The sequence below is a fragment of the Pteropus medius genome, unplaced genomic scaffold, assembly GCF_902729225.1.
Source record: "Pteropus medius unplaced genomic scaffold, Ma_sr-lr_union100, whole genome shotgun sequence".
Lineage (NCBI taxonomy): Eukaryota > Metazoa > Chordata > Mammalia > Chiroptera > Pteropodidae > Pteropus > Pteropus medius.
Window position 1 is genome coordinate 20695008 of NW_024340849.1, and position 70674 is coordinate 20765681.

At 48.8% G+C, this 70674-nt stretch overlaps 1 protein-coding gene and 1 long non-coding RNA gene across 7 annotated transcripts; one reads left to right on the forward strand and one right to left on the reverse strand.

Annotated features, from left to right (window-relative positions):
• Window positions 1-9590: 9590 nt before the first annotated feature.
• Window positions 9591-16369, reverse strand: LOC120585989 (uncharacterized). Its single transcript, XR_005648583.1, has 3 exons — window positions 13988-16369; window positions 12775-13632; window positions 9591-11152 (listed from the first exon to the last, which is right to left on the reverse strand). It is a non-coding gene; the product is annotated as an uncharacterized LOC120585989 (long non-coding RNA).
• A 334-nt stretch (window positions 16370-16703) lies between these two features.
• On the forward strand, window positions 16704-59027 carry ST8SIA5 (ST8 alpha-N-acetyl-neuraminide alpha-2,8-sialyltransferase 5). Of its 6 annotated transcripts, none has more exons than XM_039842421.1 (8): window positions 16706-17206; window positions 27402-27509; window positions 39031-39123; window positions 48225-48311; window positions 51737-51881; window positions 55610-55722; window positions 56475-56567; window positions 57722-59027. In XM_039842421.1, the coding sequence occupies exons 1-8, from the start codon at window positions 17076-17078 to the stop codon at window positions 58188-58190; spliced, it is 1239 nt and encodes a 412-aa protein (XP_039698355.1). In that variant the 5' UTR covers window positions 16706-17075; the 3' UTR covers window positions 58191-59027. The 6 variants fall into 6 exon arrangements, with proteins under 6 accessions (XP_039698358.1, XP_039698355.1, XP_039698357.1 ...); XM_039842425.1 differs by lacking the exon at window positions 27402-27509 and adding an exon at window positions 45646-45722 and having other exon boundaries at window positions 17063-17206; XM_039842422.1 differs by lacking the exon at window positions 16706-17206 and adding an exon at window positions 21490-21729.
• The last annotated feature ends 11647 nt before the right edge of the window (window positions 59028-70674 follow it).

A 70674-nucleotide genomic window follows, 5' to 3' on the forward strand; every position in this document is an offset into this window, starting at 1 on the left:
TTTAGCATTTTTATTTCTAATTGTCCTAAACTCGAAACAATCCAAATGTCTTTCAACTGGCAAATGGATAAATAAACAAATACATCCGTACAGTGGAATACTTAGCAATAAAAAGGAAATACTACTGATATACACAGTAATATGGATGAATCTCAAATGCTTTGTTAAGTGAGAGAAACTAGACTCAACAGATTACATAATGTATAATGCCATTTATGTGACATTCGGGGAAGGGCAAAACTATGGGGGCAGAAAGCAGATCAGTAGTTACCAGGGGTTGGGGGCGGCAGGGAGAATTGCATGCAAAAGGTCATTTGGAATTTGGAAAACTGTTCTTTATTTTAATTTTCATGGCAGTTACACAACTCTGCTTTAGTTATATCTCATAGAACTGTATAACTAAAAGGATAAATCTTACTGTCTGTAAATATAATTGTGTGTGTGTGTGTGTGTGTGTGTGTATGGGGAGAGACAGGGAGAATTTAAGGAACTGGCTCTGGCGATTGTGGGGGTTGGCAAGTTCAAAATCTGCAGGTAGGCCTGCAGCTTGGAGACCCAAAGCAGGTCAAGTCCAAAGGCAGTCTGGAGGCAGAATTCCCTCTTCCTCGGGGAAGGTCGGTCTTTTTCTATTAGGGCCTTCAACTGATTGGATGAGGCCCACCCACACCATGAAGGGCAATCTTTACTCTTAGTCTTTTGATTTGAATGTTAACCCCATTTTTTAAAAATCCCTCCACTGAAACATCTAGAATAGCATTTGACCAAATATATGGCTGCTACAGACTAGCCAAATTGACACATAAATTAACCATCACTCTCGGCAAACGTTAACTGAACATAACTTCCCTGATATAGCAATGTAAAAGGGAAACGTTCCTGTTGTCACCTGTCTCACAATCTGGTCAGGTGTAGCGGCTTGGACACACAGGAGGGAGCAACTAACTAGTTCACCCTGCTGGTGGACATGAGGGAGTGGAGTGAGGGAAGGCTTTTCAGGGGAGGTGACAGTCGAACTGTGTCTTGAAGCCTTGTTGCTTTTCTCTGAGTTCCTAGAACAGTGCTTGGCACATAGCTTAATAAATATTTGTGAATGAAGTTGGCAGCTATGGAAAGAGGTAGAGTAAGACTGATGATAATCCTTGCTAAGGAGTCGAATGCAATGGAGAGTGACTGGCAGATTTTAAACAGTTCGTGAGACCAGCGTTGAGAAGTCTGGTGGCAGTGTACAGAGAAGAATGCTGGAGGAGCAGCCCAGAGGCTACTACATTAGACCGGGCACGACATAAATAGGCAGCTAACTAAGACATTGGCAAGCCTAATTGGTGAGGGATTGAGAGGAAAAAGATTTGGGAGGCAGGACTAAACGTTGGAGAGGCTCCGGGCATGGACCAAGCACCGGAAGGGCCCTCGCACGCCCTTAGGAGAGACCCAGAGGAGGAAAGCAACTTGCCCGTGGCCACACAGCATGCTGACAGCGTATACTGGACCAGAACCCCGCTCCTACCTCTGGTTGGTGCTCTTTCCACGCCGGTGGCCTGTGTTCTCTCTCTTGCTCTCCTAACCAACCGTGTCCTCAGGAAAGTTTCCATTGTCATCCGAGCCTGTACAGTGGGACGTGAGTCCCCCAGGCCTCCTCACTCAGTGCCTGCCACCTTGGGCTGCAGAAGGAAAGGCCATGGTGCTGCTGACAAGCTGGAGAGTCTGTGGGGTTGGCGATGGGGAAAGAGGTCACCTGAGGCTGCTTCTGGGCGCAGGCCTCATCCTGGAGCAGCTGCCTGCTCTGCATGGCTATGAGGCTGACCCAGAGTGGCGGTTGTTATTTTAAGTAATTCACGTTGGAGGGAGGAAGTGACTGAGGAAAATGTGAAAATGAGTAGCTCTTGCAAGATGTGTGTGATAAAGGGAACAGGGAACATAAAGACTGACGAAGAGGCACATCTGTTATTTTTGCTCCTTTTTATAGCAACTTCCAAGTCAGACTTTTCACACTAAGTAGGAACCCCTTGGCTCCTGAGCAATTTCCTGACCCAAGCCCTCATTAGCCCTGGTGGGAGCAGAGGAGGGTGGGTGCTGTGGGGGCTTCAGAACCAGAGCGAGCCCTCGGAGCAGCCCCCCCCTCCCCCGCTCTGTGCAGGCGGAGGTGGTGGGCTTTGAATGCCAGCCCTTTTCTCTATTGCCCTCCATTTATTGAAGAAGCGGGTGGCCTGCCTCAATCAGTCCCTAAACCCAGGGACATTTGTACCCAGACTGTTCTTCACAAGCAGCCAGGAATGCAAAAGGGATGTTTTTATAAGAAGATGGACACTGTCTCCTTAATGTGGGGGAAATACTGGCATTCTCTCCGGAGTCATTTTTCCTCTTTTTGGAGGTGGATGGTGTGCCCAGTGGCCAGGCACCAGTGGGGCCTGAGCCTGGGGACTGGCCTAAGTGTCAGGGATCAGGCTGATGGAGCCTAATAACTCAGAGCTTTCTTCCATGGGACTGCTCTCTGTTCCAAGGCCCATTAGCTGCTGTGAGGAAGGACTGCTGGAGGTCCACTGTCCCTGAAATAGCCCCCAGTCAGCCTGCTGTGGGGCCTCCGACGTCCCCTATGCACCACCTTTAAAATGAAGCATCAAAGGCTCTGGTTAAAAAAAAAGAAAACATGGCGGGAGAGTGTATGGATTAAACTGTTAGCGGTTAGCGCCTTAGCTCTCATCAGCTTAGTTCTGTTGATGTGTGCTCAGCTCTGTGCTAAGATTTATTGTTGGATTCAAGGGAAAGAGATGCCCTGCTCTTGCCAGGGTGGCAGTCGCCTCCAGGAACAGCTTCTTCAGAGGAAGGAAAGGGGGATCTGAAGACAGATGAGAGGGAGGGCGGAGGCAAGACCTTCTGCCAGGAACAAGGGTGGGAAGAGTGTTTCAGGAAAGTGATGGAATACTTGGAGTAAGCGCCATGAGGCATGCGAAAGAGAGAATGGCCTGTCCAGGAGTGAGGGGGGTCAGTGGGCGGAAGCCACGAGCCTGCAGGGGTGCCTCCCAGCATGGTTCTGTTAATTTCTTCGGGGGTGGAGACAGCCTGGAAGTAGAAGCGGATGGCAAAGTCATCACTGGCCATGGGTTGGCCAGCGGGTACAGCAGTAGGACCACCCTCCCCCCTTCTCCAGTTGGGACAGGACAGGAAGTAAGCAGGGAAGGTGCAACTATGTGACTGGATTCTGGCTGATGAGATGTAAGAAAAGGTTTTGGATGAGAAGGCTGCAGAATGGGTGGATAGACTGCTGGGGCTCTCTCTTATGTTCTTCCCTCATCATCCTTCCTCCATCATGCTGTCTGGAATGTAGACACCATGGCTGGAGCGCAGACAGCCATCTTGGACTGTGAGACTATGTGCTAAGAATGAACAGCAAGGGAAGAGGAGCATGGGTCCTCGATGCACTTAGAGCCACCATTCCACCTCTGGGCTAACTCCGGACTTGTTTGATGCGAGACATAAACTGTAATGATTTTAAGGACTGTGATTTTGGGTTTTCTATTATATGTCAGTGACCCTAATCCTAACAGATACAGATCAAGTACGCGGAAGTCATGGGTAAATTATAAGAATGTCAGTAAAGTGATTGACCGAAGCGTCTTAACAAAGTAAGAAAGGACAAGGAGCCAAGATGTAGACAATACATTGGAGAATGAGGGCTCCAGCCCTTGGGGCACTAACATAGCAGAGCAGGCTGGCAGGGGCAGAAGGTTTTTAAGAATGGAAAACCGGAAGTTGTGGTTAGTAAGTAGCATTTCTGATTTTATGGTTTCGGAGTTTTCTCGGCAAGATGTGGCCATAGTAAGTGCTAACATTTCCTAAATGCTTCCTATGCAGCCGGCTCCCTTTTAATTGGCGTGCCGAATCTCACTCCTCACCATAACTGTGGAAGGTAGTTTCTTTTGTCAGCCTGTTTCATACATAAAGAAACTGAGGCTCAGAGAGGTCAAGAAACTTATCCACTAACTGGCTGGGGTGGCATTAGAACTCAGACAACATGACTACAGAGCCCAAGCTCTTAGCTGCGCCCACTCTTTTGCCTTCCACCATATGGGGGACCACCGTCAGGGTCTACCAGGAGAATCACACAAGCACAGAGAGGTGATGGCTTGTGAGGCGGCTGGTGGCTGCATCTTCTGGATGGACATTCAAACCCCCAGCATGGCTGCAGGAGGCGGGGTGGAGGGGAAGGCAGTGAGCCACAGTACTAGACAATGAGTTTACAGACCAGGGCGAGCAGAGGGCGGGACAGTCATGACGGGAGCCTTGAAAGAGTATTATGAGGGAGCTGAGATCTGGCCACCCAGGAGCGCACCAACCCTGGCCCTGGCCTTGGGGTTCTGAGCCTTGGAAGACAACACAGAGTCCAGGGAACCAGCACCCCATAGTGTGCGTTAGATTCCAGCTGAAGCAGAAGGGCGGGCTCCAGAACCAGATGGCCCGGATTCCTCAGACAAGTTACCTAACCTTTTGTGCCTCCGTGTTCTCACGTGTATGGGCACAGTAATCGTTCCCACCTTGTAAGACTGTGAAGATGAAATGAATGAACACTCTGCCCAGTGCCTTAGCAGCCTAGCACGCCGTGAGCACTCAGTACTGCTGAGGATGCCGTTTCAGAGCTTCGTGGAGAAGGTAAAGTGTTGGGACAGAGCAGAGCCAGATGAGGAGAGGCTTCTGGAATGGAGGAGGACGAACCACAGAGCTTGGCCAAACTCCTGCCGGCGAAGGCTCCTACCGCCATCCTCTGGGCATCGCTGTGGACATGTCCCTAGACCTCCTCTCCTCGGGATACTGGCTCGTCATTCTGTTTCTAATATAAGGAAAGAACCCTTTTTAACTAAAGGTCTGAACATCTCGGGAAGGGGGAAGTGTTTTCTACTCTGAGCCCCCAGAACTGCCCCGGCTTTGCCGGCACAGCCAGGATGGGGCCTGGCTCTGTTTCACTGTCCTCCTCATCCTGCAGGTGCCCTATTCCCCAGCTCCAGGCCCTGCTCCTGCCCTGGCCACAGATGCTGCCTTGGCTGTGACTGCTTCACATTCTGTCTGGCCCTGGAGGGTCCCACCCCCTCTCTGCATGGCCAGCTCTTTGCCCCTCTGAGTCTGCAGTTGTTATTAAGCACCACTGAAACCCAATCCTGTTGAGGGAGTTGTTTTTATTAGCAAGTGTATTAAAGTTGGCATCCGTGTGTCTGTTTAGGAAGCCTTCTGGTGGGGCGAGGTGAGTATTAGTGAGGATGACAGAGCCAGGCCGCCCTGGGCCAGAAAAGCATCTGGATGGCCATGGGACTGGAGTCAGGTCTGAATCCCCTCCCTGGTCTCAGCACCTCTGGGTCAGGAGGGCGCAGCTCCAGGTCATGCACTGGCTCAGCCTCAGAGCCCAGGTCTTCACTCTGCCACTGACATACTGTGTGATGCTGGACAAATCATTTCGCCTTAGTGGGCAAATGTATTTTTAAAGTTCAAATGTATTTTTAAAGTTCAGTCTGTGAAATAGAAAGACCGGCTTTTAAAAGGCCCAAGCAAAAGAACTGACATGAAAATGCAGTGACTGTCTTATAGGTCACCACGTATGGAATGCCCAGCCTGCTGCAGGTACTGTGGGAAGGACAAGAACCTTCAGAGCTGACTGTCAGGACAGTGCTTGGGTGGGCGTTGGAGACGCTGCACAAAGCTAGCAAGTGGAAAGGCTGAGATCTAGGTCTTGGTAAGAAGAACTGCAAAGGTCATGCTATTTCTTCTGTGCCAGCAGCAAAACAGCCTCAAAAATGACCCCACCCTGGGGTGTGTGGGAGGCCTGGGAAGTGAGGTGAGCAGAAGAGAAGACGGGATTAGGGCAGAGTTAGGAAGCAAAGTGGAGAAAGGAAAGGGTTCCACACGGGCACATTAGAGTGGGAGGCGCATGAGGTGTGTTTGGGGACCTGGGCCTCCCTCCCTCTCTCTCTCCCGCCTTCCTTCCTTCCTCTCCTCTTTTTCTTCTTCTCCCTCTCCCCTCCTCTCTCCTTTCCTCCCTCCTTCCTTCCTTCCTTCTTTTTTTAGTGATCGTTACATGGGTGTCTTTACTTTGTAATAATTTGTGGAACTGTACACCATGATTTGTGCACTTTTCTGTACATATGTTATGCTTTTTTTTAAAAGGTTAAAAAGAAAATAGAACTTTGCAGCATATATTTCTTGAGTCCAAATTTATTTTTAAAGTTCATACTCATACTATTACTTATGCAGCTCTCATCCGCATCTATTCAAATGACATTAAAAGTTACGTTTAAGAAACTGAAGATATCCAGGTAAAATTCCCAAGAGTCTGGATTAATGTACAGATTCCAGAAGTGAAATTCTGGGAATTGCTGACTCTTCCTTTGGCTGACTAGCTCCTGACATGGAAGCCACCATTGGTCATAGACCTTCCTTCCTCCTCCTGCCCAGCTAGAAGACTATTTTCATCTGCCTCTCTTGAATCTAGGTTGACTACATGACTCAGGTTAGCCAATGAGATATGAGCAAAGTTTTAGGTGAGACTTTGGGGAATGTCCTTAAAAGGAGAAAGATCCATTTTTCTTTATCTCTTCCTCCACCTTAGATGTGATGGCTGGAGCTCTAGTGTCTACCTTGGTACGTACATGAGGACAAGAGCTTCGTCCTTGGGATATTAGAGCTAGAAGGAGCCCAGATCTTCAAAGACTCTTTCGAATGGATCTAATCCTCTAGCCTTGGATTGCTTCCATTTGAATGTTTGTTATATAACAGAGAAGCAAAATGTGTATCTTTATTAAATCTTGTCATTTTGGGGATTTCTGTCCCTCAGAAATCCTAATTCTAATTCATACTTCTTCCATGAAAGAAACAATGGCCCTCCTTGTCCTCCTTATGCCTTATGATTAACCAAGGATCTGATGGAAACCCACCCTTTGACAAATTGGAAAGCCAAGAGGTCACTCACCACCCTAAAAAAATGCCATTAACCACTTCCTGGCATTAGACCCTACATGAAAGCTAAATGGACAACCCAAGTGGTATGATTTTGGAGGATCCAGGAAGTCTCCCAACTCTTTCACATATATGGTGCCTGAAATTCCATCTTTATGTATTAATGCATAGATTATACAGCTATGATAATTCCTCCTCGAATGCAAATGATTCTAGGGAGGAGTACTATATTACTTCACCTCAGTATGAAGTCATTTACTTGAGAAGTAGACGCCGAGTTAGGACATTTCAAAGACGAATGGGAAGTAGGGGGAACATTTAGCCCAGTGTTTTTCAAACTAGGCTCTGGCAAACCCTCACATTCTAAGATGGTGTCTCCGGGCTGCCACTGAGCAACTCTTTTGCTTCGAAGCCAAGGTTTCAATGCTGGGAAAACTTTTAAAAACCACAGCTCTCTTTTTATTTTATAGGCTAGAAGTCCAAGGTTGCCAGTGGGGTTCATCAAGCTAAGTGAATTCAGATGGCCAGTTCGTGGCAGAGTCAGACCTAGAATTTAGGTTTCTGGCTCTTAGGACTGTGCTCTTTCCACTCTTCCATGCTTCCTTCAGTAAGCTTCAGACTAACAGTTGACTTTCAGACAGTTAACCTTGAGACTGCCTGAAGGTTAGCTTCAGACGACTGTTATGGGGATGAGCTAGTGAGAGTAAATGCAGGTAAGTTTGGGTGGGAGGAGGGCGAAGCGGGCAGATCCTGGTCTGGGTTTCACTGGGGATGCTGGAGCATCATCCTGGCCCTTGGAGTAGTCGAGTGCTGTAGAGGATGGAGGGAAGCCACAAAGGACAGCTGACCACCATCACAAATTTGTGAGACTCACCGAAATCACTCCATCTCAGGCCCTAGTAAATAATGCTGTTTACCTTAGACTTATATAGCTTTATAGTTTACAAAATGCTCTCACATCTTTACATTTAATCTTCACAAACTTGTACTTTGAGTGATAGATGTTATATTTTTCAGTTCACACGTGAGGACACCAGAGGGTTAAAGAAAGTCTTTCCTGAGCTCACAGAGCTGTGACCTAAAGCATGTCTCCTCCAGACACCCGGTCCTGAGATCTTTCCTGCCACCCTACAGCACCTCCTACACTCTAGGATACTGTCAGCCACACTTTCTCCAGCCTGTCACAGCCTTTGCAGCCAAACACTAAGGAATTCAGACAACAAGTATAATCTGTTTCCACAGTTGTAAGTTGGCTGACCTGTGCCTGGCTGCCTAAGGAGCTTGGTGATTATAGTCATAGGTACTAGCAACAGTAAACTAGTAGTGTCTGCGTGCATGAGTGTGTGTGCGTGCGTGTGCGTTTAGGGGGGATGGGCAGGAGACAGGGCCACGGGTGATGCTGTACGTGGTTCTAAAATGTTTCTTGGATGTGGAAAGGGCACATCTCCCCAGTCCCTTCTCTGCCATGAACACTACTTGATCACAGCAACAGTGTTCCATTAAAAAGAGGAAAGGGGAAACATTAAGTGGGAAAAGTGCTCCTGATGACGGTGGATATGGAGGTTGACTCTCCAATATCCCTTTCCTCTCCATCTGTGTAGCAGCAATGTGGTTTCCGGAATTAACCCCCGTTCCTGAGGAGGGTTCTCAGTAGACTAAGCTGACTACGGCAATACCATCCTCTTGTCAGTGGCGCAGGGACCCAGGCGTGAGGCGAGCGGTGCCTGGCATCCCTCTGTGGTTATCACTGGCCCCGGGTTAGAGAAGAGTGTCTCTCTCCCCTCGCCTGCTCCTCTCCCCTCCTCCCCAGTCCCAGTTACTGTCTGTACCCATCATATGACCACTCTTAGGAAGAAGCCTATACTTTAATTTAGGACCTTCAGAATAGGAGACGGACACACTGCCCACTACATCAAAAGGGCTGCTAGAAGCCTATACTTTATTCTTTCTTTTTTGAGTACATACATTCTTTTTTTTTTTTTAATTTTTCAATAACAGTTGACATTCAATTCTATTTTATATTAGTTTCAGGTGTACAGCGTAGTGGTTAGACATTTCTATAATTTACAAAGTGATCCCCCTGATAAGGCTAGTACCCACCTGGCACTAAACATAGTTATTACAATATTATTGACTATATTCCCTAAGCTGTACTTTACATCCCCGTGACTATTTTGTAACTACCAATTTGCACTTCTTAATCCCTTTACCTTTTTTCACTCAGCCTCCCAACTCCCCTCCCATCTGGCAATCATCGGTTTGTTCTCTGTATCTATGAGTCTGTTTCTGTTTTGTGTTTTTGTTTATTTTGTTCTTCAGATTCCACATATCAGTGAGATCATATGGCATTCATCTTTCTCTATCTGACTTATTTCACTTAGCCTAATACCCTCTAGGTCCATCTATGTCGTCACACATGGTAAGATTTCATTCTTTCTTATGGCAGAGTAATATTCCATTGTATTTATGTACCACTTCTTCTTTGTCTAATCGTCTACTGATTTAAAGTATAGTATCCTATACTTTAGATCAGCGGCCCCCAACTTTTTTGGCACCAGGGACTGGTGCTCCTATGAGAATCTAATGCCTGATGACTTGAGGTGGAGCTGAGGTGGTGATGCTAGCTCTGGGGAGCGGCTGCAAATACAGATGAAGCTTTGCTGGCTCTCCCACTACTCACCTCCTACTGTGTGGCCCAATTCCTAACTGCCCTGGACTGGTACCTGCCCATGGCATGGGAGTTGGGGACCCCTGCTTTAGGTGGCAGAGCAGAGGATGACAAAATCCTGGGGTCTAAAAATACTGATTAGCCAATCATGGAGCCCACATCACCTTTTTCTAATACATGGGATAATAAATTTCTCTATGATTCCTGTTACTTTAGTCAAAAGATCTTAATTGATACACTGACCTTCAGGACATAAGAATTCTGAACACAAGGAACACAACCCACATCCATGCTAAGTAGTCCCTAGTGACCAGAGGCATGCGTTTATGAGACCACTGGGCAAAGTTAGAGGGCACTCTATGCATAGAAATGTTATCCTATAATTTCCAGGCTGTACCTCACGGATAAATGAATCTGTGCTAACACATTGATGTTGGATGAAGACTAACATGTTGTCATTTATCCAGCTTTTGTGGACACAGTGCCTGAACACAGAGGAATGACTTATACAGTGACTCTTTAGGTTAGTAGGGTAGGACTTTGTGCACAGGCCTCTGCATGTCACATGGTGTGGATCAAGAACAACTACAGCCTATTGGTTAACTCTGCTCACACCCATTCATTTCTGTATTATTTGTACTTTTACACTGCAATAGAAGATTTGTATGCAACAGAAACTGTATGGCCCACAAAGCCTACAGAATTTTCTATCTGGCCCTTTCAGAAAAAGGTTGCAGATCTTTGGGGTACAACACTGTCTCCTTGGCCTATAAGTAATGACAATCTGGGCAAACCTACAACACAGCCAAGCCAGGCTGTCATATTGGTGACTACACTTGCAGCCAATGATCTGTTTTCGGTGTGTTTTCCAGCAGAATACACCGATCCTGTTGTTTTTTGCATGCAAGTATTGATATTACTGGCTGACCGGAAATTTCCTTTAGAAAGAATTCTGTTTCCACTAATTCCTGTCATAACGTCAGATATGTGTTCCTCCAGAAAACCACTCCCCATTAGAGTGCACTGAAAACGTCTGAGGATGTAGTTAAGTGATGGTTACCTGTAAGTTTCCTTCCAGGGCTCTGAGTGCACTTCTCATGGGACGTCACCTGTATTACAGGCACTGATGATACTTCCAGTTAAATTTCTCTCCGTCAGGAACACTAGGATTTAAATGAAAGCTACCAGAGCCTTTCCCAAGAACAGGGTTTTAACAGGAAGGGGGAAGAGAGTGTTTTTTCACCAGGGACCTATGGAGTAGAGGAAATCCCCAGAAAGTGGCCAAAAGAGTGTGCCACAGACGAGCTCTGAGATCGTGCCAGTGCTCAGTGGACCAGCCCCGGGTGACCACGCTTAACCGATTTCCATGAACGTCAAATGAATTGAAGGACAAAGCACTTAATACAGCGTTAGCTTTCATACGGGTGGCGATCCTCTGCCCCTTCTTGCCTGCTCCCCTGGAAGGAGGCAAAGAATTCATTCTCAAGTTGGTACAATAATGAGCCATCAATGGGGTGTGTGATGGGGGCTGCGGCAGTAGGGAGGGTCCTGTCAGGGAAAAGAAAGATAAGCTGTCACATCCATGCCTTTTTAGGCATTTCTCCCTCCAACTGTTCTCCACCAGCCCACAGATTGATTTATCTAAAATGCAGATCTGATCATATCATTCCCCTATTTAAAATCTTGCAGTGGTTCCATGAATAAAATCCCAACTCCCTGTGCTTTGGCTCCTACCCACCCATCCTGCCTCCTGTCTCCAGCCACACTGAGCTGACTGTGCCTCATCGCCCACTGACAGCCTTTGCCCACATTGCTCCCTCTGCCCAGCACACCTCATCTCACTCCTTTACCTGGCTGATTGTCGTTACCTGCCACAATTCAGGTCAAACCTGCCTCCTCTGGACATCTTCCTTGCCATTCCACCCACACCCACCTCCCCACCCCTGCCACCCCCAATTTGGGTTAGAGGTATACCTGTCCTACTAGAGGGTATTGTCTGTCTGCCTTCTTCACTGCACTGCAACCTCCTTTAAGGGCACAGACTGTGAATTGCTGATTCTCATTTCCTCGGCATGTCACTTGATACCCTAGCACATAGTTGACACTCCCGCCACGTCTACCAAATGCCTGGAGCTCTCATTGAGAAGCGCAGGTGGTGGTGAAATGATGCATGCGTTGCTGTGGCCATGGCATCAGCACTGGGCATCACCCCTGGTGTCTTAGATGTGGTCATAGTGGGACACTCATCCCCTTCTTCTTTTCAGGTAACCAAGGAACACTAAACATTTTGAGCAGATATATTTATAAGGCATTCTTTTGAAATTCTAGCATTATGCAGACCACCAACGGAACATGTCAAGGGGCCTGCACTGGACTGGAAGTGAAAACATACTCCCAGCTAAATTCAACAGTGCTCCTCCTCAAAGGGCAGAACCTGAGCCCTGTGTTTCTACCTTAGGGCTCAGCCTTCAAGGTGAGCAAAGATTCCAGGTCCATTTTGGCCACTGTGCCATATAAATGTGTTCTGCATGACCTTATTATAAACAGTGTTGCTGTTTCTGGCTACCCGCAGTGGAAATGGATCTTTCTGCACTGCGACACATTGGATGCGTACACCATTATATAATAATAATAATAATAATAATAATAATAATAATAATAATAAAACAATGTCTCTCCCTTTTGAAACAAACTGGATAAATTACGGCAGATTCAGTGTAGACACACCTGGGGGGCAATGCTAAGACAGAGGAGGATGTTTCTCAGGCTGCAGACATGAAGTCCAAAAGGCAAGTTCATATCCATGTTCAAGATTATTTAATAAGTTATTTAGAATACAACTTGTACGTCATGAGGGAACTGGACAGAGGGGTTTAAATTATAATTCTATAATAACAACTTATTGGAGACAAGACTGATGAAGTAGAGTCCAGTCTCTGCAGCTGACCGTGCCATGGTAAACCCTGGCTGCCTGGATTCCGAGGTTATCAATGGGCGTTCCCACCGATTGCAAGACTCCCCACCCCCACCCCACCGCATCACACACAAAGTGTCCCCAAACCAGGAATCAGCCTCTTGAAACCTGCCTTATTAACACAAATATAAAGAAGCGCAAGAACAGCATGTACTTATCACAAACTCCTTGAACACACAGGCGGAATGTCACTTACATAATCTGGCAGGTTGCAGTTGTGCTATCTGATACGAAACGCGGCTTTCTTGGGAACCTCTAAGGTCTTTGTTAAAAAGGCATCTTTCCATTTTATATTGGAGGCGACGATGCTCACAGCATGAGCAATGCCCATCAGTTATCGGTAATTTAGTAGATGGTGCCAGTGTTGACATTTGTTCTTGGCTTAATTGTGTGCAAGTGTGTGTTTGAAACAATGACGCAGCTGTCCCCATTCCTGGCAATTAGGATGTAAAAATGGTGCTCGCTGATGCTGGCATCATGATCAGTTATCCATGTGTTTACTCTTTTGTTTGCAAGGCTTTCTGAGTGTTTGCTGCAATTCTGCAACCGGAATACACATTCGGCTTAAAATGGAACCCGGATCCATATTAATAGCAACAACAGGGACTGCAGACCTCCATGTTTCAAGATCTTCTGTGTCTGACTCCAGCACAGATGCTCGTGTTTGTGTGTGTATAAAAGATGCTTCTTTGACTTGCTGCGAAGACAGTCAGATTTAAAATACTATCAAGATTAGAAGAGCAGTGTCAGCAGAGGTGCCCTGGACAGCGCTGATCATCTGCCTAGTAGCAAGTAATCCGGGTCCTTCCCACACAGAAACTGCCACGACGTTCTAACTGCAGCTAATGTCAGCATCGGTCTGCGTCGCTAATTCGTGCAGGTGACCTGGCCATTGAGGAGAGTCAGTACCAGGGTTTAAAGCTGTTGTTTTCCCTTGACTCTTTTGGCTCTTGGGCGTGTGGGCTTTTTGCTATTAGATTAGCCAGTTACTGTTAGTGTCAGCGAGGGTGGAGACCAGTTCCTTATTAGGTCATGGCAAGTCTGCATAAAATACCTATGAAAAAAAATAATTTGGGGGGAAACTGGCAGTAGTCATTAAAACTGAACATGGGCATACTCTGTGGCCCAGCAATTTCACACCTAATTACTGACACCCAATATATACCAGATATGCATGCCTGTATTCACCAAAGGACATGAAAGGTTCATAGCAGCAACTACCCAGGTCACCATCAACAGTTGAATGGGTAAATAAGTTACATGCAACGGTAGCATACTCTATAGCAGAAAGATTAAGCAAACTCCAACTCTATCTATAAACTATCTAAACTATAACACACAAGCATTAGTTTTCTATCACTATGAAACAAATTACCACAAATTTAGGGCTGAAAACAACACGCACTTACAGGCTCCCAGTTGTGTAGGTCTTAAATCTGGGCATGGTGTAGCTGGGTTCTCAGCTGAGGGCCTCACAGGCTGAAGTTAAGGGGTAGGTGGCTGGTGATCAGGATCCTCTTCCAAGTGCATTCAGGTTGTTGGCAGAATTCAGGGTCTTTTGTGTGATTCGGTTTGGCTGTCATTTCCTTGCTGGTTGTCAGCCAGGGGCTAATCTCAGTTCCTAGAGGCTGTCTGCATTTCTTGCCATGGGGACCCCTCTGTCTTCGAAGCCAACAATGAAGAACTTCCCTCATGTCAGTCTCTCTCATACTTCAAATCTCTTCCCAGTCCCTTTTAAGGACTCATGTGATCAGGTCCATTGAGAACAATCTCCCTATCTTAAAGCCAACTGATTTGGGCCTTAATTACATCTGCAAAATCCCTTTGCAGCAGCACCTGGATTAATGTTTGATTGAATAACTGGGAAAAGGTGTGTGTACAAAAGACGATGAGGGAACCTCTGGGGTCATCTTAGAACTCTGCCTGCCATGCCCAACGACGTGGATGAATCTCACAGTCAACGGTGAGGAAAGAAGTTAGACACAAAAGAATATATAATGTATGATTCCGTTTGTATAAAATACAAGAACAGGAAGCACTGGTCTTTGGTGTTAGAATTCAAATAGTGGTCACTCTTGAGAATGTAGGAGCTGGAAAGGCACAGAATGGGATTCTGGGGGCTGATAATGTTTTTGTTTCTTGATCTGCATGTTGGTTACATGGGCGTGTTCAGCTTGGGAAAACTCAATAAGCTATACATTTTTAAAGAATAATTTGGATTTATTACTTTAAAATAGATTTTTTTTAAAAAAGGAAGTATGTACCCAAAGACAACTATCAGAGTGGGTACCTGGTGTGGAGAAAAAGCAGGAAAAGAAAAGCAACGGGAGCACTTTGCCTGGAGTAACGATGATGGTACCTCACGAACTCTGCAGGTGAGGGCCCATGTGGCGACACGCTGGAACTCTGTCAACCTGGACCTGTGTGGGGGACCTACCACGTAATTTGTGTGGCCCAGCGCAAAGTGAAATACAGGGCCTCCTTGTTCAAAAATTATGAACTGGAAGACAGCGAGAGTGGAACATAAGCCGAGGGTGGGGGTGGGGAGTAGGCACTGGTCACACTCCCACGAAAGCCAGCCCTACCTATATGCGTGAGAGAAAGAGCCACAAGACTCCAATGACTTCTCCAAAGACTTCTCCTTAGGTGAGTTACTTTGGGCAAGTAGAGCTTTGATCCTTTCCACTGTAAAATGGGTTAGCCAGAGGCTAGGAGGTGCTAATTCATTAATGTATGCAAGAGCAAGTACTTTTTGATATGTAAGATACCAAAGAAATATCAGGTTTATTATAATAATGGACCATCTAAATATTTCTGTGTTATTTCTTTAATTGGTTAAAAAGCCTATCTGTGACCTCGGGAGTAATATTTATTTGACACATAAACTCTTTATACGAGATACAGGTTCTATTTCCACCAATAACTTGTGAGTTCACACGAATTCCAAGTTATTGGTGGAACCCTAATCATGAGATTTCAATGTGCATTTTTTGGTCTTTCCAGTTCAAAGAGGAAACTATTAAATGTCAAGGCCAGGGTATTGGATTCTGGGCACTTCCCCATCAATTTTTTTTTTCTTTTGGCTATAAGAGTTGCCTCCAAGTTCTGACTCTAGAACCTCCCCCAGTGGCTGGAGGGCCCTGGGCAAGGGCATCCTAGAATCATCCAGCGAGGGTTCAGTAGTGAATGCCACGGGCACGTGACTGCCCAGGCTCCAGGAGACTGCGGTGTCAGGATAACAGGGCTGTCGCTTGGTGTGGCTTGGTGTGCGGGGCGGGGTGCGGGGAGGTGGGGGGAAGGGGAGCGCGTTCGGGTGTCAGGATTTCTGAAGGGGCACGAGTTCGGCATTGCACTTCTGTATTTATTTTCCCTGGTGTGCACTCTTGAAGCACAAACCTTTCTAGACTTAGTGACTTACTAAACCTTTCGGGGACTGTGGTACCCGAAGGCAGCCAGCTGCCTGACCTAAGATTTACAAGTGGTTCCAAGGATGAGACAAGGTCCCAGTGTCTCGGTGACAACAAGGTCTTTGACATGCAGCCGGGAGCTGCAGCTGGGGAGGGAGTGGAGGCCTATGGCAAGGGCCGAGAGCCCCCTGAATTTCCTCCCCGCAAGAGTCGGGCGCCGGGGGCCATCAGCATGCAGGAGCCGCGCTCGCGCCGTCCTTGAAGGGCTGCCCGACTGACCTTGCCCAGCATTCATTCTCCGGAGAAATCTCTCGGAGAGCGCGCGGACGCTGCCACCGCGGTGACTCAGTGCCCTGCGCACCACATGCAAATGTTCCCTTCCAGCAAGCACTGCTCCGCCGCAGCGGCTTCCCTTTCCTGCCCCCTTTTAAAATTCCACGATTCAAACTCGGCGTTCTGCGCTCCAACCTCCCCCTCTCCACCACCCGCCTGTCATTAGCCAGACTGTCCCGGTGTTTCGTCTCCCACCTCCCAGATGCAGAACTGAAGGCCAACCTTCGCGCTCCCTCGCGGCTGGCCGGGGGGATCGGACGCGGTCCGCTGGGGCAAGGGCACTGCGCTGGGCAACCGCGATCCCGAGCGCCACCGGAGGGGGCGGTGCGCGGCGCTCTTGGGCGCACCGGCGGAAGACGGCCCGGGCCCTGCTCCCCATTGGCCGCCACCTCGGCGGGAGGGGCTGCCCCGGGTTTGGGGCACCTGGCCGTTGCCCCTCCGCAGGGAAATCGGCGGATGCCGGGCGCCGGCGCCCGGAGGTAAAGCCATCGGGAGGAAAGACCCGGAGCCGCAGCCGAGCTCCCTGCCGCCAGCCCTGCCCTGCGCTTCGCCCCGGCGCAGGCGACGCTCGGATGCCCCCCTGCGCTGGCCGCGCCATCGGAAACTTTGCCCCGAGAAGTCCCGGTCCGTCTGATCACGCCGAGAGGCACCTGGTAGATCGTGCGCCCCCCGGGGCCCCGGAGCCCCGCGCGTGATTGCGGGGACCCCCCGGCGCCCGGCGCCTGCCGCGCCCCGCCGCGCACGAGCGGCCGCCAGGATGCGCTACGCGGATCCCTCGGCGAACCGGGATTTGTTGGGGAACCGAACTTTGCTTTTCATCTTCATCTGCGCCTTCGCTTTGGTGACCTTGCTGCAACAGATCTTGTATGGCAGGAACTACATCAAGAGGTGAGAAAGTACGAGTGCGGGCAGGGGTGCGCGGAGCGCGCGAGCGAGCCCCAGGTGGCGTCCGCAGCGTCCCCCCTGCCCGGGCGTCCTGGGTTCAGTGGCCGTGGGGTCTGCACTTAGCCACGAGCACCGCAGCGTTAGGTTTGGGTTTCAGCGGCGCTCCAAAGCGCATCTCCCCTCCCAGCAAGAAGAGAGTCTGCCCAGCACAGGCTGGAGGGGCCGACGACTTTGTTCTGCAGTGAAAAATGAGGGACAGGCTAGAATTCCCAGTGGCCAAGCTGACAGTAAATCCACTTGAATGCCCCAAGTGAGAGAGGGGGTTATATCGGTGTCCCCCAAACCTAGAGCACCGTGGCCATTCGTCAACCAAATGGCCATGGAGCTCTAGATTTGATTAGATTACTTCGCCAGTCCTGAGCTTTTGTGGGGGTCCTTGGGAGTAAAAGCATATGTTTTTTCCCCCCGGAGCCTCAGATTAAGTGGGGGTGACAGTGGGCCAGGACGATGTGACAGGGATAATGAACTTATAAATCAGTAAACTCTGGATCTGTGAAACTCACAACCTGATGCCTTCTAAAGGTTCTTTCTTACCCTTACATAGAAGGCCAGAGCTACAGCAGAAGTTAACCCTCCCCTGGTGGGGCTCTGTTCCCACTCACCCCACCCCATCCACTGGCCAGCTCCATTAAGAGAAAGAGCAATAGGAGGTGTCACTTGGAAACTCAGGCCCCGGCTCAGTCCCTGTGTGTGCGGAAGATACCCTGAATACCAGCGTTGTTTTCTGCCCTCTCAGCTGGCTGAGGGGGGAAGCGTTGGTTACTCTGCCTGGATTCAGGGCCCGGGCAGAGCGCTGTCTAGGATAGATACGCCATATCCCAGCCTCTTTTGGAAAGAACCCCCTTCTCCTTTCTGCTGTAGGTTTTTTCTTTGCTGCCAGTGTCTCCCTACTCTCTCTGCCTTTCCCTCCAGGCTGATAAAGACCAAAATGCCTCTCTAGCTGTATAAACATACCGTCTCTTCTCTTTTCATGTTTTGGGTTCCACATCGGTCATTTGTGCCCTTCAGTCTGGGCGGCACGTGGGGGTGGGAGAGTGAGGGTTGCTGCTGAGTCTGGCACCATAGTAGGAAAACCAGTTAGGCCATTTCCCCCTCCATGTCCCAGAGCCAGGAGTATGAGGCCCCTTGTCCAGGACATTTGCTTCCACACAGCCTCTGCTCCCGACCATCCCAAAGAGTGTTCTTCGCTGGTCAAAGGCAGCTGATGAGCTCTGCTTGGTGCTGGTGGCTTTAAAGGACATTTTCAGTCTCCTGGCTTGTTGGAGCCCGTTGGACCTGCCTCTTTTGGTTACTGCTGCCATTCTCTCCTCCTCCCCGGACCCCAGGTGTCCTTATGCAAAGACAGCTGGGTCCCAAACGGCCTGCTGCAGCCCTGCTGGCCTCTGCCTGCTGTACTTGTTCCTCAGCACAGTGGCTCTGGGGTTCTGCCCTCTGCTGGCACCTACCGAGAGCTGCAGGGGCTGCCGGGACCCCTGCTGTCTTGTGGACAGTGAGAGAATATCAGTGCCCATGGTAAATGCCTTGCTCGGGCAAGCCCTCCCTGGTCCTAGGTGGATGGGCTAGCTGCCTGGAGTTCGGCAGCAAGAATACCAGTTGCTTCTCATCCTTCCTCACACAGAGACTTTGGGCCTCTAAGTCTCAGATGCCACCCCGAAGGCCTCACCCCAGGGACTTGGTCAATCCAGTCAAGCCAGCAAAACTTGTACATACCCCATCCGGGAAGGGTGCAGTGTAGTCTGTAAAGAAGACAATGCGGTCCTGGTATTCAGGGGGCTCGAAGTCTGTTTGGGGGAAACAAAACGGCCGCAAATGAGATAGTTACAAAGTAAGCGTTAAAATGTCTGAGGTGGGAGGCACCGCTGGGCTGAAGCATTAGGGAAGACTTCCCGGAGGAGGTAGAACCTGAGTGGGCTCTTGAAGGAAGGATAAAATTTGGCTAAGTGGAGGGGAAGTGCACATCCAGAACTGAAGAAGGCAGCAGCAAAGGTGCACAGATGTGGCATCACCTCTCCTCACCTCTCCCATGTCTGACCCTACCCACACCAGGGCACTTGCCTGACGATTGATTATTTCTTCATGGAGGCCACCTGAACCCTGAACCAGGTTCCTTTTCCAACTTCTTAGGTTAGACCCTTATTTCTTTAATTTCCAGTCTTTGTTATTTTCTGATGTAAACTTTTAAGGTTATAAAATTTCCTCTAAATACTTCTCTATTTATACCCTTTAAGATTTGGGATGATGATAATGACGATGATGAAGATAACAACTCAGAATTGTATTGTATTTACTGTGCTCCAGGTCCTAGTCCAAGTGCTTTGTATATTACCATACTGAATTCTAACAAGAAGTAATAGGTACTATTACTGTTCTCCTTTTACAGATGAGGAAACTGAGGCATAGCGAGGTTAAATAATTTGTTCAAGGTCATACAGCTAGTAACTACCAGAAGCATTTTCATTATTTTGAATTGCAAATATTTTCTAATTTCTATCATAATTTATTTTTTCACTCGTAAATTTAGAAATATTTTAAAATTTCCAAATACTTTCTTTTTTTAGTTATTGTTTTACATTTTTAACTCAACTGCACTGTGGTAGTAGAATATGGAATTTATGGTGCCGATTCCTTGAAATTTGTAGAGATTTACTTTGTAGTCTAGTATGTGGTTGATTTTCCTAAGTATTATGGGTGTGCTTGAAAAAAATGTGATTCTCTCATTATTAGGTGCACTATTCTAACACATCTGTTCAATCAAATCATTTTGTATTTTTCAATCTTCTGTACCCTTATTGATTTTTTTTCCTGTTCTGCTCGAAAGATGTTTGATGAAATCTTCCTCCATGATAGTGAACTTATCAACTTCTCCTTATCAACTTTTACCTTATATGTATTGAAGTGATGTTATAAGATGCATATGAGTTTAGACATGTCTTCTTCCTAGTGAGCTAAATCTTTTATTATGGTGTAGTGACTTTCATTATTTCTAGTATACTTTGAGCCTTAAAGTCTATTTTGTCTAATATAATATAGCTAGGCAGCTTCTGTTTGGTTAGTATTTGCTCGTTATAATAATGTAATAGCTATTACTAGGGAGGCATGAATTATAGGGATTGGCAGATGCCCCTAGGGCAGCTGCTGGCTTTAAAACTCATTTACTACTTCTTTCTTTGCCAGATTATTCATCCAATTAAGAGGGCATTTTATACATATTTTAATGACTATTTTAGTGTGTGTGTGTGTGTGTGTGTGTGTGTGTGTGTGTGTGTGATGTTGCAGAGTAGGTTCCCTGGAAAGCAGATTCTGAGCCAGAGATTGGAGTATAGCATGTTTATTAAGATGTGTTCTTGGGATCAATACCTGAAGAAGGGGGAAAAAGTAAGACTGAGCAGAGGGAGAAACTGAGCTGCAGGGCAGTCCTAGAGAAGGCCTTAGCCAGCCTCATGGGGAACCCTGGAGAGTTGTCTCAGAGGTGAGGAGGCCAGGCCTTTACATGTCTACGTTGAATTTTCAGTCATGTGGGCTGCTTCTGGAAGAGGGCGTAATATTGGCCAAGTTGACTTTCCTCATACGAGGCAATTCCTAGAGGACACTGGGAGCTGGGGGCTGCCAGCTCACAGGCACCCCCAGAAGTGAGGAAGAAAACCTTCGTATTTGAAGGAGCACATGCCGCAGAGAATTTCAGTCTGCCATTTTGCCAGAAAGGGAAGTCTTTGAAGGCCTCCATCTCCTACTCCCTCCCCAAACGGAAGTCTCACCTCCTAAGTAAGGAGGTCTGTGCCTGAAGGCCCAGTCTTACGGAGAGCATGGCTCCTGTCAGTCAGGGGTCTTTTACATACGTCACATGTGTTCCGACGCTGTGCCTTTACCCACTGTGTCCCCATTGCTGTGCCTCCCCAGCTGTCTCTCTGCCAGTGCAAATCCTGCTTCTCCTTCCGTTTTCAGCCCACAGTGTTCTCCCCCTGCTCTGAATTCATAGCGCCTGTGCTGTTTGTCTCCCATCCAAGTACTAACCAGGCCCGACCCTGCTTAGCATCCGAGATCAGACAAGATTAGACAACCTGTGCTGTTTGTACTCAGCACAATCTGTCCAGTGCTGTCCTGTTGCTTTGTGTGTGACCGCACAGCAGATAGGCGCTGAGGCTGGGCCTGTTTTGTTCTGCCTTGTATAGAGAGGACTTTCCAATATGCTGTATTCCCCCCAGCCTTCCTCTCTCCTGTACCTCCAGGGTGCAGATCTGGGCTGCCTGCATGTGGCTGGTGCAGGCTTGAGACTTGAGGATAAGAAACTGGGTCAAGGAAAAGTACAGCCTGACTTTGTGCTGTATCCGAATTGTATGTTCGAAGTATTCTCCTCGCCGAATGAACTCTGCCCCCACCCAAGGACAAAGCCTTCTGATCAAGTGCCCTGAGAAACAGGCACAGACCCAGGAGATGGGGACCATGGGATCGGAGGATCTATGCAGGGGGTAAGTCTGGGGGCAGGGTGCCTAGTGGGGACAGGGTGGAGCCACGGGGTGTCCTAGAGAGGAGCTGAGCTGACTGGTGCCTGGGGTTTGTTCTATGCTGGCTACAGTTTTGCTGCTCAGAGCAAGTTTTTACTGCAGGGCTGGGACTGGGGTGAGGCAAGCAAGGCACCCAGAGGACAAAATTTAAGAAGGCTCCCTCTCAGATGTCGACCCCGCTCTTGCTGGAGCCTGCGCGTTGGGCCGCCCTTGCTTGCCTCACTCTGGTCCTGGCCTTGTCTGCTGTGTGCCCAGCCTGCACTAGGTGGTGGACATTAGCTTCCTGTCCCTTCCCCAGATGTCTCTCAGGGACACCGTGCTGCCCTCTCATGCTGCTCCCTTGCCCATTGCTCTCTCTCTCTCTAGTTCTTTTCTTTTTGACATTTGTACTTTTTGGACATTTTTACCTCTTGGTGGATCTAGCTTCTCTTCTTTGAGTTAACCGGGCCCATTCACTTCTCATCTAATAACCTCTCACCCAATAATTCTCCAATTTAGCTCTTAATCCTATGTGTAGGGGACCCACCCCCCAACACACACGTATGGGTGATGGATTCATTATGCAGTAATATTATTAATGCTCATTAACATTCATTTATGAACCAGGCCCTGACCTAAGCGGATAACCCTCACAATAGTCCTGTTAAACAGGTACAATCATCCTCATTTAATACTCAGAGAGGGTGAGTGACTTGTTTAAGGTCACACAGCTTTTAAGACCCTTGTAAGAGATGTTTCATACATCTCTGAATTCCCAGACCTAGCACAGCACCTGACACTAGTTGTTGAATGAATGGATACATACAAATCAACAAACGGTCATTAAACACCCATTCGGCTTTGTGCCAGGGCAGAGGGGATCTTACTAAAGAATTATTAGCTATGAAACATGTCTTTAAGGAACTTCCAGAACAGTGAAAGAGACTAACATGAAAAATAGGTAAGACCGTATAAAATTCTTAGTTGTGTGGCATAGATTATAAATCTTGTAGGTTTCAGAAGAGACAGCAGTCAGGGTGGTGCATAGCCAGGTGAGACCTAATGTGGCATGCGGTTTTGGGCCTGAGCACCAGAGGAAAGCTGGAAGGCTGGTGTGTGTTCCTCCTTGAAACCGATGTTGACCAAATATGTATCAAAGGGTAGCTGGAAGGGGCCTGACATTATGTGATGGCCTGGGGTGCCCACTCAGGTGGATCTGGCCCCAGGGGAGATTGGGCAGGCAGTAAAGGTCTGGAACTCAGGCCAGGGAGCAGGGTTGTTTAGAGATTGGCCTGGCGGGGGTGGGGGCTGGGTGAGGTGGAGATGGAGGGGTGAGATAGGCTTCTCTTCCGTGCAGAGGCTGGGGACATCCAGGTGGTCAGAGCTGTGTTAGGAGCTTGTCTGGTTTCTCTCTCTGGACTCCTCCCAGGGCTGGGTGCCCCGAGTGCACCCCCCTGCCCCTGGCTTGGCAGTGCCAGCACCTGAACTCCCCCGGGTCCTGCCCCAGCTGCTTCTTAGTCAGAGGCCTTTGCAGAATGATGGACAGCCTTAAATTTCAGGAGGTTCCAGCTGCTCACTGCACCCTAGGTCCCAGGCCTGGGGGTTCTCCAAGAGGCCAGCTCTCTGCCACCCGTGGATCCCCCACCCACTCCAGTGCCTGCCATTTGCTCTACCAGTGTCCTTCTCTCTCCTCTGGGAGTGGAGAGCATGAGCGGCCAGCTTGGGAATGCCCCCCATTCCTCTCTTCCCTCAGGATGTTCCACCTGCAGCATCTTTTCTGTTGCCCCAAATGAAAGACCCCCACAGGCAAACCTTGGGGAAAGAACCCACTTTCTTTTTCCTCTGAGGTTTTTCTGGGGGGCGTGTTACCTTCTGGCGCTTCACAGATAAAGAATGTGAGTCACTAGTGAGTCAGGAGTGAGGATAGGAAGCGAGAACGTGGGACCTGATTATTATGCCCATTCATCCAGCTGAAAAGGCTTCTCAGCTGGCAGGCATTTCCGCTTTGATCTGAGTGGAAAGGTCCCAGCACCTTCTCTGAGAGGCCTCTCCTGACCACCCACCCAGCTCCTTATGTGGACCTGGGGAGGGAAGAGGACTGTGGGAGGAGGTGGAGGACAATCTGGAAAGGTCTTGCCCTCACGGACTCTGGGGGTGCACCTCACAGACTCCTAGGGTGCCCCAGCTGAGGACTTTGCTCCTCAGAAGCTGACAGGGCGCCCAGCTCCCTCTTGGATGGCTTTGAGGGACCATAGAAAGGCAACACTGCTTCTCTGAACTGATGCCACATTTCCTGCCACCTGCCGCTGGCTCACTTAGCCCTGTCTGCACAGACCATCCTGCTAGCCCCAGAATGAGCCATCATACTCATGCCAGGGCCACTGCAGGCACAAGTTCTCTTCTGGAGCATTCTTCCTTAAAATCCACCTGCTCCCTCATCACCCACTTCCTGTCCTGCTTGGATGTCACCTTCTCAGGGAGAAGACCACCCTGTGTGGAATAGCACCCCTCACCCACTCCAAGCTCCTTACCCTTCTTGCCTACCTTTCTCTTTTCCACAGCATTTTTCATCATCTAATCCCTTATATATTGTGTCGCTGATACATTTATTGTTGATATATGTGTCTCCCTCTAGTAGAAATTAAGTGTCGTTGGGATAGAACCTTTGTTAGTTGTTCATTATTGAATCCCAGCACCCAGCCTGGCATGGCTGTTTGATAAAAATAGAATAATATAATATTTGATATGTATGTATATAATAAAAATAGCATGAATGGATAAAAAAGGGGTATCCTCGGTCAGCTGTGTGGTACCCTCCAAGTGATTTACTGATTAATAAAAGAAGAATGTTTGTACATTTTATTTCACAAGTTTGGTGTGAAAGAAGCAGCTCATTGCCTCATTGTCTCTTGATTGAGAGAAAGACTAAACCTTATCCATCAGTTGGTGGAAAATTTAAGTCTATCATTATGGAGGCACCTCCCCTCCACCCCCACCTCCTAGGGTCGTGTGAAGGTCGCGGAGGCTTCTGTGGAGAAGATTGGGTGGGTCTCCCCGGACCAATCGGGCCTCAGCCAGTCAGCTCACTGCTCTCTCGGAGACTTCTAGAGCCCTAGGTCCAGCCTCCTGAGGTGCCCTAAGTGGGGGTCTTTCTGAACCCCTGCTGTCCATTTAGAGGGAGACATGGCGAGGGAACCTCAAACTACCAAAGCAGAGTGGGCTTCCCAGACCTGAGAAATTTTCCATTCAGCTGTGGTCTCACCTCTTCCTCCACCCACCCCTCCCCAGGTCCGAAGGCCCCCTCCTCCTTCCAAGATGGCATAGCACAATTTCTTTCAGCCCCCACAACACACATGGTCCTAAAGTAAGAGGGAAAAACAGCCAAGCTACCTTCTCAGGAATGGGGGAGAGGAAATACAAATGAATAATGCAGTCAATTATCCTCCTGGGAAAGTTAGGAGCTGATGTTTTGTGAATGACTTTTTTCTTTCATTATTTTTTTCAAATGGGGCCGACTCAAGGTTATGCTTGTAATAATAGCGCAGTCATTTGCATTCCTATTATATGCCTGGTCGAGTGGGAGGGAAAGGGGTGGTTACAAGCAGGGTTCCTGAATGCGCTCACCTGGGCTCCCTCTGCGGGTGCCTTTTGTGATGGTGAGCATGTCTCTGGTGCACCAGGCAGAAGGCCGAGGGTGGCTGACTCAGCCCCCAAGCTGACCTCTAGATGTGCTGTGTGCAGCTGACTCCTGGGACGGGAGCCAGAACTCTGCTGACAAAAGGACTGAACTGAGAGTCAGGACTCCTGGGTTCCAGGCCTCGAGTTGCTACCAGCTGGCTGAGGGGTCACTTCCCACAATCTACCTCAGTTTCTTCAGCTGTGACGGATGAGGCCCATTCTGTCTCCCTCTCAGGACCAGGGTCAGGATGGAGCAAGATGATATAAGTAGGGGGCTGCCAGTGGGGGGGGGTCTCCGGGCTGCACGCAGCCTGCAGCATGGAGTAATTGGTCTTCGTGGTGTTTCAGGTTTAAATTAACAGCCGGCATTTAAACTCTGGGAAATTAAAAGTCTGGATATCCAACATCTCTTGGAAAAATGAACAAAGTGGCATTTTGTTGTAGGCGCCTATCTTCCCATATGGCAGCCGTGGGTTGGAGCTCGGGGCACCCACCCCGGCAGGCAGAACATACACCTTAGTTTCTGCTGCCTCCGCTCCACTCATTCTCTGTCCGGACCCCAGAGGCCTGACATCGCTCCCCATATTGGGTTTTTATTGGATGTTTTAGACGGGGTCTGGAACAGTCTAAATGGGCCCAGGAGCGTGGAGATGATGATTTGTTCAGGGAAAGTGAGTTGTGTGTGGTAAATATGATGCAGAACAGGGCAAATTCCCCGAGCGGGCCTGCACCCAGAGAGAGCGGTCTGGACTGAGCGCAGGAGAGAATTCAAATGCACGCTAGAATTAGAGTCGAAAGGAAAGTAGATTAGGGAAAGGATACCATTCTGTAGAGTGTGGTCTCCTTTCAGCCTGAGAGAGACTCAGAGAACAGAGAGAGAGAGACAGAGACAGTAAGAAGGACAGAGAAAAAGACGCTGTCAGGGATCCCAAGTGTTAGGGGAATTCAGTTTATATATCACTCTTAGTTGCTATGAATTACTGTTTAAAGACTTCGTTTGCCCATTTTCCTTTGATGGGATGGGTATGCCGTGTGAAAGGATAGAGTATGTAGCATGGAAGACCTGCTGGCCATTCCCAGACTTTGATCTATAGGTTCCCCTTGGTTTTAGCCATAGGGAACGAATGATTTTGTTTTGTGTGGGGCACGACTTAAAGACTCTGTTTTCCTGTTTTCCCTGCACAGTGTGTGTGCTAGCAATCCCAGCAGAAATCAGCCTTTGTTCTGCCGATTTCCTCTTGTGCTGTGGCTGCAGGGCTGATCAGCATTTTGCAGTCTCTGAATATAGCTTGATTTAACTTTTAGTTCTCTTGCCTCCTTCCTACATTAAACAGATTTGCTTCTTACAGACAGTCAAGATTCCACTCTCTCTGGTCTAAGGCAATTACCCACCTGCTTTTCATCTCCCCAAATGCTGTCTCTTGCCGCCTTCTATCTCCGTCTCCCAGCTCATGTCCTTATTTATTCCTTTGCTGTCATTTCAGCCTGGTTTGGGGAGGGATCGGAGATAACCATGTGTGTCGAGTCCATCATCTTAAACTAGGAGGAGTGCCCTTCTGCGTTGGAAGACAAGGTTTCATTAAAAGCTTTGCGGTGTGTCTGGCCTCTGAGGACGGCACAGTGCTGGCGAGTGAGAGCTCTTCTGGAATAAGTTGCTAGAGGCGGGAACTGAGGGACATACCACATGGGAGGTAGGAGGACGCTGTGACCTTCATCCAGCTAAACCTCAGTTTCCCCATGTACAGTATGTAACCTCAGCTCTGCTGGTAACGGCGAAATGAGGGGATGGGTGTCAACAAGCAGAGAACACTGCAAAGCTTTATTGTCGTCCTCCTCATGGTTGGACATCACCCTTGTCCCCACTAAGTTTGTGATCAAGGCCATGTGTCACTCAGAACAATGACAGAATGTGGCTCTCTGGTAGACAGGCTTAACCCAGCACATAAGCATGAGTACCGACTGCCTCGTTCTCTTGCCAGAGGCCTCCAGTTCGGTTGGCAGAGTGGCGACCAGCTGGCCAATTGGACGGGGCTCTTTAATGTCACCGACGATCCAGCAGTGCAGAGCGGCAGTGACTCCAGCTCCAGGTACAGACCCCCGTGAATAACCAGGGAGGGGGAAGCCCATCCTCGTCCTCGGATGATCTTATGAGCTCTGCCCCATGGCCCACCCGCCAGAGCTGCCTCAGGGAAGAAGCTGGCTAGGCATAGGGACTCAAACCTCACTGCATTTTGAGATCCTGACTTGGCTCCTTTGACATGAGGGATAGAGACTAGGACCAGCCACAACAAAGTAGGGACTCACTCACTGGCCCCTCTCTGTTCGGGGGATGGCTGGGGAATAGCCTGGGTCTCAAGCCTCCATTTGAGGTGGGGGTGTATGGTGTATCCCTACTGCAAAGATTTTGGATACCAGCCTGCAAGTGTGTGCGGATGTGTGTGGGGGTGGCATCAGGGTGGTGTCTGCGGTGGGCTCCCTGCTCCTCTGAAATCCAGCTATGCAAGCAGGCCTTCTTCTGCCCCCTGGTGAGGCTGACCTTGGCTGGGGAAGAAGCATTTCCGCCAGGACGGTACTGAGATTCAATATTCATACCATCACGTGGTCATTTCTTATTGATCTATTGTAGTGTTTTCAGCTAAAATCAGTGATTAAGGGAGCTCTGTATATTCAGGAGTATGGGTTCAGTAACTATTTGTTGAATGAATGAAAATGGACTGTTCTCAGGTAGGATGCATTCATTGCAAGGAGGGCATTGTGGGGAATTTTTTGGACAAGGAAGGATGTTCTCTCTGCTTGGAGAGAGTGACCAGAACCTGCCCATCTAAGGGTTTCCTAGGGCTGATTAAGTGTTGGGTGTCTAAATTTTGCATTTCTAAGTATGGGCTAACTCTCAGAACTGTTTCCCTGGGAAAGAGGCCTAAGTTTGCATAGCTGCTAATTTTAACACCAAAACATTAAATTGGCCCTATAGAAGAGAAGTAGTTTGTTTTTCAGGGACCCCCAATATGTATGATTTCGTTCAATGCTTTAGAAAAGATATGGTTCCAAAGTCAAAAATCAGTTGGAGAGGTGTCCACAGACGGGCCTTAGGGTGTATGGGTGGCTGCAGGCAGTGGACTGGGATCAGGGTCTCATTCTGGCTTTTTAGGAGCTCAGTTCTTTCCACAAATGTGTGCTGGGAGCACTGGCCAGCTGCTGGGCCCCTGGGATGTCGCCCAGGGAGAGTGAGGGGTCCAGAGTTGTCCATCTAGTTTCCAATGCCAGCCCTCTGCTGTGTGACCCACCCACCTGGACGGGGTTGCGGGGGTCGGGGGTGGGGGGTCGGGTTGGAGGTGGGTGGTCTAGATCAGTCAGCAAGTGTCTGCCTCCCTGGGAAGGACTCTGTGAAGAGATCAAGAGGTTTGGGCTAGAAAATGCTAATTGACTGCGTCAGATGGGACAGGCCCCTGGGAGGCCAGTTCTGGGCAGTCCCTGAGCAGTGGCTGAGACCACCGCAAGAGTTCTAACTTCCCTGACCGCCAGCAGCTTTTCTCCTTCCTCCCTCTTTCCACGATTTTGTCTCTAATTTCTCGGCTTGTTTCACCCACCTATTCTCTCCTCTTCCTTTCCTCTTGCCACCCTTTCCTGATACACTTTTCTTTCTCCATCCCTATGTCCTTCCTCTCTCCTCCGCTTCCTTTCTTTCCTACTCTCTGTCTCATCTCCCTCCCCTTTATTTTCTCCTCGGACCAGCCTCCTCTTCCCCGCCAGCCGGGGTCCCTCAGGGTCAGGGACGCCACTGGCAGTATTGGTTTGGTTTTGGAATTAAGGCTCCCTTTACTTAACAGTCGTCCTCACCAGCTGACTTGATTTCCCTCCGGAGAGCCACCGTTTAACCAGGCACCTCCTTAGAAATGCGACGACCATACAGCCTGAGTTTTTCTGGGACAATTCCAATTTCAGATCCCAATTTTTGGTTGACCCCAACAGTACCCACAAAAATTGAGAAATGGCAATACGTGGGAGGTAACAGTTAATGTAATTAGAACTGACCCATATGCCTGCGATTTTTTACCTTGGCGTAGGAGCAGCTTCTACTCTCTTCAAAATGGGCAGGACAGCTTCTGGCAGCAGATTTGCAGGGCCCGGGGGAGGGCATAACTAGGACGCCATGGAGGATGCTCTGTAGGGTGAAGGATATCATCCTGATGCACACTCTCTGTGCCTGGAGTATGTAATGAGCATGCCGGCATTACTCACCGATTGAATAATTCAGCATGTGCCACATTTTGCTATGTATAGTTGGGTGGTATGTGAAGTATGATACAACCTGCTATCATTCATTATTAACGGAGTTGGAAGGGAAGTCAGGAGGTACCATCTATATAACCAGAGGATAAAGAGGGACAGAAAAGCAAATGACTCATAAATCGTATACTCGACCAGGAGCTATAAGAACAAGGAGGAGGTCCAAATGATCCATCTGGAAAATTCCAAAGAGGATCCCAAAGAAAATCCAGGCCAGATAGTGCTCGTGAAGGCTGTGGTCAGGACTTCTCATTGGACATGAACTGGGCGAAGTCTGGGCCAAATTGGAAAGTGCGTGAGTTATAAAAAATAATTGACATAGAATTTTGAGTCTAGGTCTAAAAGTGTTGTCCAATAAGCGTTCTTAGGGGAACAGTTTTAATAAGCAGGTCGGAATAATTTTTAATCAGCAAATACTTCTATTTAAGTGGGTCCTTTGAAGAAGCAGGAAGGTCTTTGAAGACAGTTCAAATTATGTGTTTATGTTTCTGTCTCCCCACTGGACAGCAATTGTGCTTCTCTATCTTTGGATTCTCAGCACCCCAGTATGGTACCTGCCATGCAGTAGGTGCTACTTGAATAAAAGAGGAACTAAGCAGCGACACAGTAAAGACTGTTGGTAAGAAAGCAAACATCAGCGTTAGTGTCCCTGAATTCTCCCTTAGGGATTTATTCCTTTGGATTAAACTTTGTCTTCTCCAGGCACTGTCTTTGAAAATTAATCCCCAGAAAGGGAGATTAACAAACCTTGGAATCACAAACCTATTCTCCGTTTGGAATGATCAGAGAATTTTCTCTTGAGAAGGGCTGGTAGAAGGGTGGTCTGAGAGTTCTGGGTGGGGCTGTGAGAAAAATGGAGCTGAAGGTGGGGGAGGGGTTGTAGGAGAAGAAGAGAGAAAGCAGTGAGGGCAGATCATGTACTTCTGCCAAAACTGACCGAGAGACCCTCCGGGACACGCCCCCACCGAGCACTGCAGTTCTGGGAAGGGAGATGGGGTTGGGGGAGGAGGAAGGAGGGAGATCATTGTCTTCCCTGGCCAGCTCAGTGCTTTGACCCCCTGGCCCGGCCAACTGCCTGCCTGCCCAGTGACCACTCGGAAGGCAGGAGGAGGCAGCAGTGACCTTGGTGTTCTTGATCCTACAGGGTGGGCAGTGTTGCATCCACTACCTCAGAATGTCCCAGGGAAAGGACCCCTAGTCACAGGGGCTGAGGGCAGGGTCCCAGGCAGTGACTCTCAGCCACAGCACAAAGGGCTTCACTCAGCTTCTGCCAACTGCACCCTGCTCCACATCCTAGTCCCTGTCTTCCTGCCAGTATCCACTACCTATCCCACCTCCTCCCTGAAGCCTTCCCTGGTAGCCCCCTTAACTCTACATTCTATAAGATGTGTCTGCACAGAGGGCTGTTTCTATCATCACACACACACCGGACTCTCTGGCCAGAACACGTAAACCCTTCCGTGTTTGCTCAGGCATTCCCCAAATCCCAAGGAGCCTCCTGCCCTGGAGAAGTGGGCCGGACCCCTGTGCATGCAGAGCCCTCAGGACCCTCTAAATTCCAGTCCACAGGAAGCTGGCCTCATCAACCTCTTTTCCCAGATTCTGCATGGCCTTGTCCCTCCTGGTCTGGGATGGCAAGAGGAGGTATGCAAAGACAACTCAAGAGACACTTCTCTCTGATGTCTAGAGCAGAGCTGGCCAAGCTGCTGCCTGTTCCTGGGACAGCATTCTCCCTGTACAGCTGGACTACAGGTTGGGGTACAGGGGCTTCCTAGTGGAAAGGTAGCGCCAGCCACAGGCGAAAAGAGCAAGCCCCAAGCTGAGTGCCAAGGGCCTGAGCCAGAGCTCTTCTCTCTGGATTGAGATCTGAGTGTGTCTCTAGTGTGCACTGCACAATATGGGATTTGGAACTGTCATATTTCAGAGCTGGAAGGAATTTGATAGAATTCAATGCAGCACTTTATTTTGCCGTATTGAATTGTTCCCTAATTGTTTCAAGACTGTATAATTAGGTAATAAATTGTGTGGTCCAGATGACGAGTGCTCCAAGAGCTCCATGTAGAAGTCAGAGATGCTTCCGTGGAGGGGTGAGTCTTGAGTTGGACCTCGAAGGGCGACGCCTGTGGCAAAGCCCTGTTGAGGTCTGATTGTGTGCCAGGCATCTTACCGCATTTAATTCTCACCCTCATACCTTTGAAGTGGCTACTGTCATCGTCCGCAGTTACAGATGGGAAAACTGAGAGTCACTAATTCCAGGTGGTGTATGGTAGAGCTGGGACCCACTCCACAGAGTGTGACTCTGGGTCCCAGCACTAATGGGTCACGCTGGACAGATCCCCCAGGGTTGGACTGGGTCTCTTCAGCTCCTGGCTGTTAGACTGTAATGAAATGGCTGTACTGGTGAGTAGGAATTATGTGCATACTCCCTCCCTATCATGAGTACTGCCATCAGCACTATAGGCAAGATGACCTGTAGGGTCTCTTACCTCCCTTGTGTTTTTTTTTTATCTTCCTTGTGTTACCCCTATTCCCCAGCCCCTGTGCTTGGTGTTTTCCTATTACCCCCGGAAAATTCTTCCTTTCCACCTTCTCCTGGGGTTCTGCATTTCAAGCAGGAGCCCTTGGTGGCAAGGTTACCCCAAGGGAAAGAACTTCCCATGGTATGGTGACATCTGTTGGGGGCCAGGCAGCAGTGGGTCTGTACATTGTACGTGTAGGCTGGCTTAGCATAAGCCTATCTGGCCAATTTTCACATCTGCAGAAAAGGACAAAAATAAATACATAAATAAAGGGACAGAGCTCTTAGGCTCCAGCCAGCTGGGAAGAATTTGGAGGATCAGGAGCAGTAGGACGTTGTGCGTATGAAGGCTGGCCAGGGCGCGTTTAGACACATGGAGGCTTCTGGCTGCTGAGATGAATTTTACAAGGGGAGCTTTTCAGGGCTCCCTGGTTCGGCCCAGAAAATAAGGCCACCACACATGTGCCGTTCCAGGGAATGTGCTAGACACATGATCTGGGGCCCTGCAGAACTGCTGTTCGGGGAATGGAGGAGTGGTGGCATTAAGCTTTGTCCCTGACCCCCCAACCCCGCCCCACGCCAGGAAGGACACTCCAGTGAGGCTCACACCAGGAGCAGATTAATTACCAGACTATCGAGGGTTGCAGTTAGGACATCAGGCTCTTTAGCTTTCTGTTCTGATCTCTCAGGACAGCTCGGGCGATTCCTGTGGACACACGAGGAATCCCTGGCCCAGAGAAGGCCGTGGTCCAGGAAGGGTTTCAGGCCAGGTCTCTCCTCCTGGCAGCAGCATCCTGCGGGTAACAGCCAAGCCCTTCTTGCCTCTCTCTCTACCTATTTGGGAAGATGCTCCAGTCCTTCGAGTTGTCAGGCTGCAATTTGCAGACTCTGATTTCTGTGCGTTTGCTCTGGCGGGTAGTGCGCGGTCTCGAGACAACAGCTGTTCTGGCTCTAGAAATAGCACTGAGCTCACTGTGCGGTGGTGGGAGGGGGAGGGGCTGCTCACAGAGAAAACCCCAACGACCTGACCGTGGCTTGTCAGAGTCAGAACATGGGTTCTGGGCTCTTGGAAGCCTGAGGTTCCCTTTCTAGTGTCACCACTAGACACTAGCTGAATGACTGTGGCCAAGTTACCTCTTACAGTCTGAGTCTCAGGGATAAAATGGGGAAATAACGCCTGCCTCACAGGGCTGTCGGGAGGATTAAATGAGTGACAGTTAAAGAGTCTAGTATCAGGCTGCCAGAAACAGTTGTGCAGGGTGGGCACTGCACAAAGATACCCAGCCAAGGGGTCAGGTGTGTCTCAAATCCAGCTCACTCTCACTTGACAAGCCATGTGCCTGGCATGTGGCTTAATTCATTCGGAGAAAAAGGTGCTTTTTCATAATTTGTATAGAGGTACCATACCCACACTGGTTTCCTACCCAGTATGGAATAGATAAACTACTCTGTGGTTCTCTGAGACTCTGGGTTCAGACTGCTGAGCTGGGGAAGCTGCCCTGTTCCCGAGGCTGGTGGAGGCCTAACAGGCCTAATAGGTGAGCCCTCGCATGATACAATGACCTCTCTGGGCTCCCGTTTTCTTGAACACTGTTAGCACCTGGGGAGGAAGGGGAGTATTCGATAGAGAGTTGTATGCATGGGCCTTATCCTGTACCAGCCAGTACCTGCTGGGGCTTAAAGTACTGTGGCCCTCAAGGAAGACCCTCATGGTCCCAAAGAAGCTCTGGAGAAGGATCAGGCCAACAGGGGAGACCTGTGTGGAGCAGGCTTATGGGGTAAGGCTGGCAGGAATGACAAAGCCAGACTCTGCACACTGGACCCGGGGCCTGCTGAAATGAGGCCTCCTTAGCCTGCAGAGCTGGAGCCCAAGTCTGAGTAGGAGGAGGGGGACTAATGGTCACCTTGGCATTTGTCTTCCCTTAGTGGAGGCCACCACCTGATGATCAGGTGGCCAGGGCTTCCCAGACCTGCCCACCAGTGTTTCTAAGGGCACCAAGACATGGGCAAGACAGATGCAGCCTGGCACCAGCATCAGACTTGGCTGCCAGAAGCCAAGTGGCATCTGAGATGAGCTGGACTCCTATCTGACTGTCTGGGACTATTTATACCAGTGAGGTGTCGAGTATGATGCCAGGGTCCTCTTCCCTTTGAGCTGGGTAGAGATCGTCTTTCCAGAATTGTAAGAAGAGATCGTGACTAATTCACCTTGAGAGGCTAATGGAGTTAAGAAGGTTGGAGAAACTGCTTCTGTCAACCTTCTAGCAGGCTAAGGGCAAGCTAGAGCTATTTCAAGGGAAATCTAGGAAAGGGCCTTTATTAGTGACTTCCAATAATAAAAGAGTCATAACTCCATTACAGAAAACTTGTAAAAAATACAGAGAAGTATTTTTAAAACCACTCACAATCCCATTACTCAGAGAAACCCACCATTAATATTTTGTTGCATTCTCTCTCTCTTCCTATGCATTCACAGGTGTATAGATAATTCTTTTGGGGGATCACAGCTTTGTAAATTGCATTTTCCACTCAATATTATTATGTTAGCCTCTTCCTATGTCATTGCACAAAAAAATGCAAGCATCATTTTTGATGTTTGCATAATGGTCTATATTCTTGGGCATCCATCCTGTCAGAAGCAGTATCTAGGGGTGACCTAGTGTGACAGTGCTTCTCACAATTTTATTTCCTCAAGTCAATCATCTTTAGAGATTGTGATGTAGCAGTACAACCTTCCAAAAGTAAAGCCCAAGTAGGATGGAGAAGGAAGCAAGGGCTACTAGCTCCATGTTCCAGATGGGAAAACTAAGGCTTAGACCCGGCCATGGAGCAGTTTTGATGACTTTTACTTGGGTACCAACTGGAGTGTTTTCAGGGCACCTGGGATGGTCGCCCTGAGTGTGAGAGGAGTTGATAGGGCTGGAGTATGAGCTCCGTATTGATAGGTTTGCATTTGAAAGATGTACTCACAGGCCTACAAGTGAGTGAGTCCTTAGTATCTCTAGGTACCTCTAGGCTAGCCTGAGAGGGGCAGTCTCTCTGGGGTCAGCAAGGCCCCAGATGTCAAAGCATCAGAAACACATAGTTAATCCATGGAGTCTGCAACAGAGATGCGTGATCTGGGACATCCCCACATCGACCAGAACTCAGCATGAGCTTTGTCCGAGCACTAGCAGGGGAGACGTTTACTAAGAGCAGCAGCAGGAGGATCCAGACAATGGAGAAACTTCCTGAGTTATTCATCTCTGACTCAGCTCTGCCATCAAGCAGCTGAGGGACTGTACGCAAGCCTCTGACTTCCTGGGCATCTACTATCAGCTCTTGTCCTTTAATGGCAAGAGAAAGGGCATGAAAGGGAATGAATATTTCTTAGATATTCCTGTATGTCAGGCACTGTGCTAGTCCTTTCCCTGAAACTCTTATCAATATCTTATTTTAACCCTGTTACACATCTGTTGCACTTTTAATACTGATTTCACAGATGAGGAAAGTAAGGCTCAGAAAAGTGACGGGCCTGGGGTGGCCAGTGAGGGGCAGAGAAGGGAGGTGAACTCTGTTCGGAAAGCTTCTCCACCTGACAGCCGCTAAGCACATGGCACAAGACCATTTGGGATCATCCTACTGCCTAGTTCCGTGTATGAGTGACGTTGGGGATTCAAGAGAAAGGGAAACTGGGTGGAGGCTGGTGGAGGTGAAGCAGCGGGGGCCTTGTGGAGGCCATGGAGGAGCTGGCTGATTGAAGGGAGGTGCTATTAGGTTTTAACTTCCTCCTGTTTGTGAATCTTTAGTTCATACTATTGTTCTGGCTTGGTTAGTGAGTGGCAAACACTGAGGGAACCTTGGTACCGCATTTTAGTGCTGGGTGGGCTTTATCACCTGGTTCAAACAGATTATTTTAGGGAGGAGAAAGCAGAGGCCCAGAGGGAGGAAGTGATTTAGCCAGAGTCACGCAGCTGGTTTAGAGGCGTATCCAAGATATGTCCACGCATCTCCCGATTCCCTGAGCACTTTAGGATGAGTCTCCTCATAAGTATCTCTTGCATCACTTGAATCTAGAGCTTTTCTGGTAGCAGCCTGAGATCATGGCTTCAAATGGCTCAGGGGATTCCAAAGGGCTTAGTGCCACTGGCTCTGGTTGCAAATGATGATCTTTGTACTAAGACACCAGACCTCACTTACTATGGTGTGACTGGAAAACACCATGTATTAGAGCCAAGGTCATGGACTTTTTGTGTGTGGCCCAAAGCTGACCCCTTAGATACAGATAGCAGAATCTATTTTAACTAGTTCAAGCAGAAAGGGATTTATTAAGGGTACAGGTTGGCTGAAGAAAGATACCAGGCAGAGCTTCCGGAAATGCCTCTCTAAACTGCATTTGAAACGAGGCAGCCATAGAAGCTGCTGCCTCCTATATAATCATGAAGGTGCTGCCATCACTGTGGTTTCCAAGAGCTGCGCCACCCCTGCCACATTCTGTACCGGTAAAACAATGCTTTGAGCCTTGTCGTGCTTCTCCTGTAACAGTTCTGAATCAGTCTCATGTAAGCGCTCCTCGATTGGTTGACTCTAAACTGCATCCAGAATCCTAACTGCAAGGGCGTCTGGGAAATATCCTAGCAAAGACAGAGTCTCCATGTTTGAGATTCTCACAGCGTGGAAGGGGAAATGGATACATAAACAGACCATTTTAATATGATGCTATTTGCTCTAATTAAGAGATAGTATACAGAGAGGCCCTGGAGGTGGGGGTCAGAGAAGGCTTTCCAGAAGTGGGGGTATTTGAACCGGGATACTGAAGGGTCCGTATGAGTCTCCCAGGTGAGAATGACAGAGAAAGGAGGTTTGAAACACAGGGAAACAGGAAAAGGCGCGTGTGATATTTTGGGGATTCCCCAGTGCCTTGTTCTTATTAACGCGGTTTCAATTCTTTTATGACACAAGAACAAGGAGCCAAATTATTTTGTAAATAGAAGTCAATTTGTTGTATAAAATGTTTTGATATTTTAAAATATTATTTTAAATTACTTAAATATATAACTATAATGCTTAAAAATTATTAAATTATATTAAAATTATTAAGAACAGGTATTTATACATAAAATATTTTTTAAAGTATTACATATAAAATTATATTTAAAAGTTATTTAAAATACGAATATTTTTAAAGGAAGCCCATTTATTGGGCGAAACGATTTAGTATTTCTAACGCAGCACATCCCTGAGTTTGTACGTGCAAGTTAGACGTGTGGGAACATATGTGAAGTGACAGCTGCCCCACACGGGGAAGGTGTCCGGGAAATCCTCGAGGAAGGACTTTATTTTAAATTCCTGCTCATGGCTCACAGGGCCCAGGAGGGGCCCTGGGGCGCCACTCCCACTTCTGATTCTCCACGGCCACCTATTGCGAGGCCACTGCCCCCCGACGTCTATTATGGCTTGACCCTGTAGGCTTCTCGATGCTGTGGTGTTGAAGCTGTGATGGAGTCCAACTCCCCCAGCTTAGCCTGTCCCGGTCTCTTCTGAACAACCACCAGAAGGAGAGGCCATGAGGCGAGGGCGTACCTGGCCTCTGCCGTGAGTGGCCCCACCAGCCTTGGTGGCCGAGTCCAAGCCCAGCAGTGAGCTCCTGTGTCTTACCTCTGAGGGACCCTCCCCCGGCCCACAGTCAAGCAGTTGCTCTTCCTTCCCTAGGCTGGTATGAACTGTCTGGTGCGAGGAGGGGACGTCTTAAAGGTCTCCTCGCCCAGTGGCAGTGGGAGGCTGGAGGGCCCTTTTCAGGGGACACCCGCTATCCTTGGAGGTGAGTGGACAAGAGCCGCCCTGAGTCAGTGTGCAGGTTCATGTTCTAGCTCTGCCGCCTACCATCGGCATGACTCTGGGCAAGTGAGTTAACTCCCAGAGCTTGTTCTGGTGCATAGTGATGATGATCCCTTTCCTCCCAGGCTAGTTACAAAGCTTAAAAGTGAATGCCTCCATGTGGAGTGCTGGGCACTGCACTTGGCCCATGGCAAGGGCTTGGCATGCATTGGCTGAAATTGGTGCTGTTACTCTGCCTGAAGGTACAGAAGGAACCCTGAGGTGGCTCTGACATACCTGGAGCCAGCTGATGTTTGAGCACTCTCTGCAATGAGACCGAGACCAAGCCCAGCCAGGGCCTCCAGTGACAATGGGGCCTGGAGCGCCATCTGTTTAGCCTCAGTTTCCCCAGGTGCCATATGGGGAGAAAGAAATGTCAGTCTCACCTAGTCACAGCGTGAGCATGAGGATCAAGTGGGCTAATGGAAGTGGAAATGCTTGTACAGTGGGAAAAGCAGTAGATCTCAGCTACACTTGTAGCTGTCATTGGGTGACACTTCCCCAAGAGGAGGACAAAGGGGCGGGAAAGGGCAGGACCAGCTGAAGCAGCAGGCTCGCCGCCTGACCCTCAGTGCTGACACCTTCAATGGCTGGTCACAAGAAGAGCCAGAGCAAAAACATGCACAGATTATCCTTTTCCTCTCCTTTGCGTCAACTTGAAACCAAATCTGCTTCTGAATGTCATGACTTGCTGAAATGGGGTCCTGCTCCCATACATGCTATACTCCCAGGGTATCGGGGGTACTGTGTGTAGTCACCTACCCAATGAGCAGACTGGAGGCCCCAGTGGTCCTGGAGCCCCCACCATGTATCTGCTGGGTGGAGCTGATTCGCTCTGTTTATTTGACCAGGACAGTTCCCCACTCCCCCACAGAAGAGCCCTGGCAGGCCCCTGAAAGTCAGGCTGGCTTCTCTGCATAGTAACCTCTGTTCCTGTTGGTTCCCAGGTATTTTGAATTTTACGAGGGCCCTTTAGAATACAACTCCACAAGATGCCTGGAGCTGAGGCACGAAATCTTGGAAGTGAAGGTCCTGTCCATGTGAGTGTGGCCAGGGTGGGTGGTGGGTGCATGGTGCACGTGGGGGACAGGGCAGGGGGCGGGGGGGATTTGGGCAGAAGGAACCCAGAACCATGGTGGATCCCAACAGAGCAAGCATTAAGTCTACTTCCCTGGGCCCTGGCATTTGGAGAGCCCTGCACGGCTGTACACAAGGATGATTGTGTGTGTTTTATGAAAAAGAATCCAAATTTCCAAGGTCACCTCTGGTGACTCAGGCCTTTCAGTCTCCGGCTCAATTACGAGCCTCCGAGATTATCATCACTGGGCTCCTCATGAATAGAAATTGAAGAGGGTACGAGAGCGTCTTACCTGAAATTCAGTCCTTTGTGCCCAGAGTTAAGCATCACCCTCTTGCTATTGCCTTTTAAAAATGTTATATTCATTAATGTTTTTAATTTTTTTATTATTTAAATGATACACTGTTCAAGAAGTACACAGTGATAAGTCCCCTGCACACGGTCCGCCATTTCTCCTCCTCAGAGGCATCCCATGTACCTGTAGACGCCTTCTAGAAAGTCAATGCACCTACATCTGCATTTTCTAAACTTTTTCTTTTATTTTCTTTATGTATATATATGACGAAAGAACCGTGCTCTCCTCTTTCCACTCGACACTTTGTCACCTATGGCTCTTTTGCCACCCATGGGAGGGAAAGCACACCACATGCTGAGCATTTCAGTGCGTGTGTGTGCCTGCCCCAGCTTGCCCTCCCTCCTAGGACTGCCGCGAAGTTCAGTAAGCCCAGTGAGAGGGATTTGTATTGTGTTCATCATTGCGGGTCGTACGTTTATTTGAAAACCGTCATATCTGGATGTGGAAGAAATGCAGTTCATTTAGGCAGGCAGCGTTGGGTGCTCATGAGGACTGCACCCTGACATGATTCCCAGGGCCACTGCCCGTGGCGGGAGCCATCGCTCCTTGAGCCATTTGACATGATTTCCAAGTCGTGTGGGTCATAGGGCATGGGCCTTGGGGTCAGGCGGATCTGGGATCCAAAACTGCATTGGGTCTTACCAACTCTGCATCTTTAAACAAATGACTTAACCTCTCTGAGCCTTTCCTTACCAACAAAACGGGGATGCTTGTACCAACCTTTTAGGGGTTGCCATAAAGACGAGGTGAAAGTAGGTAGCCCAGCAGTCCACATACATCCTAACACAAGTATTAAGTGCCCAATAAATGTTCGTGTGCTTTCTCCCTTTCCTTCCCTCCCCTTTCTTTCTCTTCTGGAACCACCGCCACCAGCAGCAGCAACAGCTTTTTCTGGGCTGTCATTCAGACTCCTTAAGCTTAGTAGCTGCAGGAAAGTTCCAAGATAAGACCAAACATCCAGCTGGGATTAGGCACTGATGTTTAAGGTTCCTGTACTAACCAAAGGGCCTGCTACCCTCTCCATAGATAAACACAGCTCACCCTCCTGTCAATCTTACCTGGCCCCAGGCTGAGGACCCCTGGAGCCTACCCTCATGGAGCTCACAGCCTCAGGGAGGGGGAAGCGGACATTAAAAATTGGTTACCCTAGGAGACAAGGGGATGATAAGGGACTTGACCTGGGCGGGGACAGGGAAGCGTCGTCAGGCAAGGCTTCTCTGAGGAAGCAATGCTGGTGCTCTGGTCTGCAGAGCAATAGCAGTTAACTCGACCAAGAGGATTGCAGACAACGGAACAGTTTGTGCAAAGGCCCTGTGCCAGGAAGGAACCTACTGTATGACAGGCTCTGAAGGGTCAGGGCAGCTTCATGCCAGTGTGAGAAGGGACATGGAAGCCATGCTGCTGGAGGGGCAGACAGGGGTCTGACCTTGTGGGGCCTTGCAGTACAGACCCGGATTTAGATTTTATCTTAATCCAAGGGCAGCGGGAGCCCATGGGAAGGGTTTTAAGCAGGCGGTGGTGGGGCTACGATGTGATTGGTGTTTGTTACATTTCACTGAGGAGCTGGGATTTAGTGGCAAAGATGGCTGCCTGGACCTCGGTCAGGAGCCAAATTTATAAGCTCACAAGCAGAGCCCTTTATCTTTTCTAAGAATTCAGAGATCTCAGGCCCTGAAACATTGCATTGTGGAAAGCCAGAGAAATCTTGTTGAGAACATACCTTAGAGTTTTCCAAGGGTAAATAATTAATTTTTTAAAATTATAAAATGCCGAAAGTCTCTTCATGGTTACTTCAAGGTCTGCACAGAAAGAAAGACCTGACAGACCTATAAATTGGATCTCCTTCTGTCGCTTCCCATCTCTCTACCCATATATTTTTTATATGTTAGTATCAGTCCCTGTATTAGTTTGCTTGGCTGTCATAACAAAGTACCACAGACGAGTGGCTTGAACACCAGAACTTTATTTTCTCACAGTTTGGGAGGCTAGAAGTCAGAGATCGAGGTGTTGGCAGATGGTTTGTTTCTTCTGAGTCTCTCTCTTTGGCTTTCAGATGGCTGCCTTCCATCTCTGTCTTTTCACGGTGTCCCCTCTGTGTGACTGTGCCCTAAATTCCTCTTCTTATAAGGACATCAGTCACGGTGTATTAGTGCTCACCTAATTAGTGACACCCTAGTGTTATCATTTTAACTTAATTACCTCTTTAAAGACCATATCTCCAAATACAGTCATATCCTGAGATATTGGGGGTTAGGGCTTCAACATATGCATTTTGGGGGAGTCACAATTTAGCTCATAATCGTCCCTATCACATTGTCCATTTAGAGACCAAATTAAAAATGACCCAGGCCCTTGGTTTCAAGCCTAAATCATGAATGTCGTGGGGTGTGTTGGGGAACCTCATATTTCCTCATGATCTGTGCCCATCCTTTTTCCCTTGTCATGGACTCATGTTGGTGGCATTTGGTTCTCTGTTCATTTGGCTCTAGTTCTCAACTCTGCCCTTGGGACACTTGCTTGGTCTCCTGAACTGAGCAGCCATCACAGCTGGTGCCCTCTGGGCCTTGCACCACCCTGTCTCTTTCGTGACAGTTGCCCTCTCTGTGGTCCCCAGGCCCCGGGTGTCTGGGCACTGGTGGTAGGTCCTGGAGGTCTGAGAGGAGAAGGCTGGTCAAGGGGCATCAGCGTGTGAGTTCGATGGGACATTGGGGCTCAGCGAGCCCAGTTCCTCCTTTTCTGAGTTTCCAAGCTGAAGGTCAGTGTGCCCTTCAGGGCTAAAAGCAGAGAGCCCAGAGGTGGCCTGTGATCTGAGTGGTTCTGACACCACCTGGGCACCTGCGGGCTTCACTGTGCTCCAGCCCAGAGCTATGAGCAGCACTCGTGGTGGAGACACTGAGGCATTGGGGAAAGGTTAAATTCCCAGCTATGAATGGAGGGGGCTGGATGGATGCATTCCAAGGCCCTTCAGGCACACAAATGTCAGCTGGCGTTCTGTCTGAGGAGACAGGGATGTGTGCGATTCATCTGGGAACGAGTCTGATCCAAAGTTGCCCAAATCAATGGTAAAACTCAGTGAGCCGGAAAATTCCCACATGGACAAGGTTTTGTTCCCTGACAATGTCAGATGCATGAGAAATTGCTCTATGATGATTTGTTATAAAAACACATTGTCACTAATACTCGTAAAAATTATTTATGTTTGAAGTTAGTCATTCTAGAGCCTCTTTATTTTTAAACCAGCTGCTTGCTGCCTGTACTCATACCCAGATGGTCTCACCTCACCCTGCTGGCCTCTCCTGCTGCCCCTTCTACATCTTTCTGGGTGTGCGGAAACCTCACTGAGCCTGGTGCTGAGACAGGAGAGAGGCTGGGGGCCAGGGCCAGGCAGGGCTCCCCAGGGTGGGCCTGTTGTGCTCAGGCATCTCTGAGTCCTGGAGTCTGACCCTGCATGGGCTCAGGACACATTTGTTAAATAAAGGACTGGATAGAGGAAGTGGATGAGTCCTGGGTGGAAACAAGGGAGGCCATGGAAGAAAAGAGGAGAAAGAAGAAAGATAATGAGATGACCATTATCATCGCATTATCATCACCGTCTCTAGCATATGCCTAGAAAAATCAAGTAGAATATAGAAGCTTATAATGATAAAAAGCCCCACACCCTTTCCCCCAGTCCTGCTCCTTCCAATTCTTGGCTGTTTCTTCTGGTAATTACCTCCATACACCTAAGTATTATGTGCCTGCTGCTTCCTGACTTACCCTATTTGCACAGTGTGCACTGATGTCCTGCTTCGCTGGGTGAGGATTCAGATCCCTTACCCCACACCCAACCACCTCCTCACCTTTCCTGGCTGAAGGGTATTGCTGTTCTAATTCTTCTGTTTATAGATTGCTTAAGTAACCTATTTCTTATTCTACCAAATATTGACTATTAAAATTACCCCTACTTTTCGGTTCCAGCCTCTGGCTTCAATCATCCATGAATTTATCTTTAAAATGTCAAAGCTGGTAACAGGTATATCCTATTTGTAGCCATAGCAAGCCTTTTTTCAGGTTTTCTTTATAGGTTGACTCTAAAATTTGAAGATCAGACAATAGTGATTCCACCTCCCTTTCTTGTACATTTCCACCCCCTCTCCTTTTTTTTCTGGAGCTTCTACTCGTCTTTTCTCCCTTGAACTCTTTGTTTCTATTATGCCCTATTTATGTTTTTCCTGCCTCTCCATCAACCAGGCACTCCCTCAGGGTTTCCCTTCAACCTCTTGTTCCCACCTGGACAGGCTGCCCTCCTGTAGGTCACATGCCATTGCCCTGGGACTTCCTCCTCTGCCTATTTAGGTCAGGTTCACCTTGGCTTAGAACCCGTAGCTGCTTCTTTCTTGGTTTATTCATTTTGCTTCCACCCATCTTCCTTCTCCCTAAAAATGATGGGTGGGAGGTAAAGTTTTGAGTCATTCTGTGTCTACGTGACTTTAATTCTTCCCTTGTATTTGATTGTTGGTTTGGTGGGGTCAGTATGTTAAGCAGAAGTCTCTTCCCCCTGAATGCTGAAGACCTTCTCCTTCACCTTCTAGTGTCCAAGGCCATATGGGCCTGACACTGGTTGTTCCTTTGGAGGTCACTTGCCTTCTTCTTTCTTGAGTCTTTTCAGATCATGACAGTTCTGAAATGTCCCAGTCGTGTGTCTCAGGATGCACATCCAATGGGACGTCTTCATCTGGGTTCATGTCTAAACTCTTGAACTTTCTCTTAAATATCTTTCCTCCTCTCCATTTTTCTCTGCTTCCTTTTCTGTTACCTCTGAGTCGTATATTGGATTTTATCGATAGCTCCTCTAGCACTCATATATTTTAATCTCATCTTTTGCAATTTTTTTTTTTGCCGTTTGCTTCTACTTTCTGAGAAAATTCCTTGACTTTATGTTCTAGCTCCTCTAATGCACTTTTTTCTCAAGAGCTCTTTCTTTGTTCTCAGAGCAGTCTGTTATTATTTTAAGGATGTCACAACTTCTTGAATATCTCTGGAGACATTAGTAGAATATTTTTAAGTTCTATTTTTTCCTCTAGTAGTCTTCTCTTTGGTCATTTTTTAAAACCAGTATTTTAAATTTATTTATTTATTTTGTGTGTAGGCACACAGAGTGATCAATATGAAATAGTTTAATTGGATATACAGGCTTATATTTTGGAGAAATTTATGACAAAAAGTAGTATAGGATAAATAATGAAAACAAAAACAGAAAAATAATACCCATAATCATACCATACCAAAAAATCAAATATTTTCTTTTTCTAAATTTATTTTTCAATTCAGTTGGCATACAATTTTAGTTTTAGGTGTACAATATAGCGATTAGACATTTAGATACATCACTCAGTGATCACCCCGATAAGTCTAGCACCCATCTGACACCTTACATAGTTATTATAATGCTATTGATTATATTCACTGTGCTGTACTTTACATTCCTGTGACTTTTTATTTTATTAATTGGCAATTTGTACTTCTTAATCCCTTTTACTTTTTTCACTCATCCCCTAACCCTCCTCCCATCTGGCAACCACTGATTTGTTCTCTATATCTATGAGTTTGTTTCTATTTTGTTTGTTTGATTATTTTGATTTTTAGATTCCACATAAGTGAAATCATACGGTATTTGTCTTTCTCTATCTGCCTTATTTCACTAGCGTAACATCTTCTAGGTCCATCCATGTGGTCACAAAAGGTAAGATTTTATTCTTTTTTATGGCTGAGTAATATTCCATTGCATATTGTACTACATCTTCTATATCCATTTGTTTATTAATAGACACTTAGGTTAATTCCATATCTTGGCTATTATAAATAATGCTACAATGAGCATATGTCTTTTTGAATTAGTATTTTGGATTTCATAGGCTAAATTCTCTGTGGTCATTTTATCTGATGGTTTATCTTGGTCTGTTTCTTTCAGGTTGACCAGGTGATCCTTGGTTATCTATTTATATTTAAATTTAAACAATACAAAACTGATAGAAACTCTGAGTCTGGGAGCAGGCTTTCTTTGGGGGTAGTTGTTCAATATGCTGCTGTCCCGTTTGCTGCTAGAATGCCCAGATCTTTTCACTGGGAATGACAATTTTTTTTTTTTAGGCAGGAACTGACAGACAGTCTGATTCAATCCTTCTTCCCCACCTCTGCTGGACATTAAATAGTTGGCTGCCATGGAGGTGGGTTTGCTGGTTCTGGATATGAACTAGCAAATGGTCCTCATTTTGACACCAAGTCCCTTCCTCCCCTTCCACCCTCCTTTAAAATTTTCCACGTGGACCAGCTCTATCTCTAGGCTGTGCCTTCACTCCTTATGCCCTCCCGTCTCCTTCCACATACTTGCTGAAATCTCTCTTTCACTGAAAGTCCCCCGTTCCCAGCATTCTATTCATCTGGTAGGTTTATACCTTTCTAATTCGTCTTCTGGAATGTTAGTGATGTCTTGGGAGAAAGGAAGTAAGTGCCTGGGCTCAACGCTTCATCTTTAAAGTGAAGATGATCTGTGCATCTGTAAAGCAATTTATAAAGTATTTTTACACATATCTCATTTGATCTTTCTGGTGACCTTTGAGATCAGCAGGGCAGAGGTTATTATATCCATTTAACAGATAAAGCAGCTGAGTCTCAGAGGGATTAAATGACTTACCCGAGGTCATGTTGCTAGTTGGGGATGGAGCCAGGATTCAAGGCTCTGTGTTCAGGCTCCAACCCTGTGATGATAAGGGCATTGGGAGCACAGAGAGTGGGACTCAGATACTGGCAACAGTTGAACTTGGGACCCCGACCTGCAGTGTGGCCCTGGCTGTGAGGCATTAGCAGTGCAGGGGGCTGCTCTAGGGACCTGTAGGTTGCAGGAAGAGCGGGGGGGAAGCAGTGATTGAGCCAGGGCACCTCTGTATAATGACACCTCTCCTGATGTCACATGAGCTTGAGAGGTGAGAGCTACTGTGCGAGGTTTGAAAAAGCCAGAAGGAAGAGTCAGGATGAGAGGAGGGGCTCCTCCCAGCTCTTTGAAGCTGCCACGCAGGTCCCATAGTTAGGAGGTATCGGAACTGGATCTGAGGCCCAAGTCCCCCTCTGCTTCCCAAGTATGCGTCCTTAGTCACTATCCTGTATGACTTTTCCTGCAATCACGCCAGTTGTATATTCCCTCAGTAGGTGAGGCTCGCCCTGTTTAGGAACAACTATTTCCTCCTCCAATTAAACAAAGGGACACAGCTCTGTAGAATGAACCTATTCAGTACCTTATGGTTAAGTATTTGCCCTTTTTTTTTTGGAATCATGGACCCCTTTGGGAAGCCGATGAAAACTTCAGATTCTCCCCAAGATGAGCACATGGGTGGATAGACGTGGGGTTTTGCCTGTGATTCAGAGGTCTCATGGGGTCCCTTGAGCCCTTCGGTGGACCTCAGAATAAGAACCACGGTAGCTTTTTATAACACTTGGCTCCTGGGGGCTGGTTACTTCCGCATTCATGACCAAAACAGAATGACCTTTAAAGAGCTGCTTCTGTACCGCACCTGAGACCAGCCAGCTTCTGAACTGGTCCACAGCCCAGTGACCTTGAACAGCTGCCTCACCCTGGGATGGGGATTGTGGGTGGACAGGAGAGAGAGGTCGTGGTTCTCCTTTAAGGAACCTAAGATTTGTCTAGAGTTTACCAGTGTTTCTGAGGAACTCCAGTCTGATGCAGTGCTCAATGGGAAAGGGTCCTATGATCCAGCCTTTTCTGCTGGTTTCAGTCGAAGGGAGACTCCCATGTGATTTAGACATTTCCTTTCCAGAGTATCACAAGCTGAGATGTTCAAAAACCAACTGGCGTGAAGCCTAGCAGATGGTTGTTCAGACAAAAGGAGCACATCTCAGGCTTCTTATCGCTTCCTTTCTGTCATCTGGAAATTGTGATCTGCCCTTGGAAAGGAAAAAGAGAAGGAATGCCCTTGTCGTGAGCCCTACTGTGTGCTGAGCCCAGTATGGGTGATGTACAGACATCCCCTTAGGGAAGTGGTCTCACCCTCTTTATAGACAGATGTTCTTGGGACAACTGGTAGGTCCTTGGGGTGGGCATGTGAGGAAAAGTGTTTTAAAATGTACCCAGGTAAGGTAATCAGATAAGGTAAGATACTCAGTATCTAAAATGACTGTCATGAAGGAAGAAGCTCTTCTAGATCCCTGGAAACAGGAGGAACATGAGGAGATATCAGGGTTGGTAGGAGGCAGAGGGGTTCAGGGGAGAACCTGGGTGAGAGCCTTTGTTGTGATTTTCATAAGGAGGAATGGGCAAAGTGGGGCAGGCAGGTTTCAGGTTGGCTCGCCTGAGTAATTCCGGTGGGCTCTGCAGCATAGGGAATGCCCCCAGTGGTCTGATAGCTGACCCTGGGGTGATTAGGGCAGGGGCTGGTGGCTCAGTTTATAAAGGAATTGGGTGAGAGTATTGGCTGTGGGTTGGCTGGTGTGCATGTGAAACCTGTGCTTCCAGGAGCATTGTTTGCTATCTCTAGGAATTAGCAAGGCCCCAGGTGCCAGAGCATCGAGAACATCCAAAATAAGAATATACGGTTAATATAAACAACCAGCCCAGGACTTGGCATGTCGGGGAGCAGGAAGGGAGCATGTTTGGGAATGACGGCACTTTGTCCAGCCTGGCCCTTTCACAGACTCTCTGTTCTCCACTCCCCAAGGGTGAAGCAGTCGGAGCTCTTCGACCGGTGGAGGAGCCTGCAGATGTGCAAATGGGCAATGAACATCTCTGAAGCCAACCAGTTCAAGTACCTATGACTCGTCTGTCCTGCCCGGCCCTTCTGCTTGGGTGGTTCTCCTCCTGCCACCTCTTCAGATCTTCCTTGTCCTACAAGCCCCAGCTCCAGGGACATCTCCCTGGAGCTAGCCCTGATGAGACTTTGGAGTCCAGGCAGTGGGGAGGTTCTGGCTCCGTACGTGGGCTGAGGCAGGCACCTGCTGGGTGCCGTCCTCCACGTTCTCATTCTGAGTCCTTGCAGCGGCCCTGCAAGGTCAGCGGTTTCGTCTCCAGTACAGCTGAGGTTAACTGGGACTCAACAGTGAAGCGGGTGGCAGGAGGTCTCCAGCAGGCCTGGAGGCACATTAGGCACATGGAGCATCTTCCATGGCCTTACCCCAGGCCCCTCCCCACTCGGGGACAGCTGTTCCAACTCAGCAGGCCCCTCCATCCTAGAGCTCTTTGCTTCTTACAGACTATACTGGATGTTTGAGGCCTGCTGTAGATTATTTTTTAATTGCTCTCTAACCAAAACTGACAGATTATAAGCTCCCAGTGAGGCAAGAGCTATATCTTAAAGCTCTTCTGTCTTTGAGAGCTAAGCAACTAGCAATATCCAAACATTCTTTTTGATTAATGTTGAACTGTAGGGTCCTCTCCATCTTTAAAATTCTATGAGTATTATGGTATTATTTTAGTGTTGGTAGAACTTATTAAATAGAATTGATAGGATCCTGAGCATGTGTGTTGAATAAACTGGATTTTGACAACTCAGGTCATAGTTTAAATGTACTGAGGAGTGATCAGCATGAAGGAATCCTGCATGGGAAGCTGTGAAAAGCAAATTACACTAAGTATTTTGTATTTTCTTTATAATCATTAGTTTCAGTTTGCTGCAACTCCAGGCCATCTCGAGACTGGGTAGTAGTTTTAAGTGGCACATTTAAAAAATGTGGGTGTTTAAAGTGATGACCCTTGAAGCACAGGTGCCTGCAGTCTCGAACCAGAGGCCTCTGTGAGACTGTGGAAACCCAGCTAAGGCCCAGCAGTAGTTTGCAGGGACCCACATATTATAGTAGAACATGAACTTGAGCCAAACACAGGAAGAGAGGGGAGCAGGTCCAAAGTCTAGGCTCCAAGTGCTGCCCCAAAGCCACCCCTCAGAAAGAAGTGTTACTGTGGGGACTGCACGGGTGGGTGAGACCTGCACGTGAGTGTGGCTGATAAACAATTGGCAGGACACGGTTGGCGAGGTGCAAAAGGATGCTGTCCAGTCTGAGAAGCCTCATCAGTGGGATGCACGTGTCTGAGGAAATAATGAAGCAACAGAAAGAAGATGTGGCAGAAGAAAAATGGAGAGAAGCGTGGGAGGCTTCGGCAGGGATCAGCCAGCCCTCTCCAGAGGGGAGGCTCTGGGGGACCTGAGACCCTTCTGCAGTGAGGGTGGGCGGGGGAGTGGTTTTAGGTATGGGAAAGGGAGGTGACATCAGGTCTTGCCATGCTCTAAACGGAAAAACCTTCAAGTCTGGTCAGTCGTTGCCCTTTGCTCTTGTTTCGAGCTCATTGAACAACGATGAAATTCTTAATTCAGGTTCCCAAGACCTTGGTGCAGTGGAGCAGGGTGGAGAGCATGCGCTAGAAGACAGGCATGAGCATTCCAGTCACAGGAAAGGAATCCTGTAACAGAAGCCTTCCCTCATGCTACTGCTTATGAGTAGACACATTGGTATTCTGGTTTATACATCAGTCACTCATGAGTTGGGCCAGCGATCTATGCAGGCCAGATACTGGTTTTTCATGCTGACCTGTGGCCCCTGCTTGGCCAGGCTTCTGGCCTTCCCTTGGGGAAGCCTCAGTCACATTCTGAAACCCAACTCTCCATAAGAAAGAATGTTCTCAGTAACCAGCAGCCAGCTGAGCTCCTTAGTGAAGTCCCTATAAGAGATAAAGTTATAAAAAAAAAAAGTATTTGTATAACCTTCCTGGCTTTGGCAACCTAGAGCCACAGAACGTCAGAGTGTCAGAAGAGCCAGCCCTGTACTCACAAATGAGGAAACTGAGGCCCAGGGAGGGGAAGAGACCTGCCTGAAGCCCCACAGCTGGTGGGGACGGAGCAGAAATGAGAACCCAGGCTTCTTGACACCAGGTTGGCAAGCCAAGTTTCCATCCTAGACCTAGGGTGTGACTTTCTGGAAAGCTCCTCCTCAATTTTAGTTAGTGGTCATCGTCTGGACTCCTTGGAGAAAGTGTTCCATTTCTCCCGTGGCCATCTGGAGGCTGGACGTGGGGGAAAAAGACCAGGGTATACTCAGCCCACAGCCACTGTTTTAGGAGAAAGTGGGTCATGGCGAGCCCCAAATCCTGGATGTGGGAAAGTGGCAATTTGCATCTTTTGTACAGCCCAGCCTCTCTGCAGCCAGGGCAGCGGGCTGTGGGTCCCCAGGGCAGGGGGAGCGAGATGTGCCCAGTATCTGACCCCATCACCACGCCTCACCAGCATGCCTGGGAGAATGTACTGACGGTGGGACGCCAGCTGCAGGGAAGAGAAAAACCAGGCTTCTCTGGCCTGGCTGACTCCCAAGCTGGCCTCATCAGCCACATTCTCCCTCTGAGGGTGTTTGTTTTAAGCCTGCTTGCATCATTTCGGCTTTAACCCTTCTGGAGCTCATGTTTGAATGTTTTTGTGAGTGAAAACTGCAGGGATTTCTCTCTCTTTTAAGTAACGAATACCTGAAAACTTGTTTTCGAAGCCGTTTTCCACTTTCTGCAGGAAGTCATTCAATGTCAACCCGCCATCTCAAATTTCTGACTCTTTCCTGTTTCTAAGACGGTTTCTGAATGATTGACATGGCACATTTCTGTTTCATGTGTGTTTTGGCTTTTTTGACCCCCATGAGACAGAGTAAACACCTTGTCTAGAGTCCAGTATAGGGGCCAAGAGCCCGAGGAAGAGCTCCGCATCCCTGGGTTTCCATGAAGGCTGGATAGATAACGTGCTTCCAGGAAGTAGCAGAATGCTTAGTGGATCTTGACGAAAGCTCAGATGAATGACTCATCTCGCAATTGGCAGGTGCCCGGTGGTAGAACACCTGTGTGACTGACGTTGTGCAGGATCTCGAGAGACAGGGTCCCTGCCATCAAGGGGCTTTCATTCAAGTAGGGAGGGAGTTGGCAGATGATGAAGTGGGCGGGACCCGGTTCAGAGGCCAGCGCAGTCAGTGGGGAAAGGGAAACTAGGAGTTCATGGAAAGAAAACTGGCTGGACCCTAAAAGGCCTTGGCATTGGGAGGAGTATTGAAGGGGAAGGGGACAGAGTGAGCAAACATGTGGGGTGGGAAGGGGCGGGTGAGAGAAAATGTCTCCCTGAGGGGTCTTAACTCCATGACCCCTCTGTTCTTCAGGAGGCTTGCTCTGTCCCATGTCACCAGTCTCTCCTGTCTCTCTCCTGCCCGGCAGGTCCACTCTGTCCAGGTGCTGCAATGCCCCTTCCTTCCTCTTTACTACCCAGAAGAACACTCCCCTGGGGACAAAGCTCAAGTACGAGGTGGACACCAGCGGCATCTACCACATCAACCAAGAGATCTTCCGCATGTTTCCCAAGGTGCCTCTTTGGGCAGAGCGGTGAGGGTGGGGCAATGGCCTTCGGGAGCCAGTGCAGTCAGCGGGGGCAGGGAGCTGACCGTCCTGGCCCTCTGTGGCCATGCCTGTGTGGTTGGCACTGCTCTACTGTGCCCTCTGCACTAATTTGTCCTCGCCTTGGTTGGCCATCCTCTTAGGCCCTGTAGAACGTCCTCTGGGGTTCCTGGGGGTTCTGTCTGGCACAATGAATATCAACTGGCTATTATTTGAGTGACTTTTGGCAAGAAAGTGGTTGTAAAATTTCAGTGGTTGCATTGCCTGTAGAAGACATCCTGAAGCTATCTGGGCAAATGATAATCATTTGTCCCCCACTTGAGGGAGGCACGAGAGCAAAACCATCCATGCAAAAGTCGTGTGTGCACAAGGAATCACCAACCAATAGAAAACAAGGCACTGAAAGATTGGTCTTGTACTGGATGACTTTAGGTGGTCATTTGTTTTTCAAGGTCTCAGTCTCCCTGTCTGTAACACAGGGGGTTAGACTAGGGATAGCTGCTTATAACAGGAAATCTAAAATAGTAGAGACTTAAAGAAGATAGACCATTTATTTATTTATTTTTTCACATATAAGGAATCTGGAGGTAGGCTCTTCATCCAGGGCCAGCACGGTGGCTCCTCGGTCACAGAGCGAGTGCTCCGTGTGAGTGGACTACGCAGATCACCGGAGCTCAGGCGCATGCACTCAGGTTTGGTCTGTGCTGCATCAGGCTCTCAGAGAAGGGGCCCCAAGGCCAGATTCTGACGGTCGCCCTCTCAAGCAGAGGAAGGTTCCATGGGACTTGTTCACAACTAACTCCTGGAGAGCGCCAGGCTCAAGGCAGGACTCTGTGGGTCCTGTTTGTAGAAATGCTGAATGGGGGCATGTTCAGGTCTTTCTGCATGAAATTTGAGGGCTTGGGCTTCCCTGCTTCTCGGGGGAGTGCTAACGAAACAGAGCCCAGGGTTTCCCTGTGTTCCGTTATCACGCCAGAGTGTACTGATAAGGTCGCCGTTGTAGGGGCACCGGGGAGAAGCCGAAAGTGGAGAGGTATCCCACGTACCTCCCACATCACAGTGTTGGAGGACGATGGGGCGTGAGCCACCTTTACGAGGTGGGTCTTACAAGGCTTGGAGCATGAGGTTGACAGCAGGTAAACTTGCATCTCATGCAGGTAATGCCAGTGGGTGACACACAGCTTGGTTATGACATATGGGCCCAAGAAGGGCCACAGGTATAGACCACTGAGGCCCAGAGAATTAAAGCAGGGATTGCCAAATGTCCTCTGAGAAGTGCCAAAGAGTAAATATTTTAGGCTCTGCAGGCCATATGGTCTCTGTCACAACTACTCACCTTTACTGCTCTTGTAAAAGCAGCCGTGGACATGAGAAAACAAATGAGTGTGGCTGTATTCCAACAACACTTCGGCTCCTCTTAGACATGGAAGTTTGAATTTTATATAATTTTTACATGTCACAAAATATTCTCGTTTTGATTTTTTCCAACTATCAAAAAATATAGAATACATTCTTAGCTTTCGGACTATGCAGAAGCAGGTGGTAGGTCAGATATGGCCCGTAGGTCAGATATGTCCCGCAGGCCATAATTTGAGACCCCCTGAACTAGAGCATGTGACACAGAAGTATTTCCTGAACCTCCCTAAAAGTGAGTATTTCTTTGAGTTTGTAAAAAAATGGAGCTTCTTAGTCTTCTACCCCCGCCCTGAAGATTCTGATTCCATGGTCTGGGAGGGACCCCAGGAACTCATATTTTCAGAAAGTCCCCCAGGTAGTTTTTGATTTACAGCAGTCTGAGGAACACTGACATAGAACATAAAAAGCCTTTGATGGTTTCTCCAAAGATGACTGCTTTTTCCCTTTCTCCAGTAACAGGCAAACAGTGTGGTTTTGCCCACCGGTCACGAGACATCCTCGTTTCCCGTGTTGGCCCCCTGGGCCTTTCGCTCCAGGGAGTATGGGCCATGAGGATGCAGCATCTCCTTCAGGTTTAGCCTCATTCCCAGTGATCCCGTTGTAATGTGATTTTCCCTGATGTCCATCTGGCAGTTGGTCCTAACAGAAGCCCAAGGTGCTGACCAGGGCTGCTCCCCTACGGGGCCGGCCAGCTGGTATGTGCTGGGAGGTTAGCTGCCCATCAGCCTCCTTGTGTCAGAGATGGAGGGGACCTTTGGTAATAACGACCTGGTCCTCTCGCTGAGACCCCTCTGGGCCGAGCCGTGCACTGGGCAGGCTTTCCATTGACATCCATGGTTCTCAACCTGGGGGCAGTTTGGGGACATTTGACGATGCCTGGAGACATTTTTCATTGTCATGACTGGGGGATGCTCTTGACATCTAGTGGGGAGAGGCCAGGGATGCTGCTAAATATTCTACAGTGCACAGGTCAGCTCCCACAACAAGGTGTGGTCTGGTCCAAAATGTCAACAGTCCTGAGTTCAGAAACTCTGCTTTACATCATCTCATTGAATCACATGAAATACACATTGCCGTCCTAATTTTATAAACGACAACACTTTAAAATTTGTAACAAATTTTATAAAATTTACAAAACAAAGTCGCTGAGAGCTCAAACAACTTGTCCATGGTTCCATCACCTCATTATGGGGCAAAACCAGGATTGAACTTGGGGCTTTTGACTAGAATGCCAAATCCTGGTTTGCCCATGGTTTGCCCATGGTTTGCCCAAACTTTCCAGGTTTGACCAAATGTAAGTCCTACATCCCGGGCAAAGTCTTCTGGTCCTAGGCAAACTGGGACAGTCGGTCACCCTTCCCTTGACTCCAGGTCTGTCTTCCTGCCCCGTGCCTGCCCAGTTCTATGTGCTTCAGGTGAACCATGAGGGAATTATGGCCTAGAGTGGAGACTAATGGAACCAGGTCTCCTAACTCTCAGGCCACTATTTGCTTTGTCTTGCCATCTTGCCTGTGGTCCCCTAGAAAGCATGCCCAGGGAGTCTTTGTGGGCAGCCAGTGTCCATACCGAGGTAACCCTGCCAATTGAGGTATGACAAGATCAAAGCACTGTGAGATGCTTACTCTGTGAAAGTTATCATCACTCAGGGGAAGTCCAGGGCTCCCCTGTGTTCAGAGCTCTTTCTTTGCACAGAGCCCAGGTGTCGCAGCCTCTCACTGCTCCCCTGATGTGGCCTTGCTTGCTCACCCTCAGTCTCTTGTCCCTGCTGTTGCCATGAACTGACATGTGTCCCAATTCGGATGATCTTTCTGTCACAGGCCTGTGTCCTCCTTGTGGAGCAGAGGAAGAGTCCGTACCTCTCTCTGAGTTGAAGGTCCCTGGGTGGATCTCCCCATCTCTGCTGCCAGTCATCCCACAGAACACCTGCATTAATCATTAAAATATTTATATTACCAGTCATAAAAAAGCTGAGCTTCTAAACACTGGGAAAGCCAAAGACAAGCAGGGCTAGCCATAACCGGTCCTTCCTTCTCTTTGGAAACCTGGAGCATCCCAGGACTTATTGAAAAAGGCTGTGGAGACCTGGCTTCTGGTCCCAGCTCATTCGTAATTGCCTGTGGAACTGACAAGTCATTCGACCTCTTTTCTCATCTGCAAAGTGAATAACCAGTTTTCTCTAACATTTTCTACAAGGGCAGCTCATGGGGCTGTGAGGAGTGGAGGCGGATGGGGGTACGGAGGCGAGAGCACCAGATGAAGGCTGTGCTCCTGTCTCCCCAGGACATGCCCTATTACCGGTCCCAGTTTAAGAAGTGTGCAGTGGTGGGCAACGGAGGCATCCTAAAGAACAGCCGCTGCGGGAGCGAGATCAACAGCGCTGACTTCGTCTTCCGGTAAAAGAATCCCCCTCGTCCACACCTGCCGCTTCTGCCCCCAGGGCCCTCCCCCTTTGTGCCCTTCCCCCAATGCCGCCCCGTAAGTGATTAATCCCCTACTCCTCACCCCTGCAGAACCTCATGCTCTGGGTTGTCCCTTCCCCTCTCCAGCACTGTCCCTTTGGGCACATGGTCGAACCTCTCAGTCTCCACATCTGCAGAATGGGAGCCAATGGCATAACAGATGTGAAGACACTGAGGACTCATGGGGACCATGCAGATCTGTTGGTGAGGCCATCTGGGCAGCCAGCTTCCCGGTTGGGTTCTCCTCTTCCAGAAGCACTGTTTGGAACCAGGCTGGCCTTGTGGCTGACACCCACATGAACTTCGCCTTTGCTTACCTAAGCGAGAGGCTGGTCCTTGTATTTCTTTTTCCTTATATAGCACTCCCTCTTACCTCTTTGGGTACCCTCGCTTACATCTTCGACCTGGATAGAGAAGATAGGTTGAAAATAGAAGCTTAAAGCAAAGACACTTGGGTTGAGGCTGCAGTGGGCTCTCGTGGGTCTTAGATTCGCAATTATCGGGCTGCTCAGTGTTGGTGGGAGAAGGGGCTAGATTGGCCCCTCCATGCCCAGGCCACAAAGATTCCACTCAGCTGGCCACCTCTGCATCATGTGATCAGCATCCCTTTCTTCCCCAAACCCTTGCCCAAACTCCATCTGGAATGACTGACTGCATGCCTCTGGGCTGCCTGGTCTCTTCTGTAGGTGCAACCTACCCCCAATCTCAGAGAAGTATACCATGGATGTGGGGGTGAAGACAGACGTGGTCACCGTGAACCCCAGCATCATCACAGAGAGGTCAGTGACCCTCCTTCTAGACCTGTGCTGTCCAATATGGTAGCCGTTAATCACATGTGGCTACTGGGCACTGAAATGTGGCTAGTCTAGATTGAGATGTACTGTCTGTAAGTGTAAAACACACACGATTTCAAAGACTTAATATGAACAAGAAGATGGACCATGTCTCATTAAATGTTTTAATGATTACACATTGAAATGATAGCATTTTGGATATATCGGGCTAAATAAAATATATTATAAAAATTAATTGCACCCATTTTTTTTTCTACTTATTTAAATGTGCTTACTATAACACTTAAAATTACATATGTGCCCTGTATTATACTTCTTTTGGACAGCACTGGTCTAGATTGTCTTCACCTAGGGATGAGTCTGAGAGCTTTCAGAGTGTGATGGGAGAGAGCAGCTCCCTATGCAGTGTGTCCAGGTGACACCAGGGGTGTGGGGGTGGGGGAAAGCCTCATGCAAAGATCTCGGCCGCCCACCTGGCTCCCTCCTGGGCTCTGGATGTCTGGGAGGCCTCAAGGGAGCCGGTTAATGTGTAAAACTCCAACCCTGGTAAAGTCACACCATCGGGGGCAGATGAAATGTAAGAGGGGGAGCTGTTAATTAGGGCCAGAGGCCCAGGAACACTGACAGCGGAGTGAAGGAGCACTAGACGGATGGGAGATGAGCCAACCCCAGGGCTGTTTAATGTAAAGGAAAGATGAGTGAGGGGCAGCGGGGGGAATGCTGAGAGGCCACTGGTTTGGTGTCCTTCACTGGGGATCTTGGGGAAGACAGTACAGGTGAATGCCCCGAGGGCTCTAGGAAAAGCCTCCACGTCCTCATCACTCCCTCACTGAGCCCACCAGGCCAACCTCATGTGTTTGCGTTAAGCATTGCCCCCCGCCCCCGGCGGTAACGCACTAGATATTTGTCCCTTTCAGTCCAGCGTCCTTTCCTGCAGCCACTTACAAAAATATAAATGTCTCCAAGGCAGGCTGGACATTCATCTGCTGAGGTGACTGAGGTGAAAGGAGGCAGGGATGGCCTTGTGAGTCCCCTCCGTCCTTTGAAAAGACTCCGGGGTGCAGGGGTGGAGGGAGCAAGATTGCTGGGGCTGCGGGGAGTGCGCGGCCGACCCTCTCCCTCTGCGCCCGCCCGCCCAGGTTCCACAAGCTGGAGAAGTGGCGGCGGCCCTTCTACCGCGTGCTGCAGGTGTATGAGAACGCATCCGTGCTGCTGCCCGCCTTCTACAACACGCGCAACACCGACGTGTCCATCCGCGTCAAGTACGTGCTGGACGACTTCGAGTCGCCGCAGGCCGTCTACTACTTCCACCCGCAGTACCTGGTCAACGTGTCACGCTACTGGCTCAGCCTGGGGGTGCGCGCCAAGCGCATCAGCACCGGCCTTATCCTGGCCACCGCGGCGCTGGAGCTCTGCGAGGAGGTGCACCTGTTCGGCTTCTGGGCCTTCCCCATGAACCCCTCGGGTCTCTACATCACCCACCACTACTATGACAACGTCAAGCCCCGCCCGGGCTTCCACGCCATGCCCTCCGAGATCTTCAACTTCCTGCACCTGCACAGCCGTGGAATCCTCCGCGTGCACACGGGCGCCTGCAGCTGCTGCTGAGGAGGCGAAGGCTGCCTGGCAGCCCCGGCACCCAGAGCCGCGCTCCTCCTCTCTCTCCTGCGCGGGGCCGGGCAGTGAGAGGGCCTGGATGAAAGGCTGCCACTCCCTCGGTAGTTCAGCTTGGTACTCGGGTCCTGTGGGCCGAGAGGCAGGGATCGGGGCTGGTGCAGAGTCAGCTCTGTGCTAGGCATCCTGGGCCTCAGTCTGGGTCTTGTGGCTCCGCCCTGCCCACAGTAGCATGTTGCTGGGCCATACTTTAAGATTCAGGCTCTGGGACTGCAAGTGAATAAAGCACATTTCCACTAAATTTTAGCATCCAAGAGAGCACAAACTGTAGCAGCCTTGTTACAGCTAAAGGAATGCCCTATAAAGAATGGAAAAGAGGGAGATGGGACATATGAACATGGGTGAGATTTAATTCAGACTTTTGGGTTCCTGAGTTTTATGCTGAGCCCTCAAGCCCTGATTCGCAGTCTAGAATCTCAGAGCTTAGAGGCCAACCCAAACGCCAGAGCTTCTTGTCAAGACAGAGTGGATTAGAGAGGTCCAGAGGCTTATCAACCAAGGTCACACTGAATGAGTCCATTAAGTGACACCGTGAGACCTAAGACAAAACACTGTCAGCTGAGGAGAGCCTCACCCTTTCACACACATCCTCAGACACACACCGTCAGACACACACACACACACACACACACACACACACACACACACAGTCTTGGTGCCTCACGTGCAATCCTGCTTTTGATCTTCTGATGAGAAGGAAATAAACCAGACCAGCCATTTGCACTGAGGTTTTTAAGCCAATGTTATCGACTTAATAAGTGCTTAGCAGTTTGCTTCCTCTTCTGTCTCCTTATTTTCAGCTCCGTTTTAACCAGGAGTTATTTATAAGACCCGTTCCTCTTAATGTTTCTGAATACTGCAGAATCCTGCTATATTGCGTTCCTGCTATATAAGGCTCTGGCTGAATGGTGCAGACATATAACTGGTGAGCTTAGCAGACGGAACCGCGTCATGGCCTCTGACACCAGCATCATTGAGGGATCTGCCGTAAAGGCAGGACTTCCCACATGGCAGAACCTGGTGACCTTCACACACACGGACCCACAGGGTCTAGGAAGTTAGCTGAGCCTAGGCTGCAAGGGGTTTAACATGTCATTTCACATCTGAACTTATTCCCTTTGCTTCCCCCCGGTGTGTCCACCACTGAAGAGGCTGTGTGTAGTAGACACCATTGGCGAATTGCCTTAGGATTAAGCTTTGTGGAATCATAGAATGTCAGTGCCGGGTGGACTTCAGTGCCCTCCCTCCTCCCCCCTCCCTCCTCCCTTCCTCTTTCCCTTCTTCTTCCTTTCTTCCCTCCCTCCTGTAAACATTTTGGAAACACACCCATTTTGCTTTGATTTGGGGTCTGGCTTGGAAAGACGATGACAAGTACAGACGTACCTCATTTTATTGCACTTTATTGTACTTCACAGATGCATTTTTTTTTTTTTACAAATTGAAGGCAAAACCTTCCACCAGCAACGAGATTACAATTCACTTTATTGCGGTGGTCTAGAACTGAACTCAGTGTCTCCGAGGTGTGTGTGTACAGGCGGTATCTCTGTCTTCTAGGGGTGGAGGGCAGACCATAAATAAATTCCAGCCCCAAGTGCTGGGTGCTCTGAGGAGGAGGAGGAGGCACTGGGAAAGCACAGCAGGGAGCGGGACCTTTCCTCTGATCCCCTCATTTCACAGGCAGAGCAACAGGCCCAGCCAGCGACAGGCAGAGGAGCGTGTAAGTGCTTACGACCCAAGGCTCCTTCCTTGGCCAATCCGCTTTGTCTCGGCTTGTGTTTCCTGTTGGTGGGTCGTTACAGAGCGTGCGCTCCATGCACATCACTGTTCTAGATGCTGGCCCCCGACCTTTGTGCTGAGCTGTGGTCTTGACTGGGAAAACCCCAGGTTGCCCTGAGCCTCAGTCTGTCTGTCTGCATAGCGGGGAAGTAGCCAAGGAGACAGGGTAGGCCCCAAGTCCATGGGAAACTGGGAAATACTGAACAGGGACAGCGAATGGTTATGCTCTCTTGGGCTCTTTCTCCCAAGGAAGGAGCTTTCCCGAAAGAGTCTAGTTAACTGAGGTTTCTAGCCACTTGTTTGTGCTTAATTGAGCCCAGTTTCCGAAACCATGGAATGTCAGAACTGGAAGGCTCTTAAAGACAGTGTTGTCCCACTTGAGGAAATAAACCCTGAACAAGGAGGTAACCTGGGTTAAGTCATGCCTGGGGGTCTACCAAGTGCCTGTTGTCGACAGACCCTCTACAAAAGTCCTCCTGTAATGTTTATGTTCCAGGTGGGGCAGTGAACGGGAGGCGGCGCTTTGGTGAGTCAGGTATCAGGGTTCTCACAGCAGATGGTGTCGAGGCTGCTTTCTGCTCCAGCCAGGGCTGGCTTAAGAGCTGAGGATAGAGCATGAGGATTCACTCCGTGTAAGAGCTGTGTCTCATGGCTCACGGCCCTATATCTGCCTGTAGGTCTTAGGGCAAGTCTCTTCCTCTCCCTTAGGGGCTCAGTCTCCTCATCTATACAACTAGAGGCTTAGATCTCTAGGATCTCTATAATCTCTAACTTTTTTCAGGCAGTCACGATATGTGGAACTAAGCCATAAATAATATTTTTGATTATAATAGCTAAAATTTACTGCACTCTCATTCTGTGTCAGGCCCTAGACCGAGCACTTTCTTTGCATTATCTCCTATAATCATCACAGGACCCCCTTAGGTAAGAAGGCTCCCATTGGACAGGTGAGGAGTCTGAGGCTCAGAGTGATTCAGTGAGTTGCCCAGGTTAGTCACCCAGTGGAGGAAACTGCACTCAGGTCATAGAACCCCTAAGCCTGTGCTCCAAACGTCTGTCTTAGCTGCTTCCCAGCCAGTGTTCCCAGAGCTGAAATAAGAGGGATCCTGACCGAGATGCCACTGTAGGGGGTGCTACTGGGACCTGCTGTAGGCACAAATGCTCTGGAATGGGTCCAGGAGCCTGTCATGAGTTCAAAAGGCAGTCTCTGCTTACAGGTGTCCCCCTCCCCCAACCTTGCCCCTGGTAACAGGACTAAGCCCCCCACAGTAGGATGTATGCCGTTCTGGCACTGCAGGAGAGCTGAGGCCATCTCCACATTTTGTAGGTATGAAGAGGTGCCCGGAAAGAGGACATATTAAGTGACACATGTCAAGTGACTTGCCCAAGGCCACATGGTCAGCTAGTGGCTCAAATGGGATTCACCCAGTCTCCTAATTTCCAGGCCACGCTCTTTCTGCTGCAGCCAGTGTTTATAGGACAAACATTTTTTCAAAGGCTTAGAAAGACTTGGGCATTGACTCAGGAAGCCCTCACCATGTTCCTCGCAGTCCTGTCCCATCCCACCCCGTGGTGCAGACCACCAGTTAAAATCTTATTTAGGAGAAATGGATGCTCCACAAGCAAAACAAAATTGCATCTTCCTTTGTGCTAAACCCACTGCTCCAGGGTTGAAAGGCAGCAGAAACAAGTAAATGACTTGGTGCTTAGCCAAGCAAAAAGGAAGGTGGCTCAAGGTCAGATGCAACCTCTGAGACCATCGCAGCAATGCTGTCACAGCAACTCTGCCACTTGTCACCTGGTACCGCAGAGAGCCCATCACCCTTGACTTTGCTGAGCATGGGGGGGAGGCGGGCAGCGTTTTCTGACAATTGAAAGAGAACACTGAGCTGGCTTCAGCCAGGTGTTAAACAAATATTTATTGAGTGCTCATTTTGTGCCAGGCATGGTGCCAGGCACTGGGGAACTATAGCAGTGGTGAGCAAAAGCTCGCCCCTGCCCTCCCGGAGCTCAGGGCCCAGTGGGTGTGTCCAGATGCTGAAGCAAGAGTCCCGCACGCACAAACAGGAGCTGTGCTGAGTGCTGGCGAGTGTCAGCTTGGGAAGTTAGGAGAGAAGACGAGGGCATGCCGGAGTCAGTCCTGAATTCTGAAGGGTGGCAAGAGAAAGACGGTAACTGCCGAAGCCCTGGATGTTCTTAGGCATTGTCTTCGACATCCACGTGACATGTGACAGGGGTGGGCTCTGGTCGTTTTGAGTCCTGTCCTCTGTTTCCTAACAGACTACTCTCCCTCAGCTTTCCTCCCGCCTCTCCGAATGCTCCTGCTCAGGCCCCTTTACTGATTCATCTTCACCGAAGCTACCTCGGGGTTCCTTTCTCTTTCTAGGAGTTCCTTCAGAAATCTTATCTATTCATGGCCTCGAGTCTCTCCTGTCCTTGCATCTTAAACCCCTTCCCTGGAGACCGGTTCTCCCTCGGGGCATCACAAACACACTCACTGTAGCCTGAATGTCTATACCTGAATGATATCTCCAACCTCATGTGTCCTCAGCTAGTATATAGTTAAAAAGACAATCTGGGCTCCACATCACCTCCTGCCACTTACTAGCTGGGTGACCTTGGGGGAACTGCTGAAGTCCCTGGAGGCTCAGATTCATCATCTGAAGAATGAGGCCAGGACACCAGCCTCACCAGCTGTGGTGAGGGTTAAGTGAAATAGGGTTGCACGGTGCTTAACAAAAGGGTTAAGTGAAATAGGGTTGCACGGTGCTTAACAGCACAAACTAGGCACCCAGTGAGCACAGTCATCCCTCGGTGAATGGCTCTGCCACACTACTGACCACTCGACCCCAAACCTGGGTCATTCTTGGCTCTTCTCCTTCACCTTCTATGTCGATTTGTTCTCCAAATCGTGTCAGTTCTCACTCATAAATACCCCTTGAATTCTTTCCCTACCTACATTCCTTGTGCCCTAAACTCAGGCCCTTCTGACTGAACTTCTGCTTCCACAGAATTACCTTCTGGAAGCACCTTTGGTGGAGTCCAATGCCTGCTTGTACCACATGGTCCAGATTCCTTGCCCAGATATGACAGGCATGTCTCAGCTGGTTCACTCACTTTCCAGAGGCCTGCCTACCACCTCCTCACCCCAGCTCCATATTCCTCCAGATGCTGTGCCTTTGCATAGCTATTGAAAATGCCTGCATTGGCCCCACACCTCTGCCTCCCTCTCTCCTCCCCTTTACTCTGTCACTTTTGCAGATGGTGTCAGGTTATGGTCCTTGTGTCCTCCATTCTGTGAACTTGAGCTGAGCAGTCTGTCCTCTGTGCTTCCGCCTCAACCATCACTGGCTTCTGTTAGGATGTCCTCATAGCACGTGGTGTGGACATCCTATGTCCAAGGGTCTGTCCTTTCCCTAAGGGAAGCCACCGAATCTGGCTCATCTCGGGCCTCTGGCACTGGCACAGAGCCATGCGTTTACTATAGCCATGAAGTCTCTGGTTACCTAGTAGGCTCCAGGGTTCAGGAGACCCTATCAATAAACTGAGTAACATCCTGTGAAATTGTCAGCTTAAGAGAGTCCTCTGTCAGATATTTTTTTGCCTAGTGCCTTCTACGTGGGAAGTACTGAACTATGCCCACTCCCCAGCAGCCCTTGGGGAGCTCGGGGCCGGGAAGGCTGAGATGTCTGTGTTGTGGTGGCTTGCTGGTTCTATCACCCAGACTCTGCCACCCTCTGTCTCCCCCGTTATAATCTTGCTCATCTACCTTTGGCTGCTAACAATCCCTCTTTCTCCAGTTTAAACTAAAGAAGAGAAAGACATTTTCTTTTTTTCTTCCCTCTTCAAAACCATATAGATTTGTCAGGATCTTGTGTTGCTGTGCTGAAGTGCACACTGGCATGAAGGACTTATCAAAAATGTCATAAAGACGAGTGGAAAATGTGTTATTTATTGGCTGAGAAATGGCTGAGCTGAACTTTTCAGAATGTCTGGCCCCAAAGCCCAGTGGAAGGCTCGGACCTTGGGGCTCTTCCCGTGGGAGGGGATGGTACTGCTCTGAGTTCAGCACATACCTGGCTTATCCCTGCCACCAGGGCATCCCTCCTCTATGAGGCTGCTGGTGGTTCAGGGGTCAGATGAGGCCAGGATGTTGTTTTCGGAGGTCTGGTCAAGCCAGGGCAGTGCGTGGAGGTTGATCACATCCTACAAGGCATCCTGATAAAGCAGTATGTTCTTCAGAGGGGGGACTGTAGATCACCTGTATTGGAATCCCCTGAGTGCTTGTTAACGCCCCCGCTCTAAACTCAGAGCCAGGAGGTAGGGAGGACAGTGATGCCAGGGAACCAGTTTGTGTGACCTCACAGGCGATCCTGGCACACACAACTGCTGGAGAGCCACATTCCGCACTGCCTGTGGTTCAGTGGCTGCTGCCCAGTGAGGGGCGATGTCTGGCTTGACATTCAGACTGGAGTCTTAAGTAAGAAAAGAGTGAAAACAAGAATCTGGCACAGACCAACTTCTGTGTTTTCTGTAAATTAAATATAATATATAACCCACTATTAAACTAGCAACAAAAAGTAACTACTCAGGAATATATAACATTTACAGGATCTGTTTTGACCTTGATGCTATCTGAGATTTCTGGGGTATTTTATTCTTTCATTTTTACTTGTGGTAAAACACATAACATAAATTTACCATCTTAACCATTTTTAAGTGTACTATTCAGTAGTGTTCAATATATTCACACTGTTGTGTAACCAATCTCCAGAATGCTTTTCATCTTGCAAAACTAAACTTCTATACCTATGAAAGGACACACCTCATCTCTCCCTCCCCAAGCCCCTGGCAACCACCATTCTGCTTTCTGACTCTGTGGGTCTGATGCCTCTAGGTACCTAATATAAGTGGAATCATATCGTATCTGTCTTTTTGTGACTAGCTTATTTCATATAGAATCACTCAGGTACTAGCTGTTCTCAAATGACATGAACTGCTTTCAGTGTCCCTGTAATAGAATTCTGATTTTCGTTTTTGCCTGCAGCAATTGTCCTGGGCCCTCAGTCGGTCCCTGGCTTCCAGAGGCCTTGGCATTTTTGCTGAGGGTCAGAGCAGACCTGGCCTTGCTTTGCTGGAAGGGCTCAGCTGTCCTGGCCAGCCAATGAACTGAGAGACAACAGACCTGCCCATCTTTGATAAGTCTTCAGATATTTCCCCCACATAATCTCTTCTGTAAACCATTTTTTCATTGAGAGAGAGAGAGAGAGAGAGAGAGAGAGAGAAAGAAATATACACTACCATGACTTAGCTCTTGGTATAAAGGCCAGAAATCAGTGATTGTCTCTCTAGTCTGTGGATGGTTCCCTTGGCAACCACGTAATTCACTTCCTTCAACTAAATGACTTGCTCGGCTTTGGGGTAAAAGTTTTATTTCCTCTAGAATTGTAGTTCTCAACCTTGTGTGCACATTGGAATCAGCAGGGAGTTCCAGACCAACTAGGGGCAAAAGCTGGGCCCAGTGCTCTGCCTGCCTCCCCATGGAAAACCAACACCAAAGGAGGGTCCCCCAGAAATGGACTGAGTGACCTGGGGCTGGATTCACACCCAGTGCATTATCCTCTTCCCTCCTTTCCCACCCTTCCTTGGAAAAGTCTCAAGTTGAAACTTGCTAGTTAGGACCTGGTTCCTGCCTCAATCTCTTCTCCCGCCCAGTGAGAACTTTCTCCCCGTGGCAGCTCAAAATTCCATATTCGAAGTTTATAAGACCCCTGAACATCTTGACTTGTTACAGGAAAAAATGTTTACTATTTTATTGAGTAAAGGTCCAAGCACATCTCACCTCCCAGGGCCAGGTATCCGGCTAGTGCACTCTGGCCCTAGAGAGCCAGGGACTCAGTGAAGAAAAATTAGCTTTGAGCCCCTGAAACTGATGCTATAAAGCTCTGTAGCAAAGACCAAACATTTTACTAACAGCAAATCCCTCACGAGTCCACTTCAATTTTAACATCGATTCTAGGGAACTTGGTTCTGGTTTCTTATAATCAAGCAAACTAAGAGAATGATAACAGGTGCTAGATATAGTAGAAGTGGCAGCTAATCACCTATTAGTAATAGTATTAAAAAGACCAAAACTATATAGCTCAGAAAATACCAAGCGAGGCCGTTTAGCGGAGGGGCAAGTATGCCATGATAACCCCGAGGGCAACAAGGCATTTCAGATCAGTTCTCCCTGTGATGTCCGCACCAAGCCCTGGGACGAAAACCCTCAAACGTCGTTCAGCACACCGTGAATAAGAAGGCGGAGAAGCGTCTTATCCGCTTCAGAATCATTTCCGTCTCCTAACACTTAACACTTAGGTACTCGCTGTTCGCAAGCCACACGAACTGCTTTCAGTGTCCCTAATCCTGGTGCTTAGAAGGTTGGCCCTGGGTTATCCTGCAGTTCAGGTCGGTGAAGCGGTTCACCAGCCGACGATGGGTAGACTCTTGGGGGGGTCACTTTCCCCCTGACAGTGGCCGTGCTTTCTTGCTCCCCTTCTCCCAAGGAAAAGGACAGGAGGAGGGGGAAAGGCCTCTTCCACCTTCTCCCCTTCAGGGGAATTCGTATCGAGGGCGGTGGCCGGGCAACCTCCTCCTGCTTCCACCTTACTGCACGTGGGGGGAGGGGAGGGGATCAGGATCTCGGCGGGGGCGTGGCTGGCTCTGGGTGGCTCAGGCCTAGGTTTATTTGTGAATTGAAGAATGTGACTTTTTCTCCCCCGCAGGTGAACATTTCCGCTTTGTAAACACCTTCGCTGTCGTTTCCTCACCGGGCTCCTCTGTGGTCCTGTGTTGAGGGTAGAGCAGATGGGGAGCCCCTACTTGACCGAGGCCCAGAAACATGACAGCGTGGTCCCAGGCCACATGGGATTGGTGGTGGGGCTCTGGCGTTGGGTGCCCAAGCTCCCATGGAGTAGGGGGAGGTGGCCATGTCCTGCCGTAGCTCCTTAGGCCCTCTGCTTTCTTCCCTTAGGGGTTGTCGGGCTCATTTGGAGTCTGGTCCAGGCCCGGGCTCACCTCTGGCCTCATGCTCTGCCCAGTGGCTGTGTGGAGGGGCCTGTTTGGTATTCATTTCTCTCTGGGCCCCAAGCTGTGGGCACCCAGAGTCGGCAGCCCTGGGTGGCTGTCCTTGTTGGGGTAGCAGGGGAGACAGTTTTCATGGAGGTAGTTACCCAAGGCCCAGGCCTGAGCAATGTGGGAGTGTGGAAGGAGCCAGCATCAAGCTAGTGGCGCCAGCCCCCTCGTGCTGCAGTGGTTTGGGAGGAGGCTGGTGGGGTCCCCAGCGGCAGCTCCTGCCAGCCCACCTGGGAGCTGGCCCTCTTCTGCTCTCTCCCACAGGTCCCTTGGAGGTCCCCACTGTGGCTGGCTTCTTAACAAATTTCTCCATCCAAGATCCCTTTGGGGGGCAGCTGTTCCTCTCTGGGGCTCCCACATTCTGCACACACATTTTAGGGGTGCAGCCAGGGTAGGCGCTTACAAATTCCCTTTCCGGACCTGACCACCCTCCCTTCAGAAAGCCATAACTCTTCTTCAAAGCCGTATAGTTTGAACTGTGAGATATATGTACACGTATATTTTTTTAACCAACTCTTTAACTCAGTGAGCGTACAACGGGTTGTTCAGCGGTACAGTCTGGTGTCAGTGTTCTGCCACCTCACTCCCCAAATGAAGCCAAGACAGACGATGGGGGGCAGCAGAGGAACAGTGGAAGCCTTTTGTCCAGCAGCCATGTGGCCACTGCCCTGCGCCTGGGCGCGGCTTCAGCCGGGCTTGACTTCAGTTTCCAGAAGGCCCTGCTTAGGGGCTCAAGTGAAGGAAGCCTGCGGAATTTGTCCCTGAGTGGTTGGTGGCACCAACTCATCGCTGAGTGGCCTCCGGTGTGTGAAGACAAAGTGGCCGTGTGGCCGTGACCGTCCTGTGCTCCTCAGCCGCATCCCTGCCTTGCTTTCCTCTTCCAGGAGCCGCGTGGCACTGCTCTGTGCTCCGTGAGCCTTTCCCATTCGTGACGAGGGAGACCAGGGTGCCATTGGCCGGATGTGAAGGCCCGTGGAGCTGGAGCATTGCTTTAAAAATCCCTCTCCTGCTCTGTTGATGTGCTCCCCTCCTTGCCCTGGAGAGAAAAGCTCTGTGCCCTTCCAAGGAGTCTGGGAGTGGGGGGGCTGCAGCATTATCTTATTTTCTTGCAAATGTTGTTCCCAGAGCAGGGCTTCCTGAAGACGCCTGCAGCAGAACTCCCGGACCTCCGGCTCGTGTGTGGCTGACTTGAGTGATTCTGAAATAGTGACTGTGACTTATGCCTCAGAACGTAATCAGGGTATTTTGTATTTGTCACTGTGTTTGAAAAGCCTTCAACTTCCACCCAATAAAACCAGTCAAATGGTTCATCTAGCAAAGACTGTTTGGCCATGGCAATGTGTGTGTACGTGTTTGTGGACTGGGCTGGACAGGGCTGACTCGGGCAGCACGGCCTAAGGTGGGAGGCTGCCAGGTCTGGCGAGGACCGCACAGCCCCTCTGGGCATATCTTTGGGCAGTGTTGGTGGCATAGGGAGTGGGGGGTTTGGGGGGATGTGAGGATCAGGCTGCTGTGGGAGGAGGAAGGGTCCCTGAGCTTTGGGGGGCTGCCGAGCAGGTGGGGTTTGGATGTGCTCCTACCTGGAAACAGCCCCGCCCCCCAGCTGTGCCGTCTTCCTCTGTTTAAGCAAAGTAGCTCTATCAAGGTCTAGTCACATCAAAGGAATCTGAGCACTAATAACCCTCTTATTTATTTTTTTAAAAGTTCTTTCAATGCCAATCTCCTATTTAGAATAAGATTATATTTGAAGTATATATATATTTTAAATTCCTGTGGAAACCACCCCTGGCTGGAGCCTGCCTGACCTATAAGATATAGATAGATAAGGTGGCTTAGATTTTTCACATCTGCATCTTGGAGAAGTCCAAAGCCTTCCCTGTGACTTTTGCAAACTCCTAGGGACCTTTTCATGATCCTTCCGCTTCAGACTCCTGCTTTTGAGCGTGTTTCTGTTGTATATCTTTCTTTTTTTAAATTTTAATTTTTCAATTAGAATTGACATTTAATATTATTTAATACTAGTTTCAGGTGTACAGCATAGTGGTTAGACATTTAAATCATTTATGAAGCGATCCCCCTGATCAGTCTAGTAACCACCTGGCACTATACATAGTTATTACAACATTACTGACTATATTCCCTAGGCTGTACTTTACATTCTCGTGACTATTTTTTAACTACCCATTTGTACTTCTTAATTCCTTTGCCTTTTTCACCCAGCCCTGCAACCCCGCCACCCATCTGGCAATAACCAGTTTGTTCTCTGTATCTATGAGTCTGTTTCTGTTTTATTTGTTTGTTTATTTTGTTCTTTAGATTCTACTCGAAAGTGGAATCCTATGGTATTTATCTTTCTCTGCCTGACTTATTTTCTGTTGTTTATCTCTCGACCACCCAGATATTCAGTGCAGCCCTTTCTTGATTTCGATGATCATATAATGCAGGCCAGAGTGTGGTAGGAGGAGACGGGAAAGAGATGGAAACCACTTTCAAACAGGCAACCTCAAATAGGACATTAGGTGTCCCAGGCTCACGTGTCCTTGCACAGCTCATCCACTGGCCAACCCCCCACCATGGACACCCCATGTGGCTCCAGCCTCAGCCTGTCTCTGTGTCTCTTCCTCTTCCTCTCCCTTCTTTGCCTCCCAGTTCCCATCTCCCCAGCTCCGTCTCAGCGGAGAAGAGATTCCTGCCTTTTCTCTTTGGAGAAGGTTAAGCATTCTCTGTGCACTTGGCTGCCCGGATCTCGGCTCAGACTTCCACCTTCCAGAAGTTCAGTGCCAGCTGCAACATATTTAAACATTTCCTTGTTACAATTGTAATTCATTCAATTGTGTCTCATGCTTGCCAGACACTCAAGCAAACAGCTGTGGAATCTAAGGATACTGGTTGAGGGTCAGCCCTGAGACCTGGGCACTGTATTCTAGTCTATCATAGTAAGAAAAGGGGCTAAATAAAGGTCAGGGAAGTAGGACTTCAATATGCATTTTTGAATGAATGAATCATTCAGTGAGCTGGAGGACAGAAGTTGAATGGAGTCCATTTATTTATTTAATAAACACTTATCGGATGCACATTACTTGTCACTTCCTTCAACGAGTATTTCTTTTTTTAATTTATTTTTTAATTTAAGTATAATTGGTATACAATCTTATACTGGTTATATTAGTTTCAGGTGTACGATCTAGCAATTCGACATTTTTATACCTTATAGGGTGATCACCCCACTCATTCTAGTGATCATCTGTCACTGAGTAAACTTACCGCAGTATTACTGACTACATACCCTTCCCCCTGTTCACTCATCCCATCTCCTCCCTTCTGGTAACCATCCCTTTGGGCCCTGTTTCTAAATCTGTTTTTGTTTTGTTTTGTTTGTTTTGTTTTGTTTTTAGATTCCACATATAAGTGAAACCATATGATACTTGTCTCTCTCTGCCTGACTTATTTCACTTAGCACAATACCATCTAGACACATCCATGCTGTCGCAAATGGCAAGATTTCATTCTTTTTTTATTGCTGTGT

Coding starts and splice junctions, on each gene's coding strand:
- ST8SIA5 (XM_039842421.1), top strand. CDS start 17,076: ATGCGCTACGCGGATCCCTCGGCGAACCGGGATTTGTTGGGGAACCGA. Junction 27,510..39,030: donor GGCAGTGACTCCAGCTCCAG/GTACAGACCCCC, acceptor GTTGGTTCCCAG/GTATTTTGAATTTTACGAGG. Junction 51,882..55,609: donor TCTTCCGCATGTTTCCCAAG/GTGCCTCTTTGG, acceptor CTGTCTCCCCAG/GACATGCCCTATTACCGGTC.